The sequence below is a fragment of the Arachis ipaensis genome, chromosome B6, assembly GCF_059453495.1.
Source record: "Arachis ipaensis isolate K30076 ecotype BB chromosome B6, ASM5945349v1, whole genome shotgun sequence".
NCBI lineage: Eukaryota > Viridiplantae > Streptophyta > Magnoliopsida > Fabales > Fabaceae > Arachis > Arachis ipaensis.
The window spans coordinates 107355418-107427506 of NC_142441.1; the positions used below are offsets into that span (position 1 = coordinate 107355418).

Genomic DNA, 72089 nt, shown 5'->3' on the forward strand with positions numbered 1-72089 from the left:
CATCGAATGGAATTAAAGTGAAATAAAAATCACCAAATTAGGGCCTAAAAAGCATGTTTTTACACTTAAGCAAAATTTAAGGGAGAATTACAAAACCATGCTATTTCGTTGAATAAATATGGGAAAAGGTGAATAAATTTCCCAAAACAAGCACGAAATAAACCACGAAATCGGGGTTTATCAGTCGTTACCAATTGGGATCTGCTCAGAAGGGAGTTTCTGGAAAAATACTTTTCAGCTGAAGTTACAGATAGACTGAGGAAGGAGATTTTCTGCATTATCCAAGGTGAATCAGAAACCCTTTATGAGTACTGGGAACGCTTCAGGAATCTCCTAGACTCGTGCCCCAACCACAAGATCGACCAGTTGGTGTTGATCAGTTATTTCACACAAGGCATGAAGTCTCAGGATAAGACTACATCAGATGCTACAAGCAATGGCTCTCTGAAGAAGTACAAGACGGCGACAGAAGCGTGGCAGCTGATCGCCGATCTAGCTGAATCTACCCGGAATACTAGGCATAGGACCAACCATCCCAAGGCTGTTACGGAGGTTTCTTTTAACAGTGAGACTGCTGCTCTCACACAGACTCTGGGAGATATGACCAACATATTGAAGTAGCTTCAGCTGAATCAACAACAACCTCAGCCCCCACCACAACAGAGTCAACAGTTGGTTCCTCAAAGAGTATACGGAATATGTGCATGTTATACTCATTACACTGATGAGTGTCTGCAGCTTCAACAGGAAGACAACACCTTGGCAGCTACTCATAATTTCTATGACCGCCCGAATCAAGGATACTATCAACAAGGCGGCAATTATAATCAAGGTGGGAACTATAACCAAGGTTAGCAAGACAACTCCAACCAGGGGTGGAGGGATAACTCCAACTAAGGATGGAGGGACAACTATAACAGAGGAGGCAGAGACAACTAGGGAAATCATAGGTAGAATAATAATAACCATCAACAAAACCGGTATCAGCAGAATCCCCCTACCAACAGCAGAACCAAAACCAGCCTTATAGAGCACCTCACCTAAGGCAGTCCCAAACACCTCAGAACAACCAACAACAGACCCCTTAGATTACTTAACCCCCTTCCTCTTCTAATGATGAGATACTTCATTCTCTTGCACAAGGACAACAAGACATTCAGATTACACTGAACTCTACCATTAACGGTCTGAATGCCACTTTATAAGCTCTCATCTCCTGGATGGATTCATTATCTACTCCCAACAATCAGCCTTCAAGCTCCAATGCAATTCTTTCTCAATCTTTACCCAACCCAAAGGTGGCATCAATGCCATCACTTGGAGGTTGATGAGCGGATAATTTATACGCTTTTTGGCATTGTTTTTAGTATGTTTTTAGTAGGATCTAGTTACTTTTAGGGATGTTTTCATTAGTTTTTATGTTAAATTCATATTTCTGGACTCTACTACGAGTTTGTGTGTTTTTCTATGATTTCAGGTATTTTCTGGCTGAAATTGAGGGACTTGAGCAAAAATCAGATTCAGAGGTAGAAGAAGGACTGCTGATGCTGTTGGATTCTGACCTCCCTGCACTCAAAGTGGATTTTCTGGAGCTACAGAACTCAAAATGGTGCGCTTTCAATTGAGTTGGAAAGTAGACATCCAGGGCTTTCCATCAATTTATAATAGTCCATACTTTGACCAATTTTAGATGACGTAAAAGGGCGTTGAACGCCAGTTCTATGCTGCTGTCTGGAGTTAAACGCTAGAAACACGTCACAAACCAGAGTTGAATGCCAGAAATACGTTACAACCTGGCGTTCAACTCCAGAAAGAGCCTCTGCACGTGTAACATTCAAGCTCAGCCCAAGCACACACCAAGTGGGCCCCGAAAGTGGATTTATGCATCAATTACTTACTTCTGTAAACCCTAGTAACTAGCTTAGTATAAATAGGACTTTTTACTATTGTATTAGACATCTTTTGATCATTTTTAGATCTCTAGACCTCCATGGGAGGCTGGCCACTCAGCGATGCTTACCCTGTATTCACTTATGTATTTTTCAACTGTAGAGTTTCTGCACTCCATAGATTAAGGTGTGGAGCTCTGTTGTTCCTCAAAGATTAATGCAAAGTACTACTGTTTTTCTATTCAATTCAACTTATTCCGCTTCTAAGATATTCATTCGCACTTCAACCTGAATGTGATGAACGTGACAATCATCATCATTTCCTATGAACGCGTGCCTGACAACCAATTCCGTTCTACCTTTGATTGAATGATTATCTCTTGGATCTCTTAATCAGAATCTTCGTGGTATAAGCTAGATTGATGGCGGCATTCATGAGAGTCCGGAAAGTCTAAACCTTGTCTGTGGTATTCTGAGTAGGACTCTGGGATTGAATGACTGTGACGAATTTCAAACTCGTGAGTGCTAGGCGTAGTGACAGACGCAAAAGGAGGGTGAATCCTATTCCAGTATGATCGAGAACCTCAGATGATTAGCCGTGCTGTGACAGAGCATTTGGAGCATTTTCACAAGAGGATAGGATGCAGCCATTGACCACGGTGATGCCTCCAGACGATTAGCCATGCAGTGACAGCGCATCGGACCATTTTCCAGAGAGGATGAAAAGTAGCCATTGACAATGGTGATGTCCTTACATAAAGCCAGCCATGGAAAGGAGTAAGATTGATTGGATGAAGCAGCAGGAAAGCAGAAGTTCAGAGGAACGAACGCATCTCCATACACTTATCTGAAATTCTCATCAATGATATACATAAGTATTTCTATCTTTATTTCCTATTTATTTATTAATTATATTCGAAAACTCCATAACTATTTTATATCCGCCTGACTGAGATTTACAAGGTGACCATAGCTTGCTTCATACCAACAATCTCCGTGGGATCGACCCTTACTCACGTAAGGTTTATTACTTGGACGACCCAGTGCACTTGCTGGTTAGTTGTATCAAAGTTGTGAATGACAAACGATTTATTAAGACGTGCGTACAGAGTTTTTAGCGCCGTTGCCTGAGATCACAATTTCGTGCACCAAGTTTTTGGCGCCGTTGCCGGGGATTGTTCGAGTTTGGACAACTGACGGTTCATCTTGTTGCTCATATTAGGTAATTTTCTTTTTGTTCTATTTTCAAAAATTTTTCAAAAATTTCTCCTTTGTTTTCGGAAAAAAAATATTTTAAAATAAATGTTTTCAAAAATATATTTTTCTTCAGAATTTTTAAGAATGAATTCTAGTGTTTCATGAAGCATGTTGAAGCCTGGCTGGCTGTAAAGCCATGTCTAATTCTTTTGGATAGGGGCTTCCAACCATCAGCATAGATGCAAGTTAATTGGAATGTCAGCCGTGGCATGTCTGAGTTATATACTAAAGCTTGGCTGGCTATTAAGCCATGCCTAACCCTAAGATTGGAGCTTTAGAATAAGAGTGCAAGATTCCTGGAATTCATCTTAAAAATTTTGGAATCCTTATTTTTCTTTTTCAAATGATTTTCGAAAAAATTAAAAGAAAATACAAAAAAAAAATCATAAAATCATAAAAAAAAAAATTTTTGTGTTCTTGTTTGAGTCATATCTCATGTTATAAGTTTGGTGTCAATTGCATGTTCATCTTGCATTTTTCGAAAATTCATGCATTCATAGTGTTCTTCATGATCTTCAAGTTATTCTTGGTAAGTCTTCTTGTTTGATCTTGATGTTTTCTTATTTTGTATCTTTTGTTGTTTTTCATATGCATTTTTGCATTCATAGTGTCTGAACATGAAAGATTTCTAAGTTTGGTGTCTTGCATGTTTTCTTTGCATTAAAAATTTTTCAAAAATATGTTCTTGATGTTCATCATGATCTTCAAAGTGTTCTTGGTGTTCATCTTGACATTCATAGCATTCTTGCATGCATTCATTGTTTTGATCTAAAATTTCCATGCATTGAGCATTTTTAGTGTTTTTCTCTCTCATCATAAAAATTCAAATATAAAAAAAATATCTTTTCCTTATTTTACTCAAAATTTTCGAAAATATGATTTGATTTAGTCAAAAAGTTTTTAAAATCTAGTTGTTTTTATAAGTCAAATCAAATTTTCAATTTAAAAATCTTATCTTTTCAAAATCTTTTTCAAAAATCAAATCTTTTTCATTTTTCTTATTTATTTTCGAAAATTATAAAAATACTTTTCAAAAATCTTTTTCTTAATTTTATCACATAATTTTCGAAAATAATATCATCAATTAATGTTTTGATTCAAAAATTTCAAGTTTGTTACTTGTTAAGAAAGATTCAAACTTTAAGTTCTAAAATCATATTTTGTGATTTCTTGTGAATCAAGTCATTAATTATGATTTCAAAAATCAAATCTCTTTCAAAACTAATTTCAATCATATCTTTTAAAAAATATCTTATTATCTTATCTTTTTCAAAATCATATCTTTTTCAAAAATTTGACTTTAAAATATCTTTTCTAACTTATTATCTTCTTATCTTTTCAAAAAATTGATTTTCAAATTTGTTTCAACTAACTAACTAACTTTTTGTTTGTTTCTTATCTTTTTCAAAACTACCTAACTAACCCTCTCTCTCTAATTTTCGAAAATATCTCCCTCTTTTTCAAAATTTCTTTTTAATTAACTAATTATTTTAATTTAATTTTCGAAAATTACTAACCTTTTTCAAAAACTATTTTCGAAAATCACTAACTCTTTTTCAAAAATAATTTTCGAAAATTCTCTTTCTCTCTCATCTCCTTCTATTTATTTATTCATCTACTAACACTTCTCTTCATCTCACGTCTCTGCTCTCCTCACCCTTGTGTTTCTTTTCTTACATTACATTTTTTTCTTCTTCTTTCCTTCTACTCACACAGGGACCTCTATACTGTGGTAAAAAAGATCCCTATTATTATTATTTTTCTGTTCTCTCTTTTTCATATGAGCAGGAGCAAGGACAAGAATATTCTTGTTGAAGCAGATCCAGAACCTAAAAGGACTCTGAAGAGGAAACTAAGAGAAGTTAAATTACAGCAAGCCAGCAAGCACCATTCAGAAATTTTCGAACAAGAAGAGGAGATGGCAGCCGAAAATAATAATAATGCAAGGAGGATGCTTGGTGACTTTACTGCACCTAATTCCAATTTACATGGAAGAAGCATCTCCATCCCCACCATTGGAGCAAATAATTTTGAGCTGAAACCTCAATTAGTTTCTCTGATGCAGCAGAACTGCAAGTTTCATGGACTTCCATCTGAAGATCCTTTTCAGTTCTTAACTGAATTTTTGCAGATCTGTGATACTGTTAAGACTAATGGAGTAGATCCTGAAGTCTACAGGCTCATGCTTTTCCCTTTTGCTGTAAGAGACAGAGCTAGAATATGGTTGGACTCTCAACCTAAGGATAGCCTGAACTCTTGGGATAAGCTGGTCAAGGCTTTCTTAGCCAAGTTCTTTCCTCCTCAAAAGCTGAGTAAGCTTAGAGTAGATGTTCAAACCTTCAGATAGAAAGAAGGTGAATCCCTCTATGAAGCTTGGGAGAGATACAAAGAACTGGCCAAAAAGTGTCCTTCTGACATGCTTTTAGAATGGACCATCCTGGATATATTCTATGATGGTCTATCTGAATTGGCTAAGATGTCATTGGATACTTCTGCAGATGGATCCATTCACCTAAAGAAAACGCCTACAGAAGCTCAAGAACTCATTGACATGGTTGCTAATAACCAGTTCATGTACACTTCTGAGAGAAATCCTGTGAGTAATGGGACGCCTATAAAGAAGGGAGTTCTTGAAATTGATACTCTGAATGCTATATTGGCTCAGAATAAATTATTGACTCAGCAAGTCAATATGATTTCTCAGAGTCTGAATGGAATGCAAGCTGCATCCAACAGTACTCAAGAGGCATCTTCTGAAGAAGAAGCTTATGATCCTGAAAACCCTACAATAGCAGAGGTGAATTACATGGGTGAACCTTATGGAAACACCTATAACCCCTCATGGAGAAACCACCCAAATCTCTCATGGAAGGATCAACAAAGGCCTCAACAAGGCTTTAATAATGGTGGAAGATATAGGTTTAACAATAGTAAACCTTTTCCATCATCCACTCAGCAACAGACAGAGAACTCTGAACAAAATACATCTAATTTAGCAAACTTAGTCTCTGATCTATCTAAGGCCACTGTAAGTTTCATGAATGAAACAAAGTCCTCCATTAGAAATTTGGAGGCACAAGTGGGCCAGCTGAGTAAAAGAGTCACTGAAATCCCTCCTAGTACTCTCCCAAGCAATACAGAAGAAAATCCAAAAGGAGAGTGCAAGGCCATTGAAATGACCATCATGGCCGAAACCACAAAAGAGGAGGAGGACGTGAATCCCAAGGAGGAAGACCTCCTGGGACGTCCAGTGATCAATAAGGAGTTTCCCTCTGAGGAACCAAAGGAATCTGAGGCTCATCTAGAGACCATAGAGATTCCATTAAACCTCCTTATGTCATTCATGAGCTCTGATGAGTATTCCTCTTCTGAAGAGAATGAGGATGTTACTAAGGAGAAAGTTACCAAGTACCTTGGTGCAATCATGAAGCTGAATGCCAAATTATTTGGTATTGAGACTTGGGAGGATGAACCTCCCTTGTTCACCAATGAACTAAGTGATCTGGATCAACTGACATTGCCTCAGAAGGAACAGGATCCTGGAAAGTTCCTAATACCTTGTACCATATGCACCATGATCTTTGAAAAGGCTCTGTGTGACCTTGGTTCAGGGATAAACCTCATGCCCCTCTCTGTAATAGAGAAACTGGGAATCTTTAGGGTGCAAGCTGCTAAAATCTCATTAGAGATGGCAGACAATTCAAGAAAACAGGCTTATGGACAAGTAGAGGACGTGTTAGTAAAGGTTGAAGGCCTTTACATCCCTGCTGATTTCATAGTCCTAGATACTGGGAAGGATGAGGATGAATCCATCATCCTTGGAAGACCCTTCCTAGCCACAGCAAGAGCTGTGATTGATGTTGATAGAGGTAAACTAGTCCTTCAATTGAATGAGGACTCCCTTGTGTTTAAAACTCGAGGTCATCCTTCTGTAAACATGGAGAGGAAGCATAAAAAGCTTCTCTCAAAACAGAGTCAACCAGAGCCCCCACAGTCAAACTCTAAGTTTGGTGTTGGGAGGCCACAACCAAACTCTAAGTTTGGTGTTGAACTCCCATATCCAAACTCTAAGTTTGGTGTTGGGAAGTCTCAACAATGCTCTGAACATCTGTGAGGCTCCATGAGATCCCACTGTCAAGCTATTGACATTAAAGAAGCGCTTGTTGGGAGGCAACCCAATTTTTATTTATCTAATTTTATTTTTCTTGTTCTTTCATGTTTTATCAGGTTCATGATCATGTGGAGTCACAAAATAAATATAAAAATTGAAAACGGAATCAAAAACAGCAGAAGAAAAATCACACCCTGGAGGAGGATCTCACTGGCGTTTAAACGCCAGTAAGAAGCATCTGTCTGACGTTCAACGCCAGAACAGAGCATTGTTCTGGCGCTGAACGCCCAAAATGGGCAGCATCTGGGCGTTTGAACGCCAGAATTGCACCCTGGAGAAGAGCTGGCACTGAACGCCCAGAACAAGCATGGTTTTGGCGTTCAACACCAGAAATAGACAACAAATGGGCGTTCAACGCCCAGAACAAGCACCAATCTGGCGCTGAACGCCTAGAGTTGTGTGCAAGGGCATTTTGCATGCCTAATTTGGTGCAAGGCTGTAAATCCTTGAACACCTCAGGATCTGTGGACCCCACAGTATCACCTCAGGATCTGTGGACCCCACAGGATCCCCACCTACCTCCACTCACTTCTTCTCACCCCCTCTTTCACACAATCCCATAAACACTCTTCCCCAAAACTCTTCACCAATTACCTCAATCTCTCTTCCCTATCACCACTCCACCACTCACATCCATCCACTCTTTCCCATAAACTTACCTCATAAACTCCACCTACCTTCAAAATTCAAAATCAATTTCCCACCCAAACCCACCCTATATGGCCGAAATTAACCCCCCTCCCTTCCCTATATATAGCCCTCCATTCTTCATTTTCACACAACACAACCCTCTCTTCCCCTTCTTGGCCGAATACACCTCTCCCTCCTCTCATCCATATTTTCTTCTTCTTCTTCATCTATTCTCTCTTCTCTTACTCGAGGGCGAGCAATATTCTAAGTTTGGTGTGGTAAAAGCATAAGCTTTTTGTTTTTCCATTACCATTGATGGCACCTAAGACTGGAGAATCCTCTAGAAAAGGGAAAGGGAAGACAAAAGCTTCCACCTCTGAGTCATGGGAGATGGAAAGGTTCATCTCCAAAGCCCATCAAGACCACTTCTATGATGTTGTGGCCAAGAAGAAGGTGATCCCTGAGGTCCCTTTCAAGCTCAAGAGAAATGAGTATCCGGAGATCCGACATGAAATCCAAAGAAGAGGTTGGGAAGTTCTAACAAACCCCATCCAACAAGTCGGCATCCTAATGGTTCAAGAGTTCTATGCCAATGCATGGATCACTAAGAACCATGATCAAAGTAAGAACCCAAATCCAAAGAATTATATTATAATGGTTCGGGGGAAATACTTAGATTTTAGTCCGGAAAATGTGAGATTGGCGTTTAACTTGCCTATGATGCAAGGAGATGCACGCCCCTACATTAGAAGGGTCAACTTTAATCAAAGGTTGGACCAAGTCCTCATGGACATATGTGTAGAAGGAGCTCAATGGAAGATTGACTCCAAAGGCAAGCCGGTTTAATTAAGAAGACTGGACCTCAAGCCTGTGGCTAGAGGATGGTTGGAGTTCATCCAACGCTCCATCATCCCCACTAGCAACCGATCTGAAGTTACTGTAGATCGGACCATCATGATCCATAGCATCATGATTGGAGAGGAAGTAGAAGTTCATAAAGTCATCTCCCTTGAACTCTACAAAATAGCCAAAAAGCCCTCTCCTTGGGCAAGGCTAGCTTTTCCTCATCTTATTTGCCATCTATGTTACTCAGCTGGAGCTTTCATAGAAGGAGACATTCCCATTGAGAAAGAGAAGCCCATCACTAAGAAAAGGATGGAGCAAGCAAGAGAGCCCATTCATGGATCTCAAGAGACGTATGAAGCTCATCACCATGAGATCCCGGAGATGCCTCAAATGCATTTTCCTCCACAAAACTATTGGGAGCAAATCAACACCTCCTTAGGAGAACTAAGTTCCAACATGGGACAACTAAGGGTGGAACATCAAGAGCACTCCATCATCCTTCATGAAATTAGAGGAGATCAAAAAGCAATGAGGGAGGAGCAACAAAGACAAGGAAGAGACATAGAAGAGCTCAAGGACATCATTGGTTCCTCAAGAAGGAAACGCCACCATCACTAAGGTGGACTCATTCCTTGTTCTTAAATTCTCTGTTTTTCGTTTTCTTTATGTTAAGTGCTTATCCATGTTTGTGTCTTATTACATGATCATTAGTATTTAGTAACATTGTCTTAAAGTTATGAATGTCCTATGCATCCATCACCTCTCTTAAATGAAAAATGTTTTAATTCAAAAGAACAAGAAGTACATGAGTTTCGAATTTATCCTTGAACTTAGTTTAATTATATTGATTTGGTGACAATACTTTTTGTTTTCTGAATGAATGCTTAAACAGTGCATATGTCTTTTGAAGTTGTTGTTTAAGAATGTTAAATATGTTGGCTTTTGAAAGAATGATGACAAGGAGACATGTTATTTGATAATCTAAAAAATCATAAAAATGATTCTTGAAGCAAGAAAAAGTAGCAAAGAACAAAGCTTGCAGAAAAAAAAATAGCGAAAAAAAAATAGAAAGAAAAAGAAAAAACAAGCAGAAAAAGCCAAAAGCTCTTAAAACCAAGAGGCAAGAGCAAAAAGCCAGTAACCCTTAAAACCAAAAGGCAAGGGTAATAAAAAGGATCCCAAGGCTTTGAGCATCAGTAGATAGAAGGGCCTAAAGGAATAAAATCCTGGCCTAAGCGGCTAAACCAAGCTGTCCCTAACCATGTGCTTGTGGCGTGAAGGTGTCAAGTGAAAACTTGAGACTGAGCGGTTAAAGTCAAGGTCCAAAGCAAAAAAAGAGTGTGCTTAAGAACCCTGGACACCTCTAATTGGGGACTTTAGCAAAGCTGAGTCATAATCTGAAAAGGTTCACCCAATTATGTGTCTGTGGCATTTATGTATCCGGTGGTAATACTGAAAAACAAAGTGCTTAGGGCCACGGCCAAGACTCATAAAGTAGCTGTGTTCAAGAATCATCATACTGAACTAGGAGAATCAATAACACTATCTGAACTCTGAGTTCCTATAGATGCCAATCATTCTGAACCTCAATGGATAAAGTGAGAAGCCAAAACTATTCAAGAGGCAAAAAGCTACAAGTCCCGCTCATCTGATTGGAGCTATGTTTCATTGATAGTTTGGAATTTATAGTATATTCTCTTCTTTTTATCCTATTTGATTTTCAATTGCTTGGGGACAAGCAACAATTTAAGTTTGGTGTTGTGATGAGCGGATAATTTATACGCTTTTTGGCATTGTTTTTAGTATGTTTTTAGTAGGATCTAGTTACTTTTAGGGATGTTTTCATTTATTTTTATGTTAAATTCACATTTCTGGACTCTACTATGAGTTTGTGTGTTTTTCTGTGATTTCAGGTATTTTCTGGCTGAAATTGAGGGACTTGAGCAAAAATCAGATTCAGAGGTAGAAGAAGGACTGCTGATGCTGTTGGATTCTGACCTCCCTGCACTCAAAGTGAATTTTATGGTGCTACATAACTCAAAATGGTGCGCTTCCAATTGCGTTGGAAAGTAGACATCCAGGTCTTTCTAGCTATATATAATAATCCATACTTTGACCAAGTTTAGACGACGTAAAAGGGCGTTGAACGCCAGTTCTACGCTGCTGTCTGGAGTTAAACGCCAGAAACACGTCACAAACCAGAGTTGAACGCCAGAAATACGTTACAACCTAGCGTTCAACTCCAGAAAGAGCCTCTGCACGTGTAACATTCAAGCTCAGCCCAAGCGCACACCAAGTGGGCCCCGGAAGTGGATTTATGCATCAATTACTTACTTCTGTAAACCCTAGTAACTAGCTTAGTATAAATAGGGCTTTTTACTATTGTATTAGACATCTTTTGATCATTTTTAGATCTCTAGACCTCCATGGGAGGCTGGCCACTCGGCCATGCTTACCCTGTATTCACTTATGTATTTTTCAACGGTAGAGTTTCTGCTCCATAGATTAAGGTGTGGAGCTCTGCTGTTCCTCAAAGATTAATGCAAAGTACTACTATTTTTCTATTCAATTCAACTTATTCCACTTCTAAGATATTCATTCGCACTTCAACCTGAATGTGATGAACGTGACAATCATCATCATTCCCTATGAACGCGTGCCTGACAACCACTTCCGTTCTACCTTCGATTGAATGATTATCTCTTGGATCTCTTAATTAGAATCTTTGTGGTATAAGCTAGATTGACGGCGGCATTCATGAGAGTCCGGAAAGTCTAAACCTTGTCTGTGGTATTCCAAGTAGGACTCTGGGATTGAATGACTATGACGAACTTCAAACTCGCGAGTGCTGGGCTTAGTGACAGACGCAAAAGGAGGGTGAATCCTATTCCAGTATGATCGAGAATCTCAGATGATTAGCCGTGCTGTGATAGAGTATTTGGACCATTTTCACAAGAGGATAGGATGCAGCCATTGACCACGGTGATGCCTCCAGACGATTAGCCATGCAGTGACAGCGCATCGGACCATTTTTCAGAGAGGATGAAAAGTAGCCATTGACAATGGTGATGTTCTTACATAAAGCCAGCCATGGAAATGAGTAAGATTGATTGGATGAAGACAGCAGGAAAGCAGAAGTTCAGAGGAACGAACGCATCTCCATACACTTATCTGAAATTCTCACCAATGATATACATAAATATTTCTATCTTTATTTCCTGTTTATTTATTAATTATATTCGAAAACTCCATAACTATTTTATATCCGCCTGACTGAGATTTACAAGGTGACCATAGCTTGCTTCATACCAACAATCTCCGTGGGATCGACCCTTACTCACGTAAGGTTTAATACTTGGACGACCCAGTGCACTTGCTGGTTATTTGTATCGAAGTTGTGAATGACAAACGATTTATTAAGACGTGCGTACAGAGTTTTTAGCGCCGTTGCCTGAGATCACAATTTCGTGCACCAGAGGTACGGAACCACACTGCAAGAGAGGAATCATGAGGAGCCTAGCTCAAAGGAAAACATTCAGGTTGAAGATATTGTTGAGGCAGAGGATATTGAAGAGGAAAATGAAGTACACGACATGATTGAAGAAGCAGCTCAACCAGGGAATGGCGCACCAAAGGAAGCTGAAGCTACCAGAGACGCCATCCATATCCCCTTTCCACACCTTGCTAGGAAGTCCAGAAAGTAGATGGAGCTCGACCCCAAGATGGTGGAGATCTTCAAAAAGGTTGAGGTAACCATTCCCCTTTTTGATGCCATTCGCCAGGTACCTAAATATGCGAAGTTTCTAAAAGATTTATGCATGCATAAAGATAAATTACATGATTTAGAAACTATTCCTCTAGGTAGTTCCATTTCTGCTTTAATGGGTGATATACCGAAAAAATGTAGTGATCTGGGTCCATGCATGGTTAGTTGTACTATTGAGGGTTTAACATTTTCTGACTGCATGTGTGATTTAGGAGCGTGTGTGAGTATTATGCCATTGTCTGTATATGATGCTTTGAGGCTCCCTCCCTTAAAAAGGTCGGCAGCTCGTTTTGTTTTGGCAGATAAAAGTATAATCACGGTAGTTGGAATTGCTGAGGACGTGTTGGTGAGCATTAAGGGGCTCACATTTCCCATTGACTTTTACATCTTGGAGATGCCCTCTAATGACTCAGGAAGACCATCATCCATCCTACTTGGAAGACCATTTCTGAAGACTTCAAGGTTCAAGTTGGATGTCTTCTCAGGGACTTACTCTTTTGAGATAGATGGCCGAGCAGTGAGCTTCAACCTGGATGAAGCTATGAAGTACCCACCGGAAGATCATTCCATCTTCCAGTGTGACATCATTGATAAGACTGTAGCTGCAGTTCACCAAGAGGAAGTAGAAGAGATGCACATGGAGTAAGGTGCAAGTGTGGGGAAACCCTCTGAGCTTACTGAAGATAACCTGCCCCCACCAATAGCTCCAGAAGATCAAGTGCCTAACCATGAACAGAAAATGGAGTTAAAGCCCCTTCCACCCCACCTCAAGTATGCTTACCTTGAGGATAATCAAAAGCTCCCAGTTATCATTGCAACGGAACTCACTTTCCAACAAGAGGAGCAGTTGCTTAGTGTGCTGAGAAGACACAATAAGGCTATTGGGTGGAGCTTAGCGGATATAGTAGGCATCAGCCCTCAAGTTTGTGAGCACCGGATATTTTTAGAAGAGGGAGCAAGGCCTGTCCGTCAACCTCAAAGGCGGCTGAACCCCACCATCTTGGAAGTTGTCAAGAAGGAAGTGACCAGATTGCTTGAAGGAGACATCATCTACCCCATCTCAGATAGCGAATGGGTCAGCCCAGTATAAGTGGTGCTCAAGAAGTCTGGAGTCACAATAGTGAAGAATGAGCAAGGAGAGCTCATAGCAACCAGAGTGCAGAAATCCTGGAGGGTGTGTATTGATTACAGGCGCCTCAACCAAGATACTCGCAAGGATCACTACCAATTGCCTTTCATCGATCAGATGCTTGATCACCTGTCAGGTAAATCACACTACTGCTTTTCAGATGGTTACACGGGATATTTTCAAATTCAAATAGCTCCTGAAGATCAGGAGAAAACTACTTTTACATGTCCCTTTGGAACGTATGCATACAAGAGGATGCCTTTTGGCTTATGTAATGCACCGGCTACGTTCCAAAGATGCATGATGAGCATTTTCTCAGATCTTCTTGAGGACTGTATGGAAGTTTTCATGGATGATTTTAGTGTGTATGGTGATTCTTTTCACCTTTGCTTAGATAGTTTAGCTAGAGTATTAGACAGGTGTGTTAGTTCAAACCTTGTATTAAATTTTGAAAAATGTCATTTTATGGTTAAACAAGGTATTGTTCTAGGACACATTGTTTCTAATACTGGTATTTCTGTAGATCCAGCAAAGGTAAATGTCATTTCTAGTTTACCTTACCCCTCCTCCGTGAGGGAAGTCCGTTCGTTCCTTGGTCATACAGGTTTCTACCGGAGATTTATCAAGGACTTCAGTAAGGTAGCACTGCCTTTATCCAGATTGTTGCAGAAGGATGTTGCGTTCGAGTTGAGTGAGGACTGTATGGAAGCGTTTGATAAGCTGAAGATCGCCTTGACTCAAGCTCCGATTGTGAGAGGACCAGACTGGATCCAGCCTTTTGAGATTATGTGTGATGCCTCCAACCATGCAGTAGGAGCGGCGCTGACTTAGTGCGAAGGTAAGGACCCTTATATGATTGCTTATGCTTCTAAGACATTAGACGCTGCTCAGTCTAATTACACTACCACTGAAAAAGAGCTTCTTGCTATTGTTTTTGCTCTGGATAAATTCCGAGCCTACTTACTCGGTACTAAAGTGGTAGTGTACTCAGACCATGCAACTTTAAAATATATATTAGCTAAAAAAGAGTCCAAGCCAAGGCTAATGCATTGGATATTGTTGCTGCAAGAATTTGATTTAGAAATTAAAGATATGAGTGGTTCCTAGAATTTAGTGGCGGACCACTTGAGTCGCCTAGAGCACATTAAGAGTGACTCCACTCCTATCAATGATGCTTTTCCATTTGATAGCTTGCACGCAATATCTGAAGTAGTTCCTTGGTATGCACCTATAGCTAATTATCTAGTTAGTCATACCTTCCTTCCTAATTTTACTAAGCATCAAAGGGACAAGCTAAAAAGCGAGTCCAAATATTATATATGGGATGACCCATATTTATGGAGGTATGGTGCTGACCAGATAATTAGAAGGTGTGTGCCTCAATCAGAATTCCAGTCAATTTTAGAGGCTTGCCACTCTTCTGAGAGTGGTAGACACTTTGGCCGTCAAAGAACAGCTAGAAAAATCTTAGACTGTGGATTCTGGTGGCCCACTCTTTTTAAAGATGCTACTGCCTTCTGTAAATCTTGCTCCCCATGCCAAAGGTTTGGAAATATATCCAAGAGGGATGAGATGCCCCAACAGCTTATGCTATGCTGTGAAAATTTTGATGTTTGGGGCATTGACTTCATGGGTCCATTTCCAAACTCTAATGGTTTCTTATATGTATTGTTAGCTGTTGATTATGTTTCCAAATGGGTGGAAGCAATTCCTACCCGTACTGATGATGCTAACACTGTTGTTTCCTTTATTCGAAGTAATATTATTTGTCGCTTTGGATCACCACGAGCAATCGTGAGTGATCAAGGCACTCACTTTTGTAACAGGAGATTAACAGGCCTACTGAAGAAACATGGCATTATTCACAAGATAGCAACAGCTTACCATCCCCAGACCAATGGGCAAGCCGAGGTGTCTAACTGAGAGATAAAGCGCATACTGGAGAAGATAGTCAAGCCTCATAGGAAGGACTGGAGCACCAGGCTTGTAGATGTGCTCTGGGCTTATCGGACAACATACAAGATACCCATAGGAATGAGTCCATTCCTCCTAGTCTATGGCAAAGCTTGTCACCTTCCAGTGGAGGTAGAGCACAAAGCTTTCTAGGCGGTAAGCGAATGCAACATGGGATTTGAGAAGGCCGGAGCTGAAAGAAAGCTGCAACTACAAGAATTAGAGAACCTTCGACTCGAAGCATATGACAACTCCAGGCTATACAAGGAGAAGGTGAAGGTTGTGCATGACAAGCATATCAAGCGGAGAGAGTTCAGACCTGGAGAGTTAGTTCTCCTTTACAACTCTAGACTGAGGCTCATGCCAGGTAAGCTATGATCAAGATGGGAAGGTCCCTACAGAGTAGAAAAGGTAGAGCCATACAGAGTCATTCACCTGAGTCATCCTTCAAGCTCCAAATTCATCAAAGTCAATGTCCACCGCCTGAAGCTGTATCATGGTGAGAAGATGAAGAACAACAAAGAGCTAGAGATCTTCCTCTTGGAGGATCGACCAACAGCAGAAGACTGAGCTTGTGGACCATCCAACTTAAGGATGTAAAAGCAAAGTGCTAGGTGGAAGATAACCCACCATGGTATGATCATTCCTCTTCATTCCTAGTTTTATTTTATTTTATTTTTCTTAGTGTTCATTCATATTTTCTGCATAATCCTTCGCATTCTGCAAAAAAAAAAGGTATACGACGCGCAAGCGCGCTGACGCATACGCGTCATGCATGAATTTGCACCACCAAGGAATTGAACAGAGAGTTAGGCAGGAGTGGTGTTGGAAGCGTGCTTTGCACACAAGCAAGACCACGCGTACGCGTACACCACCCGTGCGCGTCGCTTGAACTTTTAGCAGCCCACGCGTAAGCGTCCCTGACGCGTACGTGTGACCGTGGAAATTGGCATAAATGGGTGTTTGGGCAGAGAGTTGTGATGGCTTAAGGCTGGAACTGTGCTAGAGGCACAAACTTCATCACGCGCACACGTCCCTGATGCGTGCGCGTCCTTTCCCCTAATGGCCATTCACGCGTGCGCGTGCACGACGCGCACGCGTCATATGCGAATTCTTGTTTCTAGGCTATGTGAAAAGAGAGTTGTGCATACACGCGGTGGCCTTCGCGCGATTAGCACAACCACGCGTGCTAGACGCTTACGTGTCACTATCCATTTTGCGCGACGCACGCGTACTGATTGAGCACGGATACCGTCGATAAGGAATTTCACAATATTTTTCGCGTTGCAAGTATAGTCCTCAACTGACAAATAGTCCACGAATCAAATTTAGTAGGAATTGGTTGTCACAAGTTCAACCCAATAAAAGTAACCGAAGTATTCAAACCTCGGGTCGTCTCACAAGGAATGGGCAAACATGTGCTTCAACATTGGTTAGAAATCTGGGGTTGCAAGTCATGATCAAGAAATTAAACTAGGAATCTTAACAAGCAAGTAATCTTGGAATGCAAGAAACTAATTCAATTGACTAAAGCAAGATGTAAATAATTCCAAACTAATAAAATAACATCCAATGTAATTCTATTCTAAACTAAACAAGTAACTATAACTAAGACAAAGCAATCAAGATTTTTGGGTTTTCAAATAAGAATGATAAAAGCAACTCTTGGCTAGACATGGGAATTGGGGTCACTATCCTTGTCTAATAACCATATTTTGACAATTATGAGGAACCAAACTCATTAAGTCTACTTCTATACTTGAAGTATGTTAAATGGTTTAGTCAACATCAACCCATAAGGTCCAACCTAACTACTAATTAACTTAGTAGTAGGCTAGTGTCAATGGCTATCAAATTGACCACTAAGGGTTCCCAAATCATCAAATCCATTAGACCCAATGACTCAAGTTTACCCAATTCCCTTATCCTTGGCCAAGAGTAAAGAGAACTACTCTATAATCAAAGGAAACATTTCATCAAACACATGGTAAGCATTAATAAAAGACCTATTCAAATTGCAATTAAATTGGAACTAACAAGTACCCACTAACAATTATCAATATACAATCACTCAAACAACACAATTAATCATGGAAATCATCAATGTAACATTAGCAATTCAAGATTCACAAAATTCATGAAATGGGTATAAGATGACAATTGACTAGAAATCATAAATCTAACACAAGATCTAAACAAAAGATATGCTAAGGAATTTAAATTAAGCAATCAAAAGTAGTAATTAACAAGATCCAATTCAGAATTCAACAAAGGAAGATCAAATTAAAGCTAGATCTAGAGAGGAACAAGGGTTTCTCTCTCTAGAAGAACAAGAACCAAAAACTAGTTAAAATTGTGTCTAAGTGTAAAATAATTGATCCCCCCTTCCCCCTAGCATCATTGGGTCTTTTCCATGCAGAACCAGCTTGAATTTGGGCCTGATGATCCTCAGAAATCATCAGGCATGATTTCCTTTAATGAGGTCACGTGCAGCTTGCCGCGTGTGCGCGCCATGCGTGCGTGCGCGCCGATTGATTTTGTGATCCACGCGCGCGCGCCATGTACACGTGCGCGTATGTGGAATTTCTCTAATCTGTGCGGATGCGTCCATTCTTGCGCGCCACTTCCAGCTGTCTTCATCCACGCGTGTGCGTGAGGTGCGCGTGCGCGCCCATTTTGAAGTTCCCAAAATCCAAATCTTCATGTTCCTTCCTCTTGTGCATGCTTTCTTTCTCTCTTCTAAGCCATTCTTGCCCTATAAATTCCGAAATCACTCAACAAATACGTCACGGCATCAAATGGTAATAAAAGAGGATCAAAATATAGCAATTTTAAGTCAAAAGAAGCATGTTTTTCATCATGGAGCAATATTAGGAAGAGAACACAAAACCATGCATTTCTTGTGAATAAGTGTGAAAAATATTGACAAAACCCCCTGAATTCTACACAATCTAAACCACAAAATTGGGGTTTATCACGTACGCATGCTGTACAAGTACGCGTCACATGCGACGCACAATTTAATCAGTACGCCGCCAGTTTTCAATTACCCCTTCCCCCAATCCTAATTCCTTTTCCTTCCTAATTCTTTCTTCTTTCTTCCTTCCCTCTTCTTACTTATTACTTCTTCCTTCCTACTTCTTTCTTCTTCCTCTTTTCATCTTCCTCATAAGGTTTCTTCTCTTCCCCTCCTCTACTCTTTCATTCTTCATTTAATTATTGCATTTAATTATTTTTCTTTCTTCTAAATTTCATCTTAGCTTACTTATTTTTGGTTTCTTTTTCATTCCTTTTTCATGTATTTTTAAGTTGGTGTTGGAGCTCTATTTGGGTATTATTTTATTATATTTGAGCTTGTGGATATTATGAGGAGTAGTTTGACAATTGACATGGATGTCATACACACTTGGATTACTTATTTTAATTCGTATTTTCACTTGAACACCTAGTGTTTGTGAAAAAGCCAACATGGCATTTTGAATTCTTTTATACTCTTTTCTTATTACTTTAATGCCTCTTTTTCACAACACTTGCATTCCACATGTATTGGGATTATCATTCACAGTTGTCATCCTACAAGTATTCACCCTTTTCTTCCATGTGATACTTCTTGTTCAATTTGATGCTTGAGTTATACTTCTCATGCCTCTTAATTGCATGCCATACACCCTCTTACATCTTGTTGTTATGAATTGACTTTATAATCCTAATTGATGTCTTACCTACATGTTGTAGCTAACATGTATTTAAGCAATTATCTTTTCTTTGGCATTCATTATCACTTGAAATTTCTTCCTTCCAGTTTTTGCTTTCTATATTTCACCTTCTTCCTCTTGCTTTCTTCCTTAGGATGGGTACCAAGAAAGGAAAAGAGAAGGCTATTGACAAGACACCGGCAAGGAAGGGCACTAAAAGAACTGTGGCTAAGGCACAACCCACTATAAGCGTTAAGCCACCCACGAAGCGGGTGAAGCAGATAATCAAAGTTGATGAAGTGGAAAAGGCGTTCCCTGCTAGGGACTCTGCACGGTTTACTAACCGTTACTGTGAGTAGATGTTCCCCATCCTGGCTGAGAGAAACTACAACAATGAGCACCTACTCATTGTTCCAACATACTTTGTTGATTTTGTGAGCCCCGCATTGCGAGGAGACAGTGGGGATTCTTGAGAAGACAGCCGCGGGAGGTCAATTTGTCATGGGTAGTAGAATTCTACTCCAACTTCTATTCGCTTACCCTGCAGGCTGTTTATGTTCGTCAGAAGCAAGTCCCCGTCTCTGAAGGGGCCATCTAGAGAGTATTGGATCTTCCACCAAGCCCAGAGGGATGGGACGCCTATCAAGAGGCCTTTTTTAAGCGCCAGACATACCAGTTTGACTGAAATAGTGTCCTGGGTGTCATAGCACAACTTGGCAGCAAGTAGATCTACGACAGCATCGGACTCGACCTAAGAGCATTTCAGCTCCTGCACTCACTTTGGAGGCTCACGTGTGGGGACAGATTATGTCCCACTATGTCTTTTTGAGCACTCACGAGTCTACCTTCACTGCAGACATGGCTGTCTTCATCTGGTGCATTCTTATAGAGCAGCCTGGTGCACAAAATTATGATCCCTGGTGATGGCTCCAAAAATTTAGTGCTCTAATCTTAATTCATAATTTGTCACAACTTCGATACAACTAACCAGCAAGTGCATTGGGTCGTCCAAGTAATAAAACCTTACGTGAGTAAGGGTCGATCCCACAGAGATTGTTGGTATGAAGCAAGCTATGGTAATCTTGTAAATCTCAGTCAGGCGGATATCAAATGGTTATGGAGTTTTTGAATAATAATAATAAATAAACAGAAAATAAAGATAAAAATACTTATGTAATTCATTGGTGAGAATTTCAGATAAGTGTATAGAGATGCTTTCGTTCCTCTGAACCTCTGCTTTCCTGCTGTCTTCATCCAATCCTTCCTACTCCTTTCCATGGCAAGCTTTATATAGGGCATCACCGTTGTCAATGGCTACATCCCATCCTCTCTGTGAAAAAGGTCCAAATGCTCTATCACGGCATGGCTAATCATCTGGAAGTTCTCGATCATACTGGAATAGGATTCACCCTCCTTTTGCATCTGTCACTACGCCCAGCACTCGCGAGTTTGAAGTTCGTCACAGCCATCCCTTCCCAGATCCTACTCGGAATACCACAGACAAGGTTTAGAATTTCTAGATCTCAAGAATGGCCATCCATGGGTTCTAACTTATACCACGAAGATTCTAATATCTCGGACTCAGTCCCATGTATTAGATATCTAAGAGATACTCATTCTAGCTTATTTGCATGTAAAACGGAAGTATTTTTCAGGCACGCGTTCATAAGTGAGAATGATGATGAGCGTCACATAATCCACACATTCATCATGTTCTTGGGTGCGAATGGATATCTTAGAAGCGGAATAAGTTGAATTGAATATAAAACAGTAGTACTTTGCATTAAATCATGAGGAACAGCAGAGCTCCACACCTTAATCTATGGAGTGCAGAAACTCTACCGTTGAAAAATACATAAGTGAAAGGTTCAGGCATGGCCGAATGGCCAGCCCCCAAACGTGATCAATAGATCAAAAGATGTTACTCAAAGATGTAACTTAAAAAAAGATGTAAATACAATAGTAAAAAGTCCTATTTATACTAGACTAGTTACTAGGGTTTACAGAAATAAGTAATTGATGCATAAATCCACTTCCGGGGCCCACTTGGTGTGTGCTTGGGCTGAGCTTGAATTTTACACGTGGAGAGATCATTCTTGGAGTTGAACGCCAGTTTGTAACGTGTTTCTGGCGTTTAACTCCAGACTGCAGCGTAGAACTGGCGTTCAACACCCTTTTGCGTCGTCTAAACTTGGGCAAAGTATGGACTATTATATATTGCTGGAAAGCCCTGGATGTCTACTTTCCAACGCCGTTAAGAGAGCACCATTTGGAGTTCTATAGCTCCAGAAAATCCACTTTGAGTGCAGGGAGGTCAGAATCCAACAGCATCAGCCGTCCTTCTTCAACCTCTGAATCTGATTTTTGCTCAAGTCCCTTAATTTCAGCCATAAAATACCTGAAATCACAGAAAAAACACACAAACTCATAGTAAAGTCCAGAAATGTAAATTTAACATAAAAACTAATAAAAACATCCCTAAAAGTAACTAGATCCTACTAAAAACATACTAAAAACAATGCCAAAAAACGTATAAATTATCCGCTCATCACAACACCAAACTTAAATTGTTGCTTGTCCCCAAGCAACTGAAAATCAAATAGGATAAAAAGAAGAGAATATACTATAAATTCCAAACTATCAATGAAACATAGCTCCAATCAGATGAGCAGGACTTACAACTTTTTGCCTCTTGAATAGTTTTGGCTTCTCACTTTATCCATTGAGGTTCAGAATGATTGGCATCTATAGGAACTCAGAGTTCAGATAGTGTTATTGACTCTCCTAGTTCAGTATGTTGATTATTGAACACAGCTACTTTATGAGTCTTGGCCGTGGCCCTAAGCACTCTGTTTTACAGTATTACCACCGGATACATAAATGCCACAGACACATAACTGGGTGAACCTTTTCAGATTGTGACTCAGTTTTGCTAAAGTCCCCAATTAGAGGTGTCCAGGGTTCTTAAGCACACTCTTTTTTTTTTGCTTTGGACCTTGACTTTAACCGCTCAGTCTCAAGTTTTCACTTGACACCTTCACGCCACAAGCACATGGTTAGGGACAGCTTGGTTTAGCCGCTTAGGCCAGGATTTTATTCCTTTAGGCCCTCCTATCCACTGATGCTCAAAGCCTTGGGATACTTTTTATTTACCCTTGCCTTTTGGTTTTAAGGGTTATTGGCTTTTTGCTCTTGCCTTTTGGTTTTAAGAGCTTTTGGCTTTTTCTGCTTGCTTTTTCTTTTTCTATTGTTTTTTTCTTTTTTTTTTTCGCCATTTTTTTTTCTGCAAGCTTTGTATTCACTGCTTTTTCTTGCTTCAAGAATCATTTTTATGATTTTTCAGATTATCAAATAACATGTCTCCTTGGCATCATTCTTTCAAGAGCCAACATATTTAACATTCTTAAACAACAACTTCAAAAGACATATGCACTGTTCAAGCATTCATTCAGAAAACAAAAAGTATTGTCACCACATCAATATAATTAAACTAAGTTCAAGGATAAATTCAAAACTCATGTACTTCTTGTTCTTTTGAATTAAAACATTTTTCATTTAAGAGAGGTGATGGATTCATATTCACTACTTTAAGGCATAGACACTTAGATACTAATGATCATGTAATAAAGACACAAACTTAGATAAACACTTAACATAAAGAAAACAAAAAACAAAAAATTTGAGAACAAGGAATGAGTCCACCTTAGTGATGGTGGCGTTTTCTTCTTGAGGAACCAATGATGTCCTTGAGCTCTTCTATATCTCTTCCTTGTCTTTGTTGCTCCTCCCTCATATCTCTTTGATCTTATCTAATTTCATGGAGGATGATTGAGTGCTCTTGATGTTCCACCCTTATTTGTCCCATGTTGGAACTCAGTTCTCCTAGGGAGGTGTTGATTTGCTCCCAAAAGTTCTGTGGAGGAAAGTGCATCCCTTGAGGCATCTCAGGGATTTCTTGGTGATGAGCTTCTTCATGTGTCTCTTGAGATCCATGAATGGGCTCTCTTGTTTGCTCCATCCTTTTCTTAGTGATGGGCTTGTCCTCATCAATGAGGATATCTCCCTCTATGTCAATCCCAGCTGAATTGCATATATGGCAAATGAGGTGAGGAAAAGCTAACCTTGCCATAGTGGAGGACTTATCAGCCACCTTGTAGAGTTCTTGAGGTATAATCTCATGAACCTCCACCTCTTCTCCAATCATGATGCTATGGATCATGATGGTCCGATCTATAGTAACTTCAGACCGGTTGCTAGTGGGAATGATTGAGCGTTGAATGAACTCCAACCATCCTCTAGCTACAGGCTTAAGGTCTAGTCTTCTCAGTTGAACCGGTTTGCCTTTTGAGTCAATCTTCCATTGAGCTTCTTCCACACATATGTCCATGAGGACTTGGTCTAACCTTTGATCAAAGTTGACTCTCCTTGTGTAGGGGCGTGCGTTCTCTTCCATCATTGGCAAGTTGAACGCCAACCTCACATTTTCCGGACTAAAATCTAAGTATTTCCCCCAAACCATGGTGAGATAATTCTTTGGGTACGGGTTCTTACTTTGATCATGGTTCCTAGTGATCCAAGCATTAGCATAGAACTCTTGAACCATTAGAATTCTGACTTGTTGGATGGGGTTTGTTAGAACTTCCCAACCTCTTCTATGGATCTCATGTCGGATCTCGGGATACTCATTTTTCTTGAGTTTGAAAGGGACCTCGGGGATCACCTTCTTCTTGGCCACAACATCATAGAAGTGGTCTTGATGGGTTTTGGAGATGAATTTTTCCATCTCCCATGACTCGGAGGTGGAAGCTTTTGTCTTTCCTTTTCCTTTTCTAGAGGATTCTCCGGTCTTAGGTGCCATCAATGGTAATGAAAAAAAAAAAGCTTATGCTTTTTCCACACCAAACTTAGAATATTGCTCGCCCTCGAGCAAGAGAAGAAAGAAGAGATGAAGAAGAGGAAGAAATGGAGGAGAGGGAGAGAGGTTTGTGTTTCGGCCAAGAAGAGGAAGAGAGGGTTGTGTTGTGTGAAAATAAAGAAGAATGGAGGGGTTTATATAGTGAAGGGAGAGGGGTTAGGTTCGGCCATTTAGGATGGGTTTGGGTGGGAAAGTGATTTTGAATTTTGAAGGTAGGTAGGGTTTATGAGGTAGGTTTATGGGGAAGAGTGGATGGATGTGAGTGGTGAATGGGTAATAGGGAAGAGAGATTAAGGTGATTGGTGAAGAGTTTTGGGGAAAGGTGTTTATTGGGAAGAGAGGATGAATGAGAAGAGGGAAGAGTATGAGTGGAGGTAAGTGGGGATCCTGTGGGATCCATAGATGCTGAGGTGATCCTGTGGGGTCCACAGATCCTCAGGTGTCAAGGAATTGCATCCTTGCACCAATTAGGCATGTAAAATGCCTTTGCATGCAATTCTGGCGTTTAAACACCAAATTGGTGCTTGTTTTGGGCGTTCAGCGCCAGATCCATGCTTTGTTCTGGCGTTGAACGCCAGCCAGATGCTCCTTACTGGCGTTTAAACGCCAGTAAGTCCTTCCTCCAGGGTGTGATTATTCTTCTGCTGTTTTTGATTCTGTTTTTGATTTTTCTATTTATTTTGTGACTCCACATGATCATGAACCTAATAAAACATGAAAGAACAATAAAATAAAAATAAAATTAGATAAATAAAAATTGGGTTGTCTCCCAACAAGCGCTTCTTTAATGTCAATAGCTTGATAGTGGGCTCTCATGGAGCCACACAGGTGATCAGGTCAATTTTATAGAGTCCCAACACCAAACTTAGAGTTTGGATATGGGAGTTCAACACCAAACTTAGAGTTTGAATGTGGGGGCTTTAGTTGACTCTGTACTGAGAGAAGCTTACTGTGCCTCTTTTCCATGTTTACAGAAGGATGACCTTGAGTTTTAAACACAAGGGAGTCCTCATTCAATTGAAGGACTAGTTCACCTCTGTCTACATCAATCACAGCTCTTGCTGTGGCTAGGAAGGGTCTTCCAAGAATGATGGATTCATCCTTATCCTTCCCAGTATCCAGGATTATGAAATCAGCAGGGATGTAAAGGCCTTCAACATTTACTAACACGTCCTCTACTTGTCCATAAGCCTCTTTTCTTGAGTTGTCTGCCATCTCTAATGAGATTTTAGCAGCTTGCACCTCAAAAATTCCAGTTTTTCCATTACAGAGAGTGGCATTAGGTTTATTCCTGACCCAAGGTCACATAGAGCCTTCTCAAAGGTTATGGTGCCTATGGTACAAGGTATTAGGAACTTTCCAGGATCCTGTTTCTTCCGAGGCAATCTCAGTTGATCCAATGCATTTAGTTCATTGGTGAACAGGGGAGGTTCATCTCCCCAAGTTTCATTACCAAATAAATTGGCATTCAGCTTCATGATTGCACCAAGGAACTTGGCAACTTGCTCTTCAGTAACATCTTCATTCTCTTCAGAAGAAGAATACTCTTCAAAGCTCATGAATGGCATAAGGAGGTTCAATGGAATCTCTATGGTCTCTAGATGAGTCTCAGATTCCTTTGGTTCCTTAGAGGGAAACTCCTTATTGATCATTGGATGTCCCAGGAGGTCTTCCTCCTTGGGATTCACGTCCTCCCCTTCCTCCTTGGATTCGGCCATGATGGTTATATCAATGGCCTTGCACTCTCCTTTTGGATTTTCTTCTGTATTGCTTGGGAGAGCACTAGGAGGGGTTTCAGTGATCTTCTTACTCAGCTGGCCCACTTGTGCCTCCAAATTTCTAATGGAGGACCTTATTTCATTCATGAAACTCAGAGTGGCCTTAGATATATCAGAGACTAAGTTTGCTAAATTAGAGGTATTTTGTTCAGAGTTCTCTGTCTGTTGCTGAGTGGATGATGGAAAAGGCTTGCTATTGCTAAACCTGTTTCTTCCACCATTATTAAAGCCTTGTTGAGGCTTTTGTTGATCCTTCCATGAGAGATTTGGGTGATTTCTCCATGAGGGGTTATAGGTGTTTCCATAGGGTTCACCCATGTAATTCACCTCTGCAATTGCAAGATTCTCAGGATCATAAGCTTCTTCTTCAGAAGATGCCTCTTGAGTACTGTTGGATGCAGCTTGCATTCCATTCAGACTCTGAGAAATCATATTGACCTGCTGAGTCAATATTTTATTCTGGGCCAATATGGCATTCAGAGTATCAATTTTAAGAACTTCCTTCTTCTGAGGTGTCCCATTACTCACAGGATTCCTCTCAGAAGTGCACATGAACTGGTTGTTAGCAACCATGTCAATGAGTTCTTGAGCTTCTGCAGGTATTTTCTTTAGGTGAATGGATCCACCTGCAGAAGTATCCAATGACATCTTAGCTAATTCAGACAGACCATCATAGAATATATCCAGGATGGTCCATTCTGAAAGCATGTCAGAAGGACACTTTTTGGTCAGTTCCTTGTATCTCTCCCAAGCTTCATAGAGGGATTCACCTTCTTTCTGTCTGAAGGTTTAAACATCCATTCTAAGCTTACTCAGCTTTTGATGAGGAAAGAACTTGGCTAAGAAAGCCTTGACCAGCTTATCCCAAGAGTTCAGGCTATCCTTAGGTTGAGAGTCCAACCATATTCTAGCTCTGTCTCTTACAGCAAATGGGAAAAGCATGAGCCTGTAGACTTCAGGATCTACTCTATTAGTCTTAACAGTGTCACATATCTGCAAGAATTCAGTTAAGAACTGAAAGGGATCTTCAGATGGTAGTCCATGAAACTTGCAGTTTTGTTGCATCAGAGAAACTAATTGAAGTTTAAGCTCAAAATTGTTTTCTCCAATGGTAGGGATGGAGATGCTCCTTCCATGTAAATTGGAATTAGGTGCAGTAAAGTTACCAAGCATCCTCCTTGCATTATTATTATTTTCGGCTGCCATCTCCTCTTCCTGTTCGAAAATTCCTGTAAGGTTATCTCTGGATTGTTGTATTTTAGCTTCTCTTAGTTTTCTCTTCAGAGTCCTTTCAGGTTCAGGATCTTCTTCAACAAGAATGTTCTTGTCCTTGCTCCTGCTCATATGACAAAGAAGGGAATAACAAAGAAAATATGGAATCCTCTATGTCACAGTATAGAGATTCCTTTGTGTGAGTAGAAGAAAAGAAGAGTAGAAGAGAAAAGAAAGGAGAATCCAAACAGAAGGGTGAGGATAGGAGCAGTGATTTGAGATGAAAAGAAGTGTTAGTAAGTAAATAAATAAATAGAAGGAGATGGGAGAGAGGAAATTTCGAAAAATAAATTTTGAAAAATAGTTAATGATTTTCGAAAATTAAGATAAAATTAAAATTAAAATTAAAAATTGAAACAATTAATTAATTAAAAAGAATTTTTGAAAAAGAGGGAGGTATTTTCGAAAATTAGAGAGGGATAGTTAGTTAGGTAGTTTTGAAAGAGATAAGAAACAAACAAAAAGTTAATTAGTTAGTTGAAACAAATTTTGAAAATCAAAATTTTTTTTAAAAGATAAGAAGATAAGAAGTTAGAAAAGATATTTGAAAAAGATAAGATAAAAAGATATTTTTGAAAAGATATGATTGAAATTAGTTTTGAAAAAGATTTGATTTTTTTTAAATCACAATTAATGACTTGATTCACAAGAAATCACAAGATATGATTCTAGAACTTAAAGTTTGAATCTTTCTTAACAAGTAAGTAACAAACTTGAAATTTTTGAATCAAAACATTAATTGTTGATGATATTTTTGAAAATATGATGTAAAATTAAGAAAAATATTTTTAAAAAATATTTTTAAAATTTTTGAAAATAAATAAGAAAAATGAAAAAGATTTGATTTTTGAAAAAGATTTTGAAAAAGATAAGATTTTTAAATTGAAAATTTGATTTGACTCATAAGAAACAATTGAATTTTAAAATTTTTTGAAAAAGTCAATCCAAATTTTCGAAATTTATGAGAGAAAAAAGGAAAGATATTTTTTTTTATTTTTGAATTTTTAATGATGAAAGAGAAAAACAAAAAAAAATGACTCACAACATGAAAATTATGAATCAAAACACATGATGCATGCAAGAACACTATGAATGTCAAGATGAACACCAAGAACACTTTGAATGTCAAGATGAACATCAAGAACTTATTTTTGAAAAATTTTCAAGAAAAGAAAACATGCAAGACACCAAACTTAGAAATTTTTCATGCATAGACACTATGAATGCAAGAATGCATATGAAAAACAAGAAAAGACACAAAACAAGAAAATATGAAGATCAAACAAGAAGACTTGCCAAGAACAACTTGAAGATCATGAAGAACACTATGAATGCATGAATTTTCGAAAAATGCATATATTTTTTAGAAAAAAATGCAATTGACACCAAACTTAAAAATTGACTCAAGACTCAAACAAGAAATACAAAATATTTTTTATTTTTATGATTTTATAATTTTTTTTTATTTTTTTGAAAATTAATGTGAAAAAGAAAAATAAAGATTCCAAAATTTTTAATATGAATTCCAGGAATATTGCACTCTTAGTCTAAAGCTCCAATTAGAGGGTTAGACATGGCTTAATAGCCAGCCAAGCTTTAGAAGATACAAATCAGTCATACAATAACAAATTTGATTAGCAACAACTAGCTTGCTCTTGTAATGATGACTTGGGAGCCTCAGTCCAAATGAATTTAGACGTGGCTCTACAGCCAGCCAGACTTCTACATGCTTCATGAAACACTAGAATTCATTCTTAAAAATTCTAAAGAAAAATATATTTTTTTTTATGAAATTTTTTTTTTTCGAATATTAATTGGGAAAAATGAAAAAGAAGAAAATATTTTTGAAAAATTTTTGAAAGCTTTTTGAAAATAAAATAAGAAGAAAATTACCCAATCTGAACAACACGATGAACCGTCAGTTGTCCAAACTCGAACAATCCCCGGCAACGGCGCCAAAAACTTGGTGCACGAAATTGTGATCCCTGGTGATGGTTCCATAAACTTGGTGCTCTAATCTTAATTCATAATTTGTCACAACTTCGATACAACTAACCAGCAAGTGCACTGGGTCGTCCAAGTAATAAAACCTTACGTGAGTAAGGGTCGATCCCACGGAGATTGTTGGTATGAAGCAAGCTATGGTCATCTTGTAAATCTCAGTCAAGCGGATATCAAATGGTTATGGAGTTTTCGAATAATAATAATAAATAAACAGAAAATAAAGATAGAAATACTTATGTAATTCATTGGTGAGAATTTCATATAAGTGTATAGAGATGCTTTTGTTCCTCTGAACCTCTGCTTTCCTGCTGTCTTCATCCAATCCTTCCTACTCCTTTCCATGGCAAGCTTTATATAGGGCATCACCGTTGTCAATGGCTACATCCCATCCTCTCTGTGAAAAAGGTCCAAATGCTCTGTCACGGCACGGCTAATCATCTGGAAGTTCTCGATCATACTGGAATAGGATTCAACCTCCTTTTGCGTCTGTCACTACGCCCAGCACTCGCGAGTTTGAAGTTCGTCACAGCCATCCCTTCCCAGATCCTACTCGGAATACCACAGACAAGGTTTAGACTTTCCGGATCTCAGGAATGGCCATCCATGGGTTCTAACTTATACCACGAAGATTCTAATATCTCGGACTCGGTCCCCTGTATTAGATATCTAAGAGATACTCATTCTAGCTTGTTTGCATGTAGAACGGAAGTGTTTGTCAGGCACGCGTTCATAAGTGAGAATGATGATGAGCGTCACATAATCATCACATTCATCATGTTCTTGGGTGCGAATGGATATCTTAGAAGCGGAATAAGTTGAATTGAATATAAAACAGTAGTACTTTGCATTAAATCATGAGGAACAGCAGAGCTCCACACCTTAATCTATGGAGTGCAGAAACTCTACCGTTGAAAAATACATAAGTGAAAGGTTCAGGCATGGCCGAATGGCCAGCCCCCAAACGTGATCAATAGATCAAAAGATGTTACTCAAAGATGTAACTAAAAAAAAAAGATGTAAATACAATAGTAAAAAGTCCTATTTATACTAGACTAGCTACTAGGGTTTACAGAAATAAGTAATTGATGCATAAATCCACTTCCGGGGCCCACTTGGTGTGTTCTTGGGCTGAGCTTGAAGTTTACACGTGGAGAGGTCATTCTTGGAGTTGAACGGCAGTTTGTAACATGTTTCTGGCGATCAACTCTAGTTCGTGATGTGTTTCTAGCGTTTAACTCCAGACTGCAGCGTAGAACTGGCGTTCAACGCCTTTTTGCGTCGTCTAAACTTGGGCAAAGTATGGACTATTATATATTTCTGGAAATCCCTGGATGTCTACTTTCCAACGCCGTTGAGAGCGCACCATTTGAAGTTCTGTAGCTCCAGAAAATCCACTTTGAGTACAGGGAGGTCAGAATCCAACAGCATCAGCAGTCCTTTTTCAACCTCTGAATCTGATTTTTGCTCAAGTCCTTCAATTTCAGCCAGAAAATACCTAAAATCGCAGAAAAACACACAAACTCATAGTAAAGTCCAGAAATGTGAATTTAACATAAAAACTAATAAAAACATCCTTAAAAGTAACTAGATCCTACTAAAAATATACTAAAAACAATGCCAAAAAGCGTATAAATTATCCGCTCATCACAGCCCCTCAACTTACCCAGACACATCCGGCAAGCCATGGGACACGTACAGATTGCGGGTAACCTACCCTTTCCCGCCTTAGTTTCGGATCTTGTCTCTGCAGCATGAGTCTCTTATAGGGCTGGAGATACCAAGGAGATGATCCCAAGAGCTGATCAGTATGTCCCGAACGGGAAGTACATCAGACCCCCAGTACCCTCTGCCAGCCGACATCCCGGCCCATCTTCGGACACTCCTACTACGTCCGCCCCGCCATCACCCACACCTCCTACACCATCCACTACTCAGATGTTCCTTCAGATCCTTCAGAGGTTAGACCGGCAAGACTAGCAAATGTAGCGTCGTAACAAGCGCCGATACACCTATCTGAAGGAGGTCATTGCTAGTGCTCACCCACCTCCAGAAGAGAAGGACACCCCGGACTCCCCTTCATCCAGTAGCACAGGGAGCCATGGCGAACCAGATAGCGGAGGCGATGCTTCTAGCCCTACTTTGCTCTTTACTGATGGCACGGAGGACTGTGCCAAGCCTTAAGTGTGGGGAGGCTAGTCCGTGACTTCCAGAGGTAACTTCTCTCTCTTAACACAAACATTTTAGTTTTTCCTTTTGTTAGATAGGATAGATTGCATGATAATAATTATTTGCATGTATGTTCTGCTTGGTTGAAATAATGAGTTTCTTTTCAAGACCCTATTTTATAGTATTTCACTAATTTAAATTGAAAATTTGTGTTAAACTTGTTTGAAGATTGTATTTGGAACATGGTGTATAGCTAAGAACACACAACCTGTGAGATTTTGAGCTTAATTATATGGTTACATTATTTAATCATGATTAGTATTCTTGTGTGTTCTCTTCTCTACAATTGTAATCTATAGTTTGTTCCACTCTATATGTCCATTGTTTAGTGTATTTACATGCATACATATGATTGAGGCCATTAATTGTTATTATCCCACTTATCCCAAATAGCCTACCATTTCAATTACCCTTGTTTGCCAATTTGAGCTTTTTAACCCCATTTGTTCTGTATTTCACCACATCACTAGCCTTAAGTGGAAAAATAATTAATTACCCCAATTAAATCTTTGGTTAGCTTAAGATAGAGATTGCGTGTCAACTAAGTGTGGGGAATTGTGGAAACTTGGGTTGATGAGAAAGTGTTGACAAGATATTGGGAATTTGGGTGCTTACTCATGTGAAACCAGAAAAATCATATGTATTGAAATGTTATGTTTGCTTTCATAAAAAAATAATAATTATTGCAATATAAATAAATAGATAAATAAATAGGGGATAAAATTACCCCAATGCTAAGTTTAATAAAAGATCAATGCATATGTGGTGAAATTAAAGAAATTTGATACATGAGTATGTGAAATACACAAAAAGTGAGATTATGGGTAGCTAGGCATAATTTTAGAATTATATAGAGTGTGTGTATGTTAGGTGATAGCTTAGGTTAGTCAAAAATTCATATTATAGCTCACTTAGCCATACATATATCCTCACCCTCACCTTGGCCCCATTACAACCCTGAAAAGACCTCATGATGTTTGCATTGGTATACTAAATATTTGTTAATTAGTTAGATGAAGAACAAAGTTTAGAAAGCATGACTAGAGAAGAGTAGAGTGGATTAACCCTATACACTTGAGCGATTAGAGCGCATATACACTACCAGTGAGGGTTCAATACTTGATTCTGTGTTCCCTACTTTCATGAGCTATATTTTTACAAGTTTACTTGTCTTTTATTGTATGATTTGAATTAGTAAAATTTTGATTTATATTTGTCTTGGAGAACTTGTTCACTTTTAACTAAGTAGGTAGAAGCATCTTAGCATATAGTTGCACTTATAGATTGCATTGCATTGCATGAGTCTTACTTTTCCCCCATTCATTCTTTCTATCTCCTTGAGCTTAGCATGAGGACATGCTAATGTTTAAGTGTGGAAAAATTGATAAACCACTATTTTATGGTTTATCTTGTACTCAATTGAGTGATTTTTATCAAGTCCTTGCACACTTATTCATACAATTTGTATGATTTTACAATTCCTTCCCAATTTCGTTATGTGATTGAAAACTTGCTTTCTAAGCCTTTAAATTATCAATTTTTAATTCTCCTTTATACGATTTGATGCCGTGATCTGTGTGTTAAGTGTTTTCAGGCTTTATAGGGCAGGAATAGCTTAGAGGATGGAAAGGAAGCTTGCAAAAATGGAAGGAACACAAGAAACAAAGGAGATGACCAGCGAAGATTGACGCGCACGCATGGCTCACGCGTGCGCGTGATTTGGAGAATTTCACAGCGACGCGTGCCCGTACCTGACGCGTACGCGTGATAGCGAGATTGTACAGCGACGCGTGCGCATACCTGACGCGTACGTGTGACACGCGAAGAAGACCATCGACGCGTACGCGTGACATGCGCCACGTGCGAAAAATGCAGAAGACGCCGGGGGCGATTTTGGGCTAAGTTTGGACCCAGTTTTCGGCCCAGAAACACTTACTAGAGCCAGGGGACAAGCAGAGACTCAACAGACATTCACATTACGCATAGTTTTAGTTTTAGTTTTTGAATCTTAAAGAGGGATTTCTACTACTTCATCTAGGGTTCTTCACATTCATAGTATTAGAGTTTTATGCTTTTGATTTGGATATTGAGAAGAGTCACTACCTCCGTTGAAGTTTCCATTATTCTAGTTTGTTTCCTCATTCCTTACTTTTTAATTACCCATTAACCCTCTTCAGATATGGATGTTTATGGTTTTGGAATTTATTAATGCGAAGAATTATTTTTACCTTTAATTAATTTCCAGTTGTTATTTAATATATCATGTCTTCTTCTTATTCTCTTTACATGCCTGTGAACGTAGTATTCATGTCAATGGAGTAGACTCCTAACTTGACTTTGGAGTTGATTAATAGGAGAACCTTGAGTTGGAATACTCAAGTGTTAATTTTAATTGGGAGTTGTTGGCTGACTCTCTAGTCTCTAACTCTAATCCTTCCTTAAGGAGAGGATTAGGACTTGAGGTTCAGAGTTGGTTAGTTAGTTACTTGACTTTCCTTTACCAGGTAAGGGTTGACTAAGTAGAACAACAACCTCTTATAATTATACTTGGAAAAATCTAATAAGGATAGAACTTCCGATTAATCTTCTCCGGGTTAAGGCTTTTTATTTCAATTACATAAAACCTCTTGTTAATTTTCATTGCTTTAATTTACAATTATTTATTTTTCTATTCTCCAACTTAAAAATTTCTCGGAAAACTCCTGACCAATAACTGGCACTCTTTTGTCAACTCGTTAGGAGATGACCAGGGATTTCTACTCCCAGTATTTTTATTCTCAATTTGTGACAAATCTTTCTAAATTGATAAGCGGAATTTTCGTTGGTTAAGAACTGTACTTGCAACGCTATTTCTACTATAAATTCTTAATCAGCAATTTTTCACTACGTCAATGGTAAAATTACAAGAATAATAAAATCTACTTCTACCAAATACAAGAAATTAACACTAACAACTCAATTAAATATCAAAGAAACATAAAACATAAATTGCATTAAAGAAAATCCAAATCCAACAAGAGTGCATCAACATAAAAGTGACATGAAAGGGAAATTAACAAGAGAACTAAGAAGAACAAAGATATAAGAACTAGAAATTGTAAAGAAAACAAGATGAAAACAAGAATTAAAGACTAAACCTAGAAGAGATCTACCCTAAATCTACCCTAATTCTAGAGAGAAGAGGGAGCTTCTCTCTCTAGAAAACTACCTAAAGCATGGTCCTAATCTAATCTAATTGCTCCCCCCTTGACCCATCTTGAGTTCTGCATCAAATAGCCTCAGAAATGAGTTAGATTTGGGCCTGAGAAGCTCAGAAATCGCCACCAGCGAATTCACTTTAATGAGGTCATGTGATCAGCGTCACGCGTGCGCGTCGCTGGTAAATTTCCTCCTCACGCGTATGCGTGGGTGACGCGTGCGCATGGCCATGAATGTCCTTCTTACTCGTAATCGTGGATGACGTGTGCACGTGGCCTTCAATTCTCCAAATGCTCATTTTTTCTAGAATTCTCCACTTTGCATGCTTTTCTCTTCACTTCCTCCATCCAATACTTGCCTTATGAACCTGAAATCACTCAACAAACATATCAAGGCATCGAATGGAATTAAAGTGAATTAAATTTAGCTATTTAAGGCCTAAAAAGCATGTTTTCACTCTTAAGCACAAATTTAGAGAGAATTATAAAACCATACTATTTTATTGAATAAATGTGAGATAAGTTGATAAAATCTCCTAAATTAAGCACAAGATAAACCACAAAATTGGGGTTTATCAAACCTCTCCACACTTAAACTAAGCATGTCCTCATGCAAAACTCAAGAAAAAAACAAAGGGTATCAACATTTATTCAATGCAAATAAACTATCTAAATGCATCCTATCTATATGCAATCTAAATGAATGCATCTACTTAGTTAAAATAAATCAATTTCCAAGAATACATATTTGAATACAAGGGCTAAAGGTATTAACAACCAAATTAAACCTACAATTGAATTGATTTATTAAAAAGAAGTTTACAAACTTGCAGGAAAGGAGATGATCATAGGTGAAAAACATGTAATTGAGCAATCGAACCCTCATCGGATGTGTATCCGCTCTAGTCGCTCAAATGTATTAGGTTGATCCACTCAATTCTCCCCTAATCATGTTTTTCAAGATTTGTTTTTCATCTAACAATCAACAATTTTTCAATGCATGCATACAAATATCATGAGGACTTATCCATAGGTTGTAATGGGGCTAGGGTCAAGGTAGGATTGTATTTGGTTAAGTGAGCTTGAAATTTGAATATTTGATTGACTTAAACTTCCTACCTAACCTATATAACAACCTATATAATTCTAAACAAACTTAACTACCCATTCTTTACTTTTTCACACACTCACACATTCTCTTTTTTATCACAACCCATATGCATTGGTTATTATTGAACTTTACTTTGGGACATTTTGTCCCATTTTTATTGCTTTTCTTTTTTTTCTTTCTTTTTATTTTTCTATATATATTTTTTTCTTTTTATTTTACTTTTGTTTTTCTCTTTTTCTTTTTATGAATTATATATAAAGGTACCAATGCATATGGTTTAAACATTTAATGCATGAGTATGTACCCAATTCCCAAAATTTTGACAAAAATATAAAAAACACCCTTTTATCCCAACCAATGTTCCCAACTCTCCCACAATTAAATGATAAACACTCTCACTAGCCTAAGCTAATCAAAGATCCAAACAAGGGACATTTATTATTTTTCGCTTGAAGACTTGTAATGTGCTAAAATTAAGAACAAATGGGTTGAGCATAAGCTCAAAGTTGGCTAACCATGGTAGATAAAAGGTAAGGCCATTTGGGTAAGTGAGCTTAATAAAATGATGGCCTCGATTATATAAATGCATGTATACACAAAATAATGGACATAAAGTATCAAACAAATCAAAGATTGCAATCATAGAAAGTGAATAATATACACAAGAATGAAAATAGTGGTTATATGATGTAACCACACAATTAGGCTCAAAATCTCACATGCTTATGTATTCTTAGCTTAAAACATTTTCCACAATATATATATTTCAAGCAAGTTCTAAAAAATTTTTTTTCTCAAATCAGTTGGGGTGCCCTATAGATAAAAGTCCTTGGAAAATTTTATTATTTTGACTAAGCTTATTATATATATATGCAAAACAAGAAAATGCAATTAAAAATCCTAAAAGGCCTAAAAATGAAATGCCAAAGTGTTGGAATTAGAAATTTGTCACACAAAAATGCCGACTGGTCGGACGACCTCCCCACACTTAAAAGTTTGCAGCGTCTTCGGTGCATTCAAAGATGAGCAAGGGGGTACGGCGACTCTCCGGATTGCCACCTTCAGCTGGTGGATCAACTGGCTGCTGCATGTTCTTTCTCTCACTTCCGTTTTTGCTTATGACAAATCATCATGAGCAATAGGAAACAAGATAATAAGAAAAGTAAATGTAAAAGCAAGGAAGCATAGATTGTTGGAATAAGGGGAGAATTACTAGAATGGAGTGAGTGAATTAGTTTGTGACATGAAGGAAGAATAGTGTGTGAGTTCTAAGTTTGCACGTGGTACACATACTAGTATAAAAAGCCATGTCACAATTACACAAAAGAAGTATGCACTTCACTCATTCTAGTGTGCTTGAAATACTTCAAAGTAACTTGTAAGTTAAGATAAGCAAATAAGTGATAAAGAAGCATGAAAGCACTCAAACAAATAATCAAGCAATTGTGAATTGGATAATGAATGGACATTGATTGATGTGTAAGTAAGCGTAGTGAACCAAATAAAATATAGAGCTCACACATCAAACAATGACACATATTGAAGTTTGTTTGCAACACATAAGTGACATAAAGGTGGAACACATGGGTGCTATGGAACTTAGGAAAAAGAAGATAGAAGTGAAAATGAAGCACATAGCAAGCATGGTCCACAAAGCTTTACAAAGCTCAAAAATATGTCACTAGGTAAGCTTTCGATCCAATTCCACAATTCCAAAATCTCAATGCGTGAAATAGGTGATGTGAATAAGGATCAATCATAAAAAAAACATCACTTAACAAAAAATGCATTGATAGTACACAAATTGCCTCATCATAGATAATGAGATCAAATCACATGGTGGCCAAAATATGTAATTCAAAAGATTTAGAAAGCTTTGAAGGCAATGTTATACACTTGGTATTCACAAATGTTAAACATGAAGAATTCAAAACCAAATAACAAATTATGACCTCAATAAAAGAAATCCAACAATGAATAATTTTAGTATCAAGAACCAGCAAATCAAATTAATAATCCAACACTTATAATGAAAAATAATAAATTAAACAAAAATTAAACTAACTAAATAACCAACTAACTAAAAGAAATGGTGGTAGATGGTGATTGGTAGTGTCGGATGATGGTTGAAGGGTGGAAAGAAAAGAAGAGAAGAGAAGGGAAGAAAAGAAATGGAAAGAAGAGAAGAAAAGAAGTAAGTGAAACTGGGTAGGGAGTCACGTGTACGCTTCATGTCACGCGTACGCGTGAATGGCCAAAGTGAGGTGCGACGCGTATGCATCGTTGACGGGTGAAGAGAGAGACGCTTCACCACACTACACGCGCAACTCTCTGGTTTTTGTACTGACCTGAAAAATTTGGGGGGTCACGTGTACGCGGGGGCGAGTGATGAGCGGATAATTTATACGCTTTTTGGCATTGTTTTTAGTATGTTTTTAGTAGGATCTAGTTATTTTAGGGATGTTTTCATTAGTTTTTATGTTAAATTCACATTTCTGGACTTTACTATGAGTTTGTGTGTTTTTCTGTGATTTCAGGTATTTTCTGGCTGAAATTGAGGGACTTGAGCAGAAATCAGATTCAGAGGTTGAAAAAGGACTGCTGATGCTGTTGGATTCTGACCTCCCTGCACTCAAAGTGAATTTTCTGGAGCTACAGAACTCGAAATGGCGCGCTTCCAATTGCGTTGGAAAGTAGACATCCAGGGCTTTCCAGCAATGTATAATAGTCCATGCTTTGGCCAAGAATAGACGACGTAAACTGGCGTTCAACGCCAGCTCTCTGCCCAAATCTGGCGTCCAGCGCCAGAAAAGGATCCAAAACCAGAGTTGAACGCCCAAACTGGCACAGAAGCTGGCGTTCAACTCCACAAATGGCCTCTGCACGTGCAACACTCAGGCTCAGCCCAAACACACACCAAGTGGGCCCCGGAAGTGGATTTATGCATCAACTACTTACTTCTGTAAACCCTAGTAGCTAGATTATAATAAATAGGACCTCTTACTATTGTATTAGGCATCTTTGGATTACCTTATGATCCTTTGATCACGTATTGGGGGCTGGCCATCTCGGCCATGCCTGGACCTTCACTTATGTATTTTTAACGGTAGAGTTTCTACACTCCATAGATTAAGGTGTGGAGCTCTGCTGTTCCTCAAAGATTAATGCAAAGTACTACTGTTTTCTATTCAATTCTTCTTATTTATCTTCTAAGATATCCATTCGCACCCAAGAACGTGATGAAGGTGATGATTATGTGTGACGCTCATCATCCTTCTCCCTTATGAAGGCGTGCCTGACAAACACTTCCGTTCTACATGAAAAAAGCTAGAATGAATATCTCTTAGATCTCTTAACCAGAATCTTTGTGGCGTAAGCTAGAATGATGGCGGCATTCAAGAGAATCCGGAAGGTCTAAACCTTGTCTGTGGTATTCCAAGTAGGATTCAATGATTGAATGACTGTGACGAGCTCCGAACTCGCGATTGCAGGGCGTTAGTGACAGACGCAAAAGGATAGTAAATCCTATTCTGGCATGATCGAGAACCGACAGATGAATAGCCGTACCGTGACAGGGTGCGTGAGCATATTATTCACTGAGAGGATAAGATGAAGCCATTGACAAGGGTGATGCCTCCAGACGATTTGCCGTGCCGTGACAGGGCATTGGATCATTTTCCCGTGAGATGACCGAAAGTAGCCATTGACAGTGGTGATGTATCACATAAAGCCAGCCATGGAAAGGAATGAGACTGATTGGATGAAGATAGCAGGAAAGCAGAGGTTCAGAAGAACGAAAAGCATCTCCATTCGCTTATCTGAAATTCCTACCAATGAATTACATAAGTATCTCTATCCCTATTTTATTATATAATATTCGAAAACACCATTATCACTTTATATCTGCCTGACTGAGATTTACAAGGTGACCATAGCTTGCTTCATACCAACAATCTCCGTGGGATTCGACCCTTACTCACGTAAGGTATTACTTGGACGACCCAGCGCACTTGCTGGTTAGTTGTATCGAAGTTGTGACATATTATGAATGTGTAATCATGATTACGCGTACCAAGTTGCTCACCTGCCAGGAATAGTTTGAGCCTGGACATCACAATTTCGTGCACCAAGTTTTTGGCGCCGTTGCCGGGGATTGTTCGAGTTTGGACAACTGACGGTTCATCTTGTTGCTCAGATTAGGTAATTTTCTTTTTGTTTTCTTTTCAAAAATTTTTCAAAAATATTTCAAAATTTTCTCACTTGTTTTCGAAAAAAAAAATTGTTTTCAAAAATATTATTTTTCTTCAGAATTTTTAAGAATGAATTCTAGAGTTTCATGAAGCATGTTGAAGCCTATCTGGCTGTAAAGCCATACCCAAACTACTTTGGAATTGGCATTCAACTAATCACTCCAGTCCATGTAATTATATGCTAAAGCTTGGCTGGCTATTAAGCCATGCCTGACCCTTTGATTGGAGCTTTAAGACTAACATGGCAAGATTCCTGGAATTCATATTAAAAATTTTGAAATCCTTATTTTTATTTTTCACAATAATTTTTGAAAAAAAAATAATAAATAAAAATACAAAAAAAAATTAGAAAATCATAAAAATCAAAAATATTTTTGTGTTTCTTGTTTGAGTCTTGAGTCATGTTATAAGTTTGGTGTCAATTGCATATGCATCTTGCATTTTTTCGAAAATATCATGCATTAATAGTGTTCTTCATGATCTTCAAGTTGTTCTTGGTAAGTCTTCTTGTTTGATCTTGATGATTTTTTGTTTTGTGTCTTTTATTGTTTTTCATATGCATTCTTGAATTCTTAGTGTCTAAGCATTAAAGAATTCTAAGTTTGGTGTCTTGCATGTTTTCTTTGCATTAAAATTTTTCAAAATTATGTTCTTGATGTTCATCATGACATTCATAGTGTTCTTGGTGTTCATCTTGACATTCATAGCATTCTTGCATGCATTCATTGTTTTGATCTAAAAATTTCATGCATTGCATCATTTTTCTTGTTTTTCTCTCTCATCAAATTCAAAATTGAGTTGACTTTTTCAAAAATTTTTAAAAATCAAAGTTGTTCCTTATGAGTCAAATCAAATTTTCAATTTGAAAATCTTATCTTTTTCAAAATCTTTTTCAAAAATCAAATCTTTTTCAAAATTCTTAGTTATTTTCGAAAATTAAAAAAATATTTTTCAAAAATATTTTTCTTATTTTTATATCAAATTTTCGAAAATAACATAATCAATTAATGTTTTGATTCAAAAATTTGAAGTTTGTTACTTGCTTGTTAAGAAAGATTCAAACTTTAAGTTCTAGAATCATATCTTGTGATTTCTTATGAATCAAGTCATTAATTGTGATTTTAAAAATCAAATCTTTTTCAAAACTAATTTCAATCATATCTTTTCAAAAATATCTTCTTATCTTATCTTTTTCAAATATATCTTTTCAAAATATCTTTTCTAACTTCCTAACTTCTTATCTTTTCAAAATTTGTTTCAACTAACTAACTAACTTTTTGTTTGTTTCTTAACTTTTTCAAAACTACCTAACTAACTCTCTCTCTCTAATTTTCGAAAATATCTTCCCTCTTTTTCAAAAATTTCTTTTTAATTAACTAATTATTTTTATTTTTAATTTTAAAAAAAAAATTTTCAAAAAAATACTAACAATTTTCAAAAACCATTTTCGAAAATCACTAACTCTTTTTCAAAATAATTTTCGAAAATTATCCCTCCCCCATCTTATTCTATTTATTCATTCATATCCTAACATCTCATCTCACATCTCTGCCATCCTCACAGTTGTGTTTCTTTCATTATATTACATTCTTTGTCTCCCCCTCTTCTTCCACTCACACAGGGATCCCTATACTGTGGTATAAAGGATCTCTATTATTATTATTATTTTTCTGTGCCTTCTTCTTTGTCATATGAGCAGGAGCAAGGATAAGAACATTCTTGTGGAAGCAGATCCAGAACCTGAAAGGACTCTGAAGAAAAAAAAAAATTAAGAGAAGCTAAAATACAACAATCCAGAAATAACCTTTCAGAAATTTTCGAACAGGAAAAGGAGATGGCAGCCGAAAATAATAATAATGTAAGAAAGATGCTTGGTGACTTTACTGTACCTAATTCCAATTTACATGGAAGAAGCATCTCCATTCCTGCCATTGGAGCAAACAACTTTGAGCTGAAACCTCAATTAGTTTCTCTGATGCAGCAGAACTGCAAGTTTCATGGACTTCCATCTGAAGATCCTTTTCAGTTCTTAACTGAGTTCTTGCAGATATGTGATACTGTTAAGACTAATGGAGTAGATCCTGAAGTCTACAGGCTCATGCTTTTCCCTTTTGCTGTAAGAGACAGAGCTAGATTATGGTTGGATTCTCAACCCAAAGACAGCCTGAACTCTTGGGATAAGCTGGTCACGGCTTTCTTAGCCAAGTACTTTCCTCCTCAAAAGCTGAGCAAGCTTAGAGCTGATGTTCAAACCTTCAGACAGAAAGAAGGTGAATCCCTCTATGAAGCTTGGGAAAGATACAAACAGTTGACCAAAAAGTGTCCTTCTGACATGCTTTCAGAATAGACCCTCCTGGATATATTCTATGATGGTTTATCTGAGTTATCAAAGATGTCATTGGATACCTCTGCAGGTGGATCCATTCACCTAAAGAAAACGCCTGCAGAAGCTCAAGAACTCATTGACATGGTTGCTAATAACCAGTTCATGTACACTTCTGAAAGGAATCCTGTGAGTAATGGGACGCCTATGAAGAAGGGAGTTCTTGAAGTTGATACTCTGAATACCATATTGGCTCAGAATAAAATATTGACTCAGCAAGTCAATATGATCTCTCAGAGTCTGAATGGAATGCAAGCTGCATCCAACAGTACTCAAGAGGCTTCTTCTGAAGAAGCCTATGATCCTGAGAACCCTGCAATAGCAGAGGTAAAGTACTTAGGTGAACCTTATGGAAACACCTATAACTCAACATGGAGAAATCATCCAAATTTCTCATGGAAGGATCAAAAGCCCCAACAAGGCTTTAATAATGGTGGAAGAAACAGGTTCAGCAATAGCAAGCCTTTTCCATCATCAACTCAGCAACAGACAGAGAACTCTGAACAAAATACTTCTAATTTAGCAAATCTAGTCTCTGATCTATCTAAGGCCACTGTAAGTTTCATGAATTAAACAAGGTCTTCCATTAGAAATTTGGAAGCACAAGTGGGCCAGTTGAGTAAAAGGATCACTGAAATCCCTCCTAGTACTCTCCCAAGCAATACAGAAGAGAATCCAAAAGGAGAGTGCAAGGCCATTGACATAAGCGCCATGGCCGAACCTGTGAGGAGAGGAGAGGATGTGAATCCCAAGGAGGAAGACCTCCTGGGACGTCCAGTGATCAATAAGGAGCTTCCCTCTGAGGAACCAAAGGAATCTGAGACTCATCTAGAGACCATAGAGATTCCATTGAACCTCCTTATGCCCTTCATGAGCTCTGATGAATATTCCTCTTCTGAAGAGAATGAGGATGTTACTGAAGAGCAAACTGCCAAGTTTCTTGGTGCAATCATGAAGCTGAATGCCAAATTATTTGGCATTGATACTTGGGAAGTTGAACCTCCCTTGTTCATCAATGAACTAAGTGATCTGGATCAACTGACATTGCCTCAGAAGAGACAGGATCCTGGAAAGTTCATAATACCCTGCACCATAGGCACCATGATCTTTAAAGCTCTGTGTGACCTTGGTTCAGGGATAAACCTCATGCCCCTCTCTGTAATAGAGAAACTGGGAATCTATGGGGTGCAAGCTACTAAAATCTCATTAGAGATGGCAGACAGCTCTAGAAAACAGGCTTATGGACAAGTAGAAGATGTATTAGTAAAGGTTGAGGGCCTTTACATACCTATTGATTTCATAGTCCTGGATATTGGAAAGGAAGAGGATGAATCCATCATCCTAGGAAGACCTTTCCTAGCCACAGCAAGAGCTGTGATTGATGTTGACAGAGGTGAAATAGTCCTTCAATGGAACGAGGACTCCCTTGTGTTTAAAACTCAAGGATCTCCCTCTGCAACCATGGAGAGGAAGCAGAAAAAGCTTCTCTCCAAGCAGAGTCAACCAGAGCCCCCACAGTCAAACTCTAAGTTTGGTGTTGGGAGGCCACAACCAAACTCTAAGTTTGGTGTTGAACTCCCATATCCAAACTCTAAGTTTGGTGTTGGAGAGTCTCAACAAAGCTCTGCACATCTGTGAGGCTCCATGAGAGCCCACTGTCAAGCTATTGACATTAAAGAAGCGCTTGTTGGGAGGCAACCCAATGTTTATCTAATTCTTATTTTTATTGTTTTTCATGTTTTCTTAGGTTCATGATCATGTGGAGTCACAAAATAAATATAAAAATTGAAAACGGAATCAAAAACAGCAGAAGAAAAATCACACCCTGGAAGAGCATCTGTCTGGCGTTCAGCGCCAAAACAGAGCATGGTTCTGGCGCTGAACGCCCAAAATGGGCAGCTTCTGGGCGCTGAACGCCAGAACAGGCATGGTTCTGGCGTTCAACGCCAGAAATGGCACACAAATGGGCGTTGAACGCCCAAAATGGCCACCAACCTGGCGCTGAACTCCCAGAGTTGGGTACAAAGGCATTTTTTACATGCCTAATGGGTGCAGGGATGTAAATCCTTGACACCTCAGGATCTGTGGACCCCACAGGATTCACTCAGGATCTGTGGACCCCACAGGATCCCCACCTACCTCCACTCACTTCTTCTCACCACTCTCTTTCACACAACCCCATAAACACTCTTTCCCAAAAACCCTTCACCAATCACCTCAATCTCTCTTCCCCATCACCTCTTCACCACTCACACCCATCCACTCTTCCCCATAAACCTACCTCATAAACTCCACCTACCTTCAAAAATTCAAAACCAATTTCCCACCCAAACCCACCCATATGGCCGAACCTTAACCCCCCCTCCCTTCCCTATATAAAGACCTCCATTCTTCATCAAATTCACACAACACACCCCTCTACACTCCTCTTGGCCGAAACCACATCTCCCTCTCCCTCTCCATATTTCTTCTTCTTCTTCTTCTATTCTTTTGTTTATTGCTCGAGGGCGAGCAATATTCTAAGTTTGGTGTGGTAAAAGCATAAGCTTTTTGTTTTTTCATTACCATTGATGGCACCTAAGACCGGAGAATCCTCTAGAAAAGGGAAAGGGAAGATAAAAGCTTCCACATCCGAGTCATGGGAGATGGAAAGGTTCATCTCCTAAGCCCATCAAGACCACTTCTATGATGTTGTGGCCAAGAAGAAGGTGATCCCTGAGGTCCCTTTCAAACTCAAAAGAAATGAGTATCCGGAGATCCGACATGAAATCCAAAGAAGAGGTTGGGAAGTTCTAACAAACCCCATCCAACAAGTCGGCATCCTAATGGTTCAAGAGTTCTATGCCAATGCATGGATCACCAAGAACCATGATCAAAGTAAGAACCCGGATCCAAAGAACTATGTTACAATGGTTCGGGGGAAATACTTAGATTTTAGTCCGGAGAATGTAAGGTTGGCGTTCAACTTGCCATACATGGAAGAGAACGCACGCCCCTACACAAGGAGAGTCAACTTTGATCAAAGGTTGGACCAAGTCCTTATGGACATATGTGTAGAAGGAGCTCAATGGAAGGTTGACTCCAAAGGCAAGCCGGTTCAACTAAGAAGATTGGACCTCAAGCCTGTAGCTAGAGGATGGTTGGAGTTTATTCAATGCTCAATCATTCCCACTAGCAACCAGTCTGAAGTTACTATAGACCGGGCCATCATGATCCATAGCATCATGACTGGAGAAGAGGTGGAAGTTCATGAGATTATACCTCAAGAACTCTACAAGGTGGCTGACAAATCCTCCACCATGGCAAGGTTAGCCTTTCCTCACCTCATCTGCCACCTATGCAAGTCGGCTGGGATTGACATAGAGGGAGATATCCTCATCAAAGAGGACAAGCCCATCACTAAGAAAAAGATGGAGCAAGCAAGAGAGCCCAGTCATGGAGCTCAAGAGGCGCAAGAAGCTCATTTCCATGAGATCCCTGAGATGCCTCAAATGCACTTTCCTCCACAAAACTATTGGGAGCAAATCAACACCTCCCTAGGAGAATTGAGTTCCAATATGGGACAACTAAGGGTGGAACATCAAGAGCACTCCATCATGCTTCATGAAATAAGAGAAGATCAAAAAGCAATGAGGGAGGAGCAACAAAGACAAGGAAGAGACATAGAAGAGCTCAAGGACATCATTGGTACCTCAAGAAGGAAATGCCACCATCACTAAGGTGGATTCATTCCTTGTTCTCGCTTTCTCTGTTTTTCGTTTTCTATGTTATGTGCTCATCTATGTTTGTGTCTTCATTACATGATCATTAGTAGTTCGTAACTTTGTCTTAAAGTTATGAATGTCCTATGAATCCATCACCTCTCTTAAATGAAAAATATTTTAATTCAAAAGAACAAGAAGTACATGAGTTTCGAATTTATCCTTGAACTTAGCTTAATTATATTGATGTGGTGACAATGCTTCTTGTTTTCTGAATCTATGCTTGAACAGTGCATATGTCTTTTGAAGTTGATTGTTTAAGAATGTTAAATATGTTGGCTCTTGAAAGAATGATGACAAGGAAACATGTTATTTGATAATCTGAAAACTCATAACAATGATTCTTGAAGCAAGAAAAAGCAGCAAAGAACAAAGCTTGCAGAAAAAAAAAATAGGCGAAGAAAAAAAATAAATAGAAAGAAAAAGAAAAAGCAAGCAGAAAAAGCCAAAAGCTCTTAAAACCAAGAGGCAAGAGCAAAAAGCCAATAACCCTTAAAACCAAAAGGCAAGGGCAAATAAAAAGGATCCCAAGGCTTTGAGCATCAGTGGATAGGAGGGCCTAAAGGAATAAAATCCTGGTCTAAGCGGCTAAACCAAGCTGTCCTTAACCATGTGCTTGTGGCGTGTAGGTGTCAAGTGAAAACTTGAGACTGAGCGGTTAAAGTCAAGGTCCAAAGCAAAAAAAAGAGTGTGCTTAAGAACCCTGGACACCACTAATTGGGGACTTTAGCAAAGCTGAGTCACAATCTGAAAAGGTTCACCCAATTATGTGTCTGTGGCATTTATGTATCTGGTGGTAATACTGGAAAACAAAGTGCTTAGGGCCACGGCCAAGACTCATAAAGAAGCTGTGTTCAAGAATCATCATACTGAACTAGGAGAGTCAATAACACTATTCGAAATCTGAAGTTCCTATAGATGCCAATCATTCTGAACCTCAATGGATAAAGTGAGATGCCAAAACTATTCAAGAGGCAAAAAGCTATAAGTCCCGCTCATATGATTGCAGCTATGTTTCATTGATAGTTTGGAATTTATAGTATATTCTCTTCTTTTTATCCTATTTGATTTTTAGTTGCCTGGGGACAAGCAACAGTTTAAGTTTGGTGTTGTGATGAGCGGATAATTTATACGCTTTTTGGCATTGTTTTTAGTATGTTTTTAGTTGGATCTAGTTACTTTTAGGGATGTTTTCATTAGTTTTTATGTTAAATTCACATTTCTGGACTTTACTATGAGTTTGTGTGTTTTTCTGTGATTTCAGGTATTTTCTGGCTGAAATTGAGGGACTTGAGCAAAAATCAGATTCAGAGGTTGAAAAAGGACTGCTGATGCTGTTGGATTCTGACCTCCCTGCGCTCAAAGTGGATTTTCTGGAGCTACAGAACTCGAAATGGCGCGCTTCCAATTGCGTTGGAAAGTAGAAATCCAGGGCTTTCCAGCAATTTATAATACTCCATACTTTGGCCAAGAGTAGAAGACGTAAACTGGTGTTCAACACCAGCTCTCTGCCCAAATCTGACGTCCAGCGCCAGAAAAGGATCCAAAACCAGAGTTGAACGCCCAAACTGGCACAGAAGCTGGCGTTCAACTCCACAAATGGCCTCTGCACGTGCAACACTCAGGCTCAGCCCAAACACACACCAAGTGGGCCCCGGAAGTGGATTTATGCATCAACTACTTACTTCTGTAAACCCTAGTAGCTAGATTATTATAAATAGGACCTCTTACTATTGTATTAGGCATCTTTGGATTACCTTATGATCCTTTGATCACGTATTGGGGGCTGGCCATCTCGGCCATGCCTGGACCTTCACTTATGTATTTTTAACGGTAGAGTTTCTACACTCCATAGATTAAGGTGTGGAGCTCTGCTGTTCCTCAAAGATTAATGCAAAGTACTACTGTTTTCTATTCAATTCTTCTTATTTCTCTTCTAAGATATCCATTCGCACCCAAGAACGTGATGAAGGTAATGATTATGTGTGACGCTCATCATCCTTCTCCCTTATGAACGCGTGCCTGACAAACACTTCCGTTCTACATGAAATAAGCTAGAATGAATATCTCTTAGATCTCTGAACCAGAATCTTCGTGGCGTAAACTAGAATGATGGCGGCATTCAAGAGAATCCGGAAGGTCTAAACCTTGTCTGTGGTATTCCAAGTAGGATTCAATGATTGAATGACTGTGACGAGCTCCGAACTCGCGATTGCAGGGCGTTAGTGACAGACGCAAAAGTATAGTAAATTGATGAGCGGATAATTTATACGCTTTTTGGCATTGTTTTTAGTATGTTTTTAGTAGGATCTAGTTACTTTTAGGGATTTTTTCATTAGATTTTATGTTAAATTCACATTTCTGGACTTTACTATGAGTTTGTGTGTTTTTCTGTGATTTCAGGTATTTTCTAGCTGAAATTGAGGGACTTGAGCAGAAATCAGATTCAGAGGTTGAAAAAGGGCTGTTGATGCTGTTGGATTCTGACCTCCCCGCACTCAAAGTGGATTTTCTGGAGCTACAGAACTCGAAATGGCGCGCTTCCAATTGCGTTGGAAAGTAGACATCCAGGGCTTTCCAGCAATGTATAATACTCCATACTTTGGCCAAGAATAGACGACGTAAACTGGCGTTCAACACCAGCTCTCTGCCCAAATCTGGCGTCCAGCGCCAGAAAAGGATCCAAAACCAGAGTTGAACGCCCAAACTGGCACAGAAGCTGGCGTTCAACTCCACAAATGGCCTCTGCACGTGCAACACTCAGGCTCAGCCAAAACACACACCAAGTGGGCCCCGGAAGTGGATTTATGCATCAACTACTTACTTCTGTAAACCCTAGTAGCTAGATTATTATAAATAGGACCTCTTACTATTGTATTAGGCATCTTTGGATTACCTTATGATCCTTTGATCACGTTTTAGGGGGCTGGCCATCTCGGCCATGCCTGGACTTTCACTTATGTATTTTCATATGGTAGAGTTTCTACACTCCATAGATTAAGGTGTGGAGCTCTGCTGTTCCTCAAAGATTAATGCAAAGTACTACTGTTTTCTATTCAATTCATCTTATTTCGCTTCTAAGATATCCATTCGCACCCAAGAACATGATGAAGGTGATGATTATGTGTGACGCTCATCATCCTTCTCCCTTATGAACGCGTTCCTGACAAACACTTCTGTTCTACATGAAATAAGCTAGAATGAATATCTCTTAGATCTCCTAACCAGAATCTTCATGGCGTAAGCTAGAATGATGGCGGCATTCAAGAGAATCCGGAAAGTCTAAACCTTGTCTGTGGTATTCCGAGTAGGATTCAATGATTGAATGACTGTGACGAGCTCCGAACTCGCGATTGCAGGGCGTTAGTGACAGACGCAAAAGGATAGTAAATCCTATTCCGGCATGATCGAGAACCGACAGATGAATAGCCGTGCCGTGACAGGGTGCGTGAGCATATTATTCACTGAGAGGATAAGATGAAGCCATTGACAAGGGTGATGCCTCCAGACGATTAGCCTTGCCGTGACAGGGCATTGGATCATTTTCCCGAGAGATGACCGAAAGTAGCCATTGACAGTGGTGATGTATCACATAAAGCCAGCCATGGAAAGGAGTAAGACTGATTGGATGAAGATAGCGGGAAAGCAGAGGTTCAGAGGAACGAAAAGCATCTCCATTCGCTTATCTGAAATTCCTACCAATGAATTACATAAGTATCTCTATCCCTATTTTATTATATTAAATTCGAAAACACCATTATCAATTTGTATCTGCCTAACTGAGATTTGCAAGGTGACCATAGTTTGCTTCATACCAACAATCTCCGTGGGATTCGACCCTTACTCACGTAAGGTATTACTTGGACGACCCAGTGCACTTGCTGGTTAGTTGTATCGAAGTTGTGAACCATGGTATTGGCACCATGTTCTTGGCGCCATTGCTAGGGAAAGAAAGAGCCATGAATTTTACATAATTAAAGCGTAATCACGATTACGCATACCAAGTTGCTCACGTTGCCAGGGATTGTTCGAGCCTGGACATCACAATTTCGTGCCCCAAGTTTTTGGCGCCGTAGCCGGGGATTGTTTGAGTTTGGACAACTGACGGTTCATCTTGTTGCTCAGATTAGGTAATTTTCTTTTTGTTTTGTTTTCAAAAATCTTTCAAAAATCTTTTAAAAATATTTTCTCACATGTTTTCGAAAAAAAAAATTTTTTTTATTATTCAAAATTTTTAAGAATGAATTCTAGTGTTTCATGAAGCATGTTGAAGCCTGGCTGGCTGTAAAGCCATGTCTAATTCCTTTGGGAATGAGTATGTCAGGCTTGTCATGTCTGAATTACATGCTGAAGCTTGGCTGGCCATTGGCCATGTCTAGTGTTTTGGACCGGAGCTTTCATTGAAAGCTTGGCTGGCTAGTGAGCCATGTCTAATTCCTGGACTGAAGCTTTAGACTAAGAATGCAAGATTCCTGGAATTCATATTAAAAAAATTTTGGAATCCTTATTTTTTCTTTTACAAATAATTTTCGAAAAAAAAATACAAAAAAAAATTAGAAAATCATAAAAATCAAAAATATTTGTGTGTTTCTTGTTTGAGTCTTGAGTCATGTTATAAGTTTGGTGTCAATTGCATGTGCATCTTGCATTTTTCGAAAATTCTCATGCATTCATGGTGTTCTTCATGATCTTCAAGTTGTTCTTGGTAAGTCTTCTTGTTTGATCTTGATGATTTTTTGTTTTGTGTCTTTTCATGTTTATCATATGCATTCTTGAATTCTTAGTGTCTAAGCATTAAAGAATTCTAAGTTTGGTGTCTTGCATGTTTTCTTTGCATTAAAAATTTTTCAAAATTGTGTCTATGATGTTCATCTTGACATTCAAAGTGTTCTTGGTGTTCATCTTGACATTCATAGCATTCTTGCATGCATCACATGTTTTGATCTAAAAATTTCATGCATTGCATCATTTTAGTGTTTTTCTCTTGCATCATAAAAATTCAAAAAAAAAATATATCTTTCCCTTTTTCTCTCATCAAATTCGAAAATTTGAGTTGACTTTTTCAAAAATTTTTAAAGTCAAGTTGTTTCTTATGAGTCAAATCAAATTTTCAATTTGAAAATCTTATCTTTTTCAAAATCTTTTTCAAAAATCAAATATTTTTCAAAATTCTTAGTTATTTTCGAAAATTCTAAAAGTATTTTTCAAAAATCTTTTTCTTATTTTTATATCAAATTTTCGAAAATAACATAATCAATTAATGTTTTGATTCAAAAATTTGAAGTTTGTTACTTGCTTGTTAAGAAAGATTCAAACTTTAAGTTCTAGAATCATATCTTGTGATTTCTTATGAATCAAGTCATTAATTGAGATTTTAAAAATCAAATCTTTTTCAAAACTAATTTCTAAAATATCTTCTTATCTTACCTTTTTCAAAAAGTTGGTTTCAAAATATCTTTTCTAACTTCCTAACTTCTTATCTTTTCAAAATTTGTTTCAACTAACTAACTAACTTTTTGTTTGTTTTTTAACTTTTTCAAAACTACCTAACTAACTCTCTCTTTCTCATTTTCGAAAATATCTTCCCCCTTTTTCAAAATTTCTTTTTTTAATTTATTAATTATTTCAATTTTTTTTATTAATTTTCAAAAATTACTAACAATTTTTCAAAAACCATTTTCGAAAATCACTAACCCTTTTTCAAAAATTATTTTCGAAAATTCCTTCTCTCCCATCTTATTCTATTTATTTATTCATTTACTAACATCTCATCTCACATCTCTGCCATCCTCACAGTTGTGTTTCTTTCTTTACATCACACTCTTTGTCTCCCTCTTTTCTTCCACTCACAAAGGGATCCCTATACTGTGGTATAAAGGATCCATATTATTATTTTTTTTTTTTATGTGCCCTCTTTCTTGTCATATGAGCAGGAGCAAGGATAAGAACATTCTTGTGGAAGCAGATCCAGAACCTGAAAGGACTCTAAAAAGGAAACTAAGAGAAGCTAAAACACAACAATCCAGAGATAACCTCTCAGAAATTTTCGAACAGGCAGAGGAGATGGCAGCCGAAAATAATAATAATGCAAGGAAGATGCTTGGTGACTTTACTGCACCTAATTCCAATTTACATGGAAGAAGCATCTCCATTCCTGCCATTGGAGCAAACAACTTTGAGCTGAAACCTCAATTAGTTTCTCTAATGCAGCAGAACTGCAAGTTTCATGGACTTCCATCTGAAGATCCTTTTCAGTTCTTAACTGAATTCTTGCAGATATGTGATACTGTTAAGACTAATAGAGTAGATCCTGAAGTCTACAAGCTCATGCTTTTCCCTTTTGCTGTAAGAGACAGAGCTAAATTATGGTTGGATTCTCAACCCAAAGACAGCCTGAACTCTTGGGATAAGCTGGTCACGGCTTTCTTAGCCAAGTACTTTCCTCCTCAAAAGCTGAGCAAGCTTAGAGCTGATGTTCAAACCTTCAAACAGAAAGAAGGTGAATCCCTCTATAAAGCTTGGGAAAGATACAAACAGTTGACCAAAAAGTGTCCTTCTGACATGCTTTCAGAATGGACCATCATGGATATATTCTATGATGGTTTATCTGAGCTATCAAAGATGTCACCGGACACTTCTGCAGGTGGATCCATTCACCTAAAGAAAACACCTGCAGAAGCTCAAGAACTCATTGACATGGTTGCTAATAACCAGTTCATGTACACTTCTGAAAGGAATCCTGTGAATAATGGGACGCCTATGAAGAAGGGAGTTCTTGAAGTTGATACTCTGAATGCCATATTGGCTCAGAATAAAATATTGACTCAGCAAGTCAATATGATCTCTCAGAGTCTACATGGAATGCAAGCTGCATCCAACAGTACTCAAGAGGCTTCTTCTGAAGAAGCCTATGATCCTGAGAACCCTGCAATAGCAGAGGTAAATTACTTAGGTGAACCTTATGGAAACACCTATAACTCAACATGGAGAAATCATCCAAATTTCTCATGGAAGGATCAAAAGCCCCAACAAGGCTTTAATAATGGTGGAAGAAACAGGTTCAGCAATAGCAAGCCTTTTCCATCATCAACTCAGCAACAGACAGAGAACTCTGAACAAAATACTTCTAATTTAGCAAATCTAGTCTCTGATCTATCTAAGGGCACTGTAAGTTTCATGAATGAAACAAGGTCTTCCATTAGAAATTTGGAAGCACAAGTGGGCCAGCTGAGTAAAAGGATCACTGAAATCCCTCCTAGTACTCTCCCAAGCAATACAGAAGAGAATCCAAAAGGAGAGTGCAAGGCCATTGACATAAGCGCCATGGCCGAACCTGTGAGGAGAGGAGAGGATGTGAATCCCAAGGAGGAAGACCTCCTGGGACGTCCGGTGATCAATAAGGAGCTTCCCTCTGAGGAACCAAAGGAATCTGAGACTCATCTAGAGACCATAGAGATTCCATTGAACCTCCTTATGCCCTTCATGAGCTCTGATGAATATTCCTCTTCTGAAGAGAATGAGGATGTTACTGAAGAGCAAACTGCCAAGTTTCTTGGTGCAATCATGAAGCTGAATGCCAAATTATTTGGCATTGATACTTGGGAAGTTGAACCTCCCTTGTTCATCAATGAACTAAGTGATCTGGATCAACTGACATTGCCTCAGAAGAGACAGGATCCTGGAAAGTTCATAATACCCTGCACCATAGGCACCATGATCTTTAAAGCTCTGTGTGACCTTGGTTCAGGGATAAACCTCATGCCCCTCTCTGTAATAGAGAAACTGGGAATCTATGGGGTGCAAGCTGCTAAAATCTCATTAGAGATGGCAGACAGCTCTAGAAAATAGGCTTATGGACAAGTAGAAGATGTATTAGTAAAGATTGAGGGCCTTTACATACCTACTGATTTCATAGTCCTGGATATTGGAAAGGAAGAGGATGAATCCATCATCCTAGGAAGACCTTTCCTGGCCACAGCAAGAGCTGTGATTGATGTTGACAGAGGTGAAATAGTCCTTCAATGGAACGAGGACTCCCTTGTGTTTAAAACTCAAGGATCTCCCTCTGCAACCATGGAGAGGAAGCAGAAAAAGCTTCTCTCCAAGCAGAGTCAACCAGAGCCCCCACAATCAAACTCTAAGTTTGGTGTTGGGAGGCCACAACCAAACTCTAAGTTTGGTGTTGAACTCCCATATCCAAACTCTAAGTTTGGTGTTGGAGAGTCTCAACAAAGCTCTGCACATCTGTGAGGCTCCATGAGAGCCCACTGTCAAGCTATTGACATTAAAGAAGCGCTTGTTAGGAGGCAACCCAATGTTTATCTAATTCTTATTTTTATTGTTTTTCATGTTTTCTTAGGTTCATGATCATGTGGAGTCACAAAATAAATATAAAAATTGAAAACGGAATCAAAAACAGCAGAAGAAAAATCACACCCTGGAGGAGCATCTGTCTGGCGTTCAGCGCCAGAACAGAGCATGGTTCTGGCGCTGAACGCCCAAAATGGGCAGCTTCTGGGCGCTGAACGCCAGAACAGGCATGGTTCTGGCGTTCAACGCCAGAAATGGCACACAAATGGGCGTTGAACGCCCAAAATGGCCACCAACCTGGCGCTGAACGCCCAGAGTTGGGTACAAAGGCATTTTTTACATGCCTAATGGGTGCAGGGATGTAAATCCTTGACACCTCAGGATCTGTGGACCCCACAGGATCCCCACCTACCTCCACTCACTTCTTCTCACCACTCTCTTTCACACAACCCCATAAACACTCTTCTCCAAAAACCCTTCACCAATCACCTCAATCTCTCTTCCCCATCACCTCTTCACCACTCACACCCATCCACTCTTCCCCATAAACCTACCTCATAAACTCCACCTACCTTCAAAAATTCAAAACCAATTTCCCACCCAAACCCACCCATATGGCCGAACCTTAACCCCCCCTCCCTTCCCTATATAAAGACCTCCATTCTTCATCAAATTCACACAACACACCCCTCTACACTCCTCTTGGCCGAAACCACATCTCCCTCTCCCTCTCCATATTTCTTCTTCTTCTTCTTCTATTCTTTTGTTTATTGCTCGAGGGCGAGCAATATTCTAAGTTTGGTGTGGTAAAAGCATAAGCTTTTTGTTTTTTCATTACCATTGATGGCACCTAAGACCGGAGAATCCTCTAGAAAAGGGAAAGGGAAGATAAAAGCTTCCACATCCGAGTCATGGGAGATGGAAAGGTTCATCTCCTAAGCCCATCAAGACCACTTCTATGATGTTGTGGCCAAGAAGAAGGTGATCCCTGAGGTCCCTTTCAAACTCAAAAGAAATGAGTATCCGGAGATCCGACATGAAATCCAAAGAAGAGGTTGGGAAGTTCTAACAAACCCCATCCAACAAGTCGGCATCCTAATGGTTCAAGAGTTCTATGCCAATGCATGGATCACCAAGAACCATGATCAAAGTAAGAACCCGGATCCAAAGAACTATGTTACAATGGTTCGGGGGAAATACTTAGATTTTAGTCCGGAGAATGTAAGGTTGGCGTTCAACTTGCCATACATGGAAGAGAACGCACGCCCCTACACAAGGAGAGTCAACTTTGATCAAAGGTTGGACCAAGTCCTTATGGACATATGTGTAGAAGGAGCTCAATGGAAGGTTGACTCCAAAGGCAAGCCGGTTCAACTAAGAAGATTGGACCTCAAGCCTGTAGCTAGAGGATGGTTGGAGTTTATTCAATGCTCAATCATTCCCACTAGCAACCGGTCTGAAGTTACTATAGACCGGGCCATCATGATCCATAGCATCATGACTGGAGAAGAGGTGGAAGTTCATGAGATTATACCTCAAGAACTCTACAAGGTGGCTGACAAATCCTCCACCATGGCAAGGTTAGCCTTTCCTCACCTCATCTGCCACCTATGCAAGTCGGCTGGGATTGACATAGAGGGAGATATCCTCATCAAAGAGGACAAGCCCATCACTAAGAAAAAGATGGAGCAAGAACGAGAGCCCAGTCATGGAGCTCAAGAGGCGCAAGAAGCTCATTTCCATGAGATCCCTGAGATGCCTCAAATGCACTTTCCTCCACAAAACTATTGGGAGCAAATCAACACCTCCCTAGGAGAATTGAGTTCCAATATGGGACAACTAAGGGTGGAACATCAAGAGCACTCCATCATGCTTCATGAAATAAGAGAAGATCAAAAAGCAATGAGGGAGGAGCAACAAAGACAAGGAAGAGACATAGAAGAGCTCAAGGACATCATTGGTACCTCAAGAAGGAAATGCCACCATCACTAAGGGGGATTCATTCCTTGTTCTTGCTTTCTCTGTTTTTCATTTTCTATGTTATGTGCTCATCTATGTTTATGTCTTCATTACATGATCATTAGTAGTTAGTAACTTTGTCTTAAAGTTATGAATGTCCTATGAATCCATCACCTCTCTTAAATGAAAAATATTTTAATTCAAAAGAACAAGAAGTACATGAGTTTCGAATTTATCCTTGAACTTAGCTTAATTATATTGATGTGGTGACAATGCTTCTTGTTTTCTGAATGTATGCTTGAACAGTGCATATGTCTTTTGAAGTTGATTGTTTAAGAATGTTAAATATGTTGGCTCTTGAAAGAATGATGACAAGGAAACATGTTATTTGATAATCTGAAAAATCATAACAATGATTCTTGAAGCAAGAAAAAGCAGCAAAGAACAAAGCTTGCAGAAAAAAAAATAGGCGAAGAAAAAAAAATAAATAGAAAGAAAAAGAAAAAGCAAGCAGAAAAAGCCAAAAGCTCTTAAAACCAAGAGGCAAGAGCAAAAAGCCAATAACCCTTAAAACCAAAAGGCAAGGGCAAATAAAAAGGATCCCAAGGCTTTGAGCATCAGTGGATAGGAGGGCCTAAAGGAATAAAATCCTGGTCTAAGCGGCTAAACCAAGCTGTCCCTAACCATGTGCTTGTGGCGTGTAGGTGTCAAGTGAAAACTTGAGACTGAGCGGTTAAAGTCAAGGTCCAAAGAAAAAAAAAGAGTGTGCTTAAGAACCCTAGACACCACTAATTGGGGACTTTAGCAAAGCTGAGTCACAATCTGAAAAGGTTCACCCAATTATGTGTCTGTGGCATTTATGTATCCGGTGGTAATACTGGAAAACAAAGTGCTTAGGGCCACGGCCAAGACTCAAAAAGAAGCTGTGTTCAAGAATCATCATACTGAACTAGGAGAGTCAATAATACTATTCGAAATCTGAAGTTCCTATAGATGCCAATCATTCTGAACCTCAATAGATAAAGTGAGATGCCAAAACTATTCAAGAGGCAAAAGGCTATAAGTCCCGCTCATATGATTGCAGCTATGTTTCATTGATAGTTTGGAATTTATAGTATATTCTCTTCTTTTTATCCTATTTGATTTTCAGTTGCTTGGGGACAAGCAACAGTTTAAGTTTGGTGTTGTGATGAGCGGATAATTTATACGCTTTTTGGCATTGTTTTTAGTATGTTTTTAGTAGGATCTAGTTACTTTTAGGGATGTTTTCATTAGTTTTTATGTTAAATTCATATTTCTGGACTTTAATATGAGTTTGTGTGTTTTTCTGTGATTTCAGGTATTTTCTGGTTGAAATTGAGGGACTTGAGCAGAAATCAGGTTCAAAGGTTGAAAAAGGACTGCTGATGCTGTTGGATTCTGACCTCCCTGCACTCAAAGTGGATTTTCTGGAGCTACAGAACTCGAAATGGCGTGCTTCCAATTGCGTTGGAAAGTAGACATCCAGGGCTTTCCAGAAATGTATAATACTTTATACTTTGGCCAAGAATAGACGACGTAAACTGGCGTTCAACGCCAGCTCTCTGCCCAAATCTGGCGTCCAGCGCCAGAAAAGGATCCAAAACCAGAGTTGAACGCCCAAACTGGCACAGAAGCTGGCGTTCAACTCCACAAATGGCCTCTGCACGTGCAACACTCAGGCTCAGCCCAAACACACACCAAATGGGCCCCGGAAGTGGATTTATGCATCAACTACTTACTTCTGTAAACCCTAGTAGCTAGATTATTATAAATAGGACCTCTTACTATTGTATTAGGCATCTTTGGATTACCTTATGATCCTTTGATCACGTTTTAGGGGGCTGGCCATCTCGGCCATGCCTGGACTTTCACTTATGTATTTTCATACGGTAGAGTTTCTACACTCCATAGATTAAGGTGTGGAGCTCTGCTGTTCCTCAAAGATTAATGCAAAGTACTACTGTTTTCTATTCAATTCATCTTATTTCGCTTCTAAGATATCCATTCGCACCCAAGAACGTGATGAAGGTGATGATTATGTGTGACGCTCATCATCCTTCTCCCTTATGAACGCGTGCCTGACAAACACTTTTGTTCTACATGAAATAAGCTAGAATGAATATCTCTTAGATCTCCTAACCAGAATCTTCGTGGCGTAAGCTAGAATGATGGCGGCATTCAAGAGAATCCGGAAAGTCTAAACCTTGTCTGTGGTATTCCGAGTAGGATTCAATGATTGAATGACTGTGACGAGCTCCGAACTCGCGATTGCAGGGCGTTAGTGACAGACGCAAAAGGATAGTAAATCCTATTCCGGCATGATTGAGAACCGACAGATGAATAGCCGTGCCGTGACAGGGTGCGTGAGCATATTATTCACTGAGAGGATAAGATGAAGCCATTGACAAGGGTGATGCCTCCAGACGATTAGCCGTGCCGTGACAGGGCATTGGATCATTTTCCCGAGAGATGACCGAAAGTAGCCATTGACAGTGGTGATGTATCACATAATGCCAGCCATGGAAAGGAGTAAGACTGATTAGATGAAGATAGCGGGAAAGCACAGGTTCAGAGGAACGAAAAGCATCTCCATTCGCTTATCTGAAATTCCTACCAATGAATTACATAAGTATCTCTATCCCTATTTATTATATTAAATTCGAAAACACCATTATCAATTTGTATCTGCCTAACTGAGATTTGCAAGGTGACCATAGTTTGCTTCATACCAACAATCTCCGTGGGATTCGACCCTTACTCACGTAAGGTATTACTTGGACGACCCAGTGCACTTGCTGGTTAGTTGTATCGAAGTTGTGAACCATGGTATTGGCACCATGTTCTTGGCGCCATTGCCAGGGAAAGAAAGAGCCATGAATTTTACATAATTAAAGCGTAATCACGATTACGCATACCAAGTTGCTCACGTTGCCAGGGATTGTTCGAGCCTGGACATCACAATTTTGTGCACCATAAATCCTATTCTGGCATGATCGAGAACCGACAGATGAATAGTCGTGCCGTGACAGGGTGCGTGAGCATATTATTCACTGAGAGGATAAGATGAAGCCATTGACAAGGGTGATGCCTCCAGACGATTAGCCGTGCCGTGACAGGGTATTGGATCATTTTCCCATGAGATGACCGAAAGTAGCCATTGACAGTGGTGATGTATCACATAAAGCCAGCCATGGAAAGGAATGAGACTGATTGGATGAAGATAGCAGGAAAGCAGAGGTTCAGAAGAACGAAAAGCATCTCCATTCGCTTATCTGAAATTCCTACCAATGAATTACATAAGTATCTCTATCCCTATTTTATTATATAATATTCGAAAACACCATTATCACTTTATATCTGCCTGACTGAGATTTACAAGGTGACCATAGCTTGCTTCATACCAACAATCTCCGTGGGATTCGACCCTTACTCACGTAAGGTATTACTTGGACGACCCAGTGCACTTGCTGGTTAGTTGTATCGAAGTTGTGACATATTATGAATGTGTAATCACGATTACGCGTACCAAGTTGTTCACGTGCCAGGAATAGTTTGAGCCTGGACATCACAATTTCGTGCACCAGCGAGGCGTACGCGTGAGTGGTTGGAAACTTGGGGATCACGCGTATGCGTGGGTGGCTGGATGCTCTGTTTTTCAAAATTTTCCAATTTCTTGCACCAAACCAAGCATTCCAAACCTCCAAACAGCTAGCAAAACACCATAAAACCTTATTTAACATTCTAGAATACCAAATAAACTCAACAAACTAAACTAAACATGAAATTAAACTAATTTACCAATATATACAAAAAGGAAAAATAAAAAGATGTTACCACGGTGGGGTGTCTCCCACCTAACACTTTTATTTATTGTCCTTAAGTTGGACTTATAGGGAGCTCCTTGTCATGGTGGCTTGTGCTTGAATTCATCCTCAAACTTCCACTAATTCTTGGACTTCCAATAAGCCCCATCATTCAAAATTAATAGCTCCAAGCTTTGATGGAGTTCCGTACAAGCTAAAGGCTCCCAAAATTGATCATCTTGTATGCCGAGATCCCAAATCTTGTTTCTACACCCATCTTCAAATTGATCATCATTATTCCATTTGGGTGGTAAACAAGCCGAATTCTCAATAAAGCCTCCAAACAACTTCCTAGACCCGAGCAATCTAGCTCCACACCAAACTTTGCAATCAAACTTTGAACATGCAACCATCATGAACCTAGAGTGATGTTTCCAACCACTAACCATCTCCCTTTTGCACTTAAAGCCACAAAGAGCTCTAAGTTGACCATCCGTCTCAAGCAAACCATATTTGAGTGGAATAATAAAGTTTAGAGATAAGAGATTTACCCACTTGAATAAAAGGATGGATGGTGATGGCTTGGGAAGAGGTGTCTCCAATGGTCTTACAAGCTCCACTCCCTTATGCTCTTCTTGATTTGCCTCCACCTCTAGGCAAACTTCTTCAACTTTTACCTTTTCCTCTTGCTTGACAACTTCTTCAAAATCTTCCTCTTGGTAGCTTCCTTCCGATTCAATTTCTTCTTTGTCATTTACCAAGGGTTTTCAAGGTTGTGTATTTTCTTCTTTGATCTCTATGTCAAGTCCAATGGGAGAATTGTAGAAAAAATTCATCAATGATTGAATCCATCTCTTGATCAACCTCTTCAAGATCTCCAACTATAATATGCTTCGGAGGTTGTACACCCTCCTCAGCATCAATATCAAGCTTCTTTGAAGAGGGTTCTATAATTCTACATTCCCATTGACTTTTAACATCTCCTAAATCTTCAACCACTCCTTCCAACTCAATTGTTTCTACTCCCTCCCCTTGTTGCAATTCTTGCTTCAACTCCTTTTCTTCGCCTTGAAGCTTCATGTTCACTCCCTCACTATGCCCCTTGGTTGATCCTTCACATTCGTCAATGGGAGTACTTGGGATGCATGAGCTTAGGTGGGAGGCCATGTGGTTAATGGCTTCCGCCATGGTAGCAACCATGACTTCTAGCTTCTTTAGCTCCTTTTGCTTCTCTTCTTGCCTTTGGATATAAGAGCTAATATCTCTTTGTTGTTCTTGCAAGAAGGTTTGGAGAGTTTCATCCATTGGAGACGGTGGTGAAGAGAAGGTTCATTATTTGGGAGAAAGGGTTTATAATTGGAAGGTGATTCATCTTGGTAAGGGTATGGAGATGGTGTATATCGAGGTGGTTCTTTGGAGTAATTGTGTTAGAATTGTCATGGTTCTATGTATGGTTCATATGGCTCATAAGGTGGTTGGTATGGTGGATAAGGATTAGGGTCATATGGAGGTGTTTGGTAGTAGGGGGCTTGTGAGTATAGTGGTTCAAAACTATGTTGATGAGGTGGTTCATAGGCATATGGTGATTGTGGTTGACAACCACAATGAGGGTCACCACATCCATTAGGTAGATATGCATTAGGAGTTAGATTATACCTATAAGAAACCGGAGGAGGTTGTTGCCAAGAAGAGTGATCAATTCCTTGAGGCTCCTCCCATCTTTGATTGTTCCATTCTTGATGCATGTTGTCATTGTAGTTCCCATTTCCTATAACATAGTTTGAACCAAACTCATAGCCAAAGGGGTGAGAATTCATACTAGTAAGAGAAAATAAAAATAAAAACTAATAAGAAACAAAGAAAAACAAATCCTAAAACTAGCAAAAGCAAGCAAACAAACCAAAAATCAAGCTATTCACAATATTGACATATATACAATAACCAATAACAAGCACACATTGTAACTCCCCGGCAACGGCGCCAAAAACTTGAAATAGAAAAACCGTCGGTTAGGAATTTCACACAAATAATTCCGTTGATACTATAGTTCCAAACCGACAAGTAATACTCAAATCAAAGTTTAATTTTGGTTGTCACAAGTCCAACCCAATAAAAATAACCAAGAGTATTAGTTCTGGGTCGTTCTTGATGAACGAGCCTTGCTCGATGGTCTAGAATTTCTCTCAAAGAAATAAGAAGTTCGTTGTAAGCATAGCTCCAGACCAACAAACAACTCTCACATAAAAAATATTGGTTGTCACGAATAACAAATCCCAAATAAGAATTAACCGAAGTATTTGAACTCCGGGTCATCTAACGAGGAATTGCAATGAGGTGGTCAATTATTGGCTATGAAGGGGCAAAGGGATTTTGATTTATAAGAGGAACAAGAAAAGGTAAATTAAGCAAGTAATTAAAGGAAGCAAGATAAAGAACTCTTGGCTAAGACTTAGGTAATTGAGATCACTATCCTTGTCAATAATTCAAATATTAATAATTATGAGGAACCGAGCTCATTAGGTCTACTCACTAAAGCCTTAAGTACATGATGTCTACTCCTAGGCTTGGAGTACGTGAAATGGCTTGACCAACATCAATTCATAAGTTCCAACCTAGCTACTAATTAACTTGGTAGTAGGGTAGAGTCAATGGTTATCAAATTGATCCCTAAGGGTTCTAGAATTACTAATTCAATGAAGCCCAAGGACTCAAGATCACTCAATCCCCTTAGCCTAGGCCAAGGGTCAAGAGAACTACTCAAAAACTATCGGAGGCATTCTATCAAACACCTAATATGTAATAAAAGTAAACATCACAAAATGCTAAAATTAAGGAAACCCATAAGTAACATAAGCAAGAAATCAACAAGCAGTATGCAGAATGCAAAATGCAGAACGCAGATGACTATGCAGAAATTATGAATGAACAATAATGAAAATAAAATAAAATAAAACTAAGAACAAAAAGGAAAGAATATACCATGGTGGGTTGTCTCTCACCTAGCACTTTTGGTTTAAGTCCTTAAGTTGGACGTTTGGTGAGCTCCCTATTATGGTGGCTTGTGCTTGAACTCATCCAGGAATCCCCACTAATGTTTGTAATTCCAATGGCCTCCGAGATCCCACACTAGTTGCATAAAGCCTTCAAGCAAGTTAAAACAAGTGACAAGGCCCCAAGAGTGTTGATTGTTGGAATGAATTTCGGGGTCCCAAACCTTTCTTTTGCACCCGTCTTCTTGTTGACCATCATTTTTCCACTTGGGTGGTGAACAGTCAAAATTCTTACCGAGAGATCCAAATAGTTTTCTAGACCCATTCAATTAAGAATTATACCAACCCTTATAGTTCAATTTGGAGCATGCAACCATATTGAACCTTGTATGACAACTCTTACCACTAACCATCTCCCTCTTACTATTATAGCCACAAAGAGCTCTAAGTTGCCCATCCGTCTCAAGCAAAGCATATTCAAGTGGGCTAATTAAGCTTAAAGATGAAAGATTTACCCACTTGAATGAAGGAATGGACGGTGATAGCTTTGGGGGAGAGGTCTCCAACAACCTTGGCAAGGTGATCTCCAGCTCCATTCCCTTGGGCTCTTCTTTGACAACTTCCACCTCTTTGCAAGCTTCTTCAATACCAACCTCTTCCTCTTGGTAGCTTTCTTCCAATTCGATCTCTTCTTCATTGTTCACCAAGGGCATGGGAGGTTGTGCTTCTTCTTCTTCAATCTCCATGTAAAGTCCAATGGGAGAGGATTCAAATGTAGATAAGAATTCATCAATGATTGAATCCATCTCTTGATCATCCCCTTCAAAGTCTTCAACCATGATATGCCTTGGAGGTTGTACACCCTCCTCAAAAACAAATTCAAACTCCTTAGAAGGGGGCTCTATGACTGGGCTTTCCCATGGACGTTCCGCATCTCCTAAGTCTTCGACCACTTCCTCCTCTTCAATAATTCCGGCTTCCTCCACTTGTTCCAGTACAAAGTCATGCTCCTTATTGTCCACCGGAGTTTCTAGTGTCTCCTTCATGCTACGTTCTTCATTAGATTCTCCTCATGAAGCCATGGGGGTTCCTTGAGTGTCCGAACATCTGGAAGGTAATTGATTTATCGCTTGCTCCAGTTGATGAAGGGTTGCATGAAATTGATCAACTGTTTCCTTGAGATGAGCCTGTGATTCTTGGGTCGATGGATATGGACATGGTGCATATGGAAGTGGTGGTTCTTGGGGGTAATTGGATTGGAATTGGGGTGGATAAGGTTTAGGGTCATATGGAGGTGAACAGTTGTAGGTGGCTTGTGAGTATGGTGGTTCAAAGCTATGTTGAGGAGGTGGTTCATTGGCATATGATAGAGCTTGCTGGTAACTACAAGTGGGTCCACCATATCTATCATCTTGGTACGCACCTCGGAATGGCTTTTGACCATAGTAATTTGGTGGAGGTGGTTTGTCACGAAGGGGTCTACCATAACTATTGTCTTGGTATGCATCACAGAATGGTTGTTGGTTATAGCGCATTGGAGGGGGTTATTGCCAAGAGGGTTGATCAAATCCTTGTGGCTCCTCCCATCTTTGATTCTTCCAACCTTGATGCCTATTTTCATTATAGTTTCCATTCCTTACAACAACATTGGAACCAAACTTAAAGCCAGAGGGGTGAGAATTCATAGTAGCAGTTAAAGACAAAAATTAATAAAAATTAATGAAAATAAATTCCTAAAACTAAAAACACTAACAAAGAAACGAAAAAGCAAATATTTACAATAACCAATAATAAGGCACACGTTTGTAATTCCCCGGCAACGGCGCCATTTTGACGAACGGACTTTTGCTAGTAAGGAATTTCATAGAAATAATCACGTTGTAAGTATAGTTCCTAAACCAACAGAGAATCCTTTCGTACAAAAGTTTGGTTGTCACAAGTAACAAACCCCTAATAAAATTAATAACCGAAGTATTTAAACCTCGGGTCATCTCTCAAGGAATTGCAAGGAGGTATGATTTATTATTGGTTATCAGAAAAAGTGTATTTTTGGGGGTTTTTGAATTAAAGAACAAGTAAATTAAATGACAAGAAAAATAAATTAATAATTAGAAAAACTCTTGGCAAGGTATAAGAACCGAAAATCCCATCCTTGTTATCCTTATCAGGTGTGATGAGAATTGTTTATTGCTCCCACTTAGTTAACCCTTACTAAATAAAGGAAAGTTAAGTGGACTAATCAACTTGATTCCTCAAGTCCTAGTCAACTCCTATGGAAAGACTAGCTTTAGAGGGATCCAAATCAATCAGCAAATTCCAATTTTCAATCAATAGCTGAGTTTGACAACTTAAGTGTCACCAATTACTTAACCAAAGCAAAGGGGGAAAATCTAAATTAAATTGGAACATCAATAACATAAATAAAAAAAAAAGCAATCTTAAATCTGAAATACCTCAATGTATATTAATTAATAAAATCAATCCTAACATGAAGGGTTCATAAACCAATTTGGCTAAATAAATAATTACCAAGAGAAATAGATAAACCAAAGTACTAGAATAAATAAAAGTAGATAAGAGAAATTAAATTAAAAGAACATTGAACCTGAAATTGAGAAGAAGCAATCCTAAAATTAAGAGAAATCCTAAATCCTAAATCCTGAGAGAGGAGAGAGCCTCTCTCTCTAGAAAACTACATCTAAAACCTAAAATTGTGAATATGAAAGTTGTTTTATGAATGAATGGATTCTCCCACTTTATAGCCTCTAATCTGTGTTTTTTGGGCCGAAAACTGGGTCAAAACGTGGCCCGAAATCGCCCCCAGCATTTTCTATTAATTCTGCAGATCGCGCAGGTCAGGCGTACGCGTCGTCCACGCGTTCGCGTCATTCAGCGATTTTCCTTGTCACGCGTACGCGTCGTCCACGCGTTCGCGTCATTTGTGCAAACTCCAATCCACGCGTACGCGTCAGGCAACGACGACGCGCACGCGTCGTTGCAATTTTCTCCATTCCGCGCGCTCGCGTGAGCCATGCACGCGCGTCGGTGTTCGCTGGTCATCTCCTTAGTTTCTTGTGTTTCTTCCATTTTTGCAAGCTTCCTCTCCATTCTCTAAGCCATTCCTACCCTATAAAGCCTGGAACACATAACACACGGATCACGGCATCGAATGGTATAAAGGAGAATTAAAATATACTAACTAAATATCTCTAGGAAGCAAGTTTTCAACCATAGAACAAAACTAGGAAGGAAAATGTAAAATCATGCAATTTGTATGAATAAGTGGGTGAAGACTTGATGAAACCACTCAATTAAACACAAGATAAACCATAAAATAGTGGTTTATCAGAAGCTCACAATAGAGGTTGGGAAATTTGGTTGGGTCAGTGGATGGTAGCAGCTGATTCTCTTTATCCACGTCATTCAGCGAATTCTTAGCATAGTTGCATAAGGGGAAGGGGTAGAGGCTTTAGAGCTCTTCCTCTTCTTTGAGGTAGTAGCTATGGCTTTTTCTTTATCCGACATCCTGAAAAACAGATGTGATATGATATAAGCAACTAGCCAAGTAGATGTATATCACTCAAGGTAAGACATATTCATGAAGTGAGTGAAGAAAAGAGAATTCTTGCAATGCAAGTAAGAAAATTCAGAGTTCAAACCAAGTCACAAACCAAGAATTCAAACCATAATTGGACAATGCTTTGTGTATTAAGCCTAAGAAACGTCATACCCAAAAGAATGATCAAAAGAGTTAAGTTGAAAACCAAAAAGAGAAGTTAGTTAGTTAATCAAGTTAGAAGTTAGAAAAGTGGTTCAAAGATTAGTGGTACGACGGTTCTTGGCTCAATTCAAAAGAAAAGCACAAAGTATGGAGAATAAGCATACTCACATCCATGAGAAAGATGCAGTCATTGATGATGAAATATGAAATTTTTGCACAGAAGCATATAAATGGGAAGTAAATCATCAATCAATGTCATGGTCACGCAGTTTTGCAACAATTGGTGTTGAAAGAGTAAAATATGCATTAGTGTAACCGAAGGCAAGTTGAAAACCATTTTGAATTAAAAAGGGTTGCACTAGTGAATGCACCAAACATTGCAAGTGAATGAACCATATTCAAGGAGTTCAAGTTAAGGTCAATCGGTAAGCTCAGTTTGAGTCGAAAGTCATTTGACTTAACTTGAATCGTGAAAGCACATGAAGGTTCAAATTGGTGAGTTAGGCAAGGTATTATTTATCACAGAAATCCGACAAACAACGCCTTGAACTCACTATGTCAATGCATATCACGGAAAACACAAATCAGCACGGAAATGCCAACCATAGTAACCTAAGAGTTGAACTTGTTAAAGTCAGGCAAAACTCAATTCGAAAAGTGTCAAGTTCAAGTCTTAGGTTGCAAGTCAAGAACAAAACAATTTTCTAGAAATTTGGGCAGTATTCCGGCAGTAAAACGGATGTTCTCGGATAGCAAACAACAGCAAAATTCACATATGAATCCAAGAATGCAACAAAACATGGTAAGAGCATGAATTACATATTTTTAGGCAGCAGTAAAGCAAAGCAGATAAAATAGAAATCATTACAGCACACTAACCATCATTCAGCAAAGCATTCAACATGCAGAAAATAAACAAGAACGGAGCACTTATCAGGCCTAGAATCCTCTAACCACATTCTAACTACCTAACCACATACAATTCTATCTAACCTAACATACAAAGATAACTAATTAACTAATCTACTCTAATCATTAAACAAAACTAATAAAACAGAGTAGCAACTGGGCAGTAGAAAACCTGAGAGCAGGCAGAAGAAATGAATCGAAAAATGAAAAGGGAAGGTGAATGGTGATGCTGCTAGTGACGGCGGCCTACGACGGAGCTTGCAGCGGCACTGAGACGGCGCCGGGACAGAGCAGGAGTGGAGAGAGAGCAAGAGGGAGTGAGAGTGAGAAAAGGGAGAAGGACAGAAAGGAGGAGGGAAGGGAAGGCGGCGCGGCGGTTGACGGCGGTGGAATTCGGTCGCCGGATAGGGTCGCTGGCTGGTTCAGGGGTTTATAGAGGAAGAGAGGAGGAGAGGGAACGTTGGGGAGAAGAGAAGTTGGGGTTGTGCAAATGCGCTATGGTCTTCGCGTGGATAGGGATAATTAATTTGAATCCACGCGAGCGCGCACCATGCGCGTCCGCGTGGGTGGGAAAATAAGAAAGTGGCGCGGAAGCGTCAAATGCACTTGTGCGTAGATGGGTGATGCGGGCATGGGCGCGGACGCGTACGGTGCGCGTCCGCACAGGTGAGTTGGGCTAGAGGCACAAAAGTGGCCCAGAGTCGGCATAACTCTCGGGTCTTTGGCCTAGATGATACAAAAATGCATCGACGCGCGCGCGTACTGTGCGCTTGCGCATAGATGAGTTGGGCGATGATAGGACGCGGAGGCGCCAGGTGCGCCTACGCGTAGGTAGGGAAACACAAAGGGGTGCGGATGCGTCATATATGCATCCGCGTGGCTTAAGGCCCAGAGTTGGCCCAAAAGTGGCACAACTCTCTGGTCCTTGGCCCGGAAAGTGCAAAATGCACAACCGGCGCACGCGCGCACTATGCGCTTGCGTGTGGCTTCTCTCTCTCTCTCTCTCTCTCTCTTTTTTCAAAAGCACCAAGAAGAGCTCAAAATCCTCCTAGCCTTCTCTAAGACTCAAAAACCAGCTAAAATGGAAAACCAACCATATTTTTGAAATTTTTGAGGATTTTTCAAACAATTTGAGGAAACTTACAATCCAAGCAAAAACTCAAATTCAAAGAATCATCCTTATTCAAAGTATATAATGTATAAACAACTTAGCAAGCAGGGCAAAATATACTGAGGGGGTAAGGAAGCTATATACAATGGAACCCAATTCATTCATTCATTATATCTACAAGAGAAAAGAAAGAGTTTACCATGGTGGGGTGTCTCCCACTAAGCACTTTTAGTTTAAGTCCTTAAGTTGGACATTTGGGAGGCTCCTTGTCAAGGTGGCTTGTATTCATCCTTGAACCTCCAAGAGTGCTTCTCCTTCAATCAGTCATCAGAATTTCCAACCATCTTCACCAAGCTTGGGTGAGGTTCTCTCCAAGATATGAGCTCCCAAAATTAGTTTTCATGTTGTGATCCAGGGTCCCATATCTTATCTTCACACCCATCTTTGAATTGATCGCCTTGATTCCGTCCGGGTGACAAGAAAGTCGAATTCTCATGAAAGCACCAAACTACCCTCCTAGACCCATTTAATTGAGTACTACACCAATCCATGCTCTTCAATTTTGAGCTTCCAACCATAATGAGTCTAGATTTACAATGCCAACCACTAAACATCCTCCTCTTTCGCTTAATTCCACAAAGTGCCCTAAATTGGCCATCCGTCTCAAGCAAACCAAATTTAAGTGGGATAATAAAGCTAAGAGTTAGAAGTTTTACCCACTCAAATGAAGGATTGGATGACAACCTAGGTGGAGGAGTTCCCAATGATCTTGACAAAGCACGCTCCACTCCTGTCCATCCTCTTCTAGAGGCTTCCACCACTTGGCAAGCTTTTTCAAGTTCTTCCTTTTGCCAAGCTTCCTCAAGTTCACATTCTTCTTCACCAATTTCTTCTATCTCTTCCCCATCACTCTCATCATAGATAGAAGGTTTAGTGAAGTCTACTTCATCATCAAGTCCATGCATATTGGGGAAGGACTCTTCAAACTCGAAAGGGTTATATGTTGATGCGGAATCATCATATATAAGGGGGCTTGTTGCTTGGGACACTTTTTTCCAATTCTTCACTTACAATATTCCTTGGAGGTTGCACATCCTCCTCAACATTGCTTTCTAGTCCACTGGAAGAAGGCTCAACAAGATCATCAAGGGGATTGATCAATGTGGACAAAAAATCACTAATGATGGAATCCACTTCTTGATCAATTTTCTTCAACTCTCTATCCACTTCCGCAACATCACTCTCCTCTTTAACATTCCTTCCAAACTCCGTGGGAAAGGGCTCTTCAACTTGAGATTCCTTTATGTACTCAACATATCCTAAACATCCACCCACTACTTCTTTTTGTTCACTAATCTCTACCTCCTCCTCTTGTTGCACTTCTTGCTTTAACTCCTCTTCCTCACCATGGAGCTTCAAGTTCACTCCCTCACTAGGCTCCTTGATTGTTTTTTCATATTCAACAATGGGAGTACTTAGGACGCATGAGCTTAGGTGGGATGTTAGGTGACTCACGGCTTCTACCATGCTAGCCATCTTTGCTCTTAACTCCTTAAACTTATTTTCATCCTCCTCTTGTCGCCTTAAGATATGAGATTCAAGATCTCTCAGTTTTAACATGAGGGCTTCATCGGGAGGTGGTGGTGGAAGAGATGGTTCATTATTTGAGGGAAGGTTGTTGTAATTATAAGGTGGTTCATATTGGTGAAATTCTTGAGGTGGTGGGTGTGGACTTTGTGGTTCTTGGGAGTATTGGTGTTGGAATGGTGGTGGTTCTAGGTATGGTTGATATGGTGGTTGGTATGGTGGATATGGGTTGGGATCATATGGAGGTGGATGATGGTAGAAGGCTTGTGAGTATGGTGGAGGGCTATGTTGGGGAGGGGGTTCATATGCATGTGGTGGTTGTGGTTGACAATCACAATAAGGGTCATCACACACATTGGATTGGTATGCATTAGGATTAGGATCATACCCATAAGAGTTCGGAGGAGGTTGTTGCCAAGAAGGTTGTCCATAAGCTTGGGCTCCTCCTATCTTTGATTTCCAACTCCTTGATGCACATCCTCATTGAAGCTTCCATTTCCTACAACATAGTTTGAACCACACTCATAGTCAAATTGATGAGAATTCATGGTGAAAGAGAAAATAAAAACAAAAGCTAACAAGAAATAAAGAAAACTAAGTCCTACAACTAGCAAAGACCAACAAGCAAACCAAAATTCAAGCTATCCACAATATATACAATAGCCAATAACATAGCACCATTGCAAGTCCCCGGCAATGGCGCCATTTTGATGAACGAGCCTTGCTCGATGGTCTAAAATTTCTCTCATAGAAATAAGAACTTCGTTGTAAGCATAGCTCCAAACCAACAAACAACTCTCACATAAAAAATATTGGTTGTCACGAATAACAAACCCCAAATAAGAATTAACCGAAGTATTTGAACTCCGGGTCGTCTCACGAGGAATTGCAATGAAGTGGTCAATTATTGGCTATGAAGGGGCAAAGGAATTTTGATTTATAAGAGGAACAAGAAAAGGTAAATTAAGCAAGTAATTAAAGGAAGCAAGATAAAGAACTCTTGGCTAAGACTTAGGTAATTGAGATCACTATCCTTTTCAACAATTCAAATATTGATAATTATGAGGAACCGAGCTCATTAGGTCTACTCACTAAAGCCCTAAGTACGTGATGTCTACTCCTAGGCTTGGAGTACGTGAAATGGCTTGACCAACATCAATCCATAAGTCCCAACCTAGCTACTAATTAACTTGGTAGTAGGGTAGAGTCAATGGTTATCAAATTGATCCCCAAGGGTTCTAGAATTACCAATTCAATGAAGCCCAAGGACTCAAGATCACTCAATCCCATTAGCCTAGGCCAAGGGTCAAGAGAACTACTCAAAAACTATAGGAAGCATTTTATCAAACACCTAATGTGCAATAAAAGTAAACATCGCAAAATGCTAAAATTAAGGAAACCCATAAGTAACATAAGCAAGAAATCAACAATAACAATGAAGATAA

At 39.2% G+C, this 72089-nt stretch overlaps 4 non-coding genes across 4 annotated transcripts; 1 reads left to right on the forward strand and 3 right to left on the reverse strand.

Annotated features, from left to right (window-relative positions):
- Positions 1 to 5460: 5460 nt before the first annotated feature.
- Positions 5461 to 5568, reverse strand: LOC148562220 (small nucleolar RNA R71). The gene has a single exon (XR_015887241.1). It is a non-coding gene; the product is annotated as a small nucleolar RNA R71 (small nucleolar RNA).
- Positions 5569 to 26731: 21163 nt separating this feature from the next.
- LOC148562221 (small nucleolar RNA R71) lies at positions 26732 to 26839 on the forward strand. The gene has a single exon (XR_015886329.1). It is a non-coding gene; the product is annotated as a small nucleolar RNA R71 (small nucleolar RNA).
- A 15480-nt stretch (positions 26840 to 42319) lies between these two features.
- Positions 42320 to 42427, reverse strand: LOC148562222 (small nucleolar RNA R71). Its single transcript, XR_015887387.1, has one exon. It is a non-coding gene; the product is annotated as a small nucleolar RNA R71 (small nucleolar RNA).
- Positions 42428 to 52692: 10265 nt separating this feature from the next.
- Positions 52693 to 52800, reverse strand: LOC148562223 (small nucleolar RNA R71). Its single transcript, XR_015887925.1, has one exon. It is a non-coding gene; the product is annotated as a small nucleolar RNA R71 (small nucleolar RNA).
- Between the last annotated feature and the right edge of the window lie 19289 nt (positions 52801 to 72089).